Here is a 67,061-nt window from a genome sequence, read left to right on the forward strand (position 1 = left end):
TTTCTAACGTGCGAACAATTTCTATTTTTTCTTCTTTTTTTTCATTTTATGTGGTGGTATATGACTACATAAATGCGACTTGGACGAAAAATTAAAAAAAAAATGGTTTAAAGCGACTTTGGTTATGTTTAGTAACAACGCTATAACTCAATTGGCGCATAATAGGCAAGTTTGCGTATGATACGCAAATTGATGATTTTCCCCTACCTGATAATGACAAAATGTTTAAATATAGTCGTGGCTTTAATTTGTCATCATCGTGAAATAATGGCATACTGTTGTTGAACAGCTCAAGATTTGGAACAAATGTGTAAGCGAATTGGCCAGAAAAAGTTCACTAAGGATCATTCCTGTAAGTCTATTGTGTTTAGCGATGCTAATCATACAGGATATAGATGGTATGCAATGGATAACCCGATGGGCACATCTAATGGTACTGGATGTGGTCCGAAGGGGAGGCCGGTAGGAGATCTACATCACAAGAACTGTCAACTGTGGACAGGGTGATGACGTCAATAGTACACGTCTTCCAGGGTAGACGGACCAGGTGGTACACGGACAATCAGAATGTTGTATATATCGTAAACACGTGTAGCATGAAGGCCGACCTACAGAAGATTACGTTATCTATAAATATATATATGAAACTTGTTGTAGCAATTGTAAATCGATTGATATCGAGTAGTTTCCGAGCAACGAGAATGATAAAACAGACCTCATAAGTATTTTCAGCTGGGATCAGCGGATCGGGAATTCGAATAGCGAATCCGCTACTGTTACACAACACCCACGACAATCAACACATTAATATATGTTTTTCCACAGTCGTCTTTACTAGCGTTTAGTACAAGGTGTTTAACCGAGCCACCCCTCGTCTATGACTGCCCAAAACTGAGCTCTACCGTTTGTTTTTACTGTTCCTATCAGATTGATTAATATTGTTGTCCTGGGAAGGTCAGCCCTGAGGTACACTGCTCCGTAGCACACGCCGCATCAATTTTATTAGGCCACTTACTTCTCCAGCATACACTAACTAGATGTCAACAGACCCCACCGGTTATCTATTGATATATGGAGACTGTCTCCGCATCACTTCTACACACATAGTTAATCTGCTGGCTATACTGTTACATTAAGATTAAATTTCTGTGTTTAAATGTCTAACCTTTAACAGCTGCAAGCAGTGGATTGGGGATTCAGTTCCTTATGTTTAATAACATTGCTACATGAATTGCTATACAATTAATTGAAACTTGACAATGGTGAGGTTACAGATACTATCACACTGAAGGCCTAAACGTATAGTGGATAATGCATTGTAACAAAGCGAGACGTTGAGACACATAATTACGCGTAGTTTTTGGGTGAACACCTGAGTGTTCACCCCTTTAGTTATCCGCGAGAAATGACTTCCTGTTAAAAGACTACAGGGCGCCGCCATATTTTTATTAATTCGATAACCTCTGGAGTAGTCATTACAACAGAGTGATAAGCCAAGAGGAGTTCCAAATAGAAATTGGGGCTCTGTTAGGGGAATTAAACACAATTCCTAAATACCAAGGCGGTACCTGTTATCTGCAGCTGGCTGGACATCTGACGCCTGCAGCAACGTGGGATTTAAATGGACCAATTATACATTTAATGTAAAGCACTGTCAACTTAGTTTATATTGCAGAACTGTGTTATCTGAAGTTGGTCGGACATTTCACGCCTGCAGCAACGTGGGATTTAAAGGACCAATCATACATATACTGTAAAGCACTGTCAGCTTAGTTTATATTGAAGGACAGTTGGTGTTGTATAATTAATTAACTAATTCATTACGGTTAACTGATTTATTTAATTAATCATATTTTAATTACTGATCTAATCAAAATTTATCAGCCAAATAAATAATCAAACAATATTTGAACGAAAATGATCGTGATTGTAAGTAAACCATTTTCTTGATTGACAAATTTATAATTTTAAAAAAGTGTATTGCCCTTTAGGCCATGACTAACAATGCAGACGAAGATGGTGCCATTGAGTTTGACAGAGAAAAAATGTTTGCAAGGGTCATGGAAGTTGTTCCCATTGAGATAAAGTGTGTTTTGAGGGGGACCACTCTAGTGGAATTGGTGTGCAAGAGAAATGTGGATTAGAATAAGTACAAATATTGAGTGCAACATCCCCACTTCCGCAGTTGATTAGCAAATATTGTGTATTTTTTGTATTTTTTCAAATAAAAGTATGTTGGATTTAGTCATCTTTTCATATATACAATTAATAAAATAACATAACGGTTGTTTGGAAAGCTGAAATGCTTCACAACAAATGTCAGATGTCAAAATAAGGCATTGTGGAGAATAAACAAAGAGAAAAACACTATAACACAAAATGACATTAATTTCTTTCATTACACAGCTGTTGTCTTTCTTGGGAGTAGGTAGTGATTGTTTGGGACGTCATTTATTTGCTTTAGAGAGTAACATCAGTAATTTTTGAGAAAACTATGTAATTTTACAACACAATGATATAACAGTTAGTAACTGCTCCCAAGGTAGATAACTAACGAATATCTGTCATCAATACCAGGTAGTATAGTCATATACACACATTTCAGTGTTCACCTATTGCTTTCTTTTTTTAAGAAAGCAACTTGTTTTTATATTCGAAGCGTATCTTTCATATAGAAGCCGCCATTTTTTAAAATCGTTTGGGGTTGAATTGAAATAAAGAGTTTCGCTTTTCAGAATCATTGACATTTTCAAGCATTGCATCTACACTGCACTTTAATGTATTTGCCATTTTCACCATCAGAAATTAACATTAACATTATTTGAAATATCTTCAGCCGATGATAGATGTGTTTTCAGTATTTAGATTCCAAGACCCCGTCGGGGTCTCCATTAGATAGACTGGTTTGCCAGCGATATCAATTACAAATTCAGTGTATTAGAATGTAGTGTCGTCCGGTATGGACGCGTTTACAGTCGTTTGGCAAGGTGTCAACGGGTGTTATGTTCCACCAGTATGCATAATGCATCGTGTCCTTAGTTATATGCAGCAGTGCTGCGCATATGAGACCTTTTTGAGGTCAGCCAGATTTTGGCAATTTCTGTTCAAGTGGTGGTAGCTTTATACCAGTGGCTTACTATAAAAAAAAATCCTACTGTATGGGAATAAGACTTTGTTCAGAAGGATATATATTCATTAATGCTTCTTATTGTTTAAACCTATACTGATCTATTATGGACGTATTTTGTGCGTGAAATCGAGGAGACGGTTTTATTGAGTTGTGTATTTACGTTTAACATGTGTTACTGTATATAATGAAGCAATTTATTTATTTATCTATTTTCGTATTTATTTCATTTTCAAAGTTTAGTATAATAAACATAAATGACAAATAAATATCTTTAACACACTCACACATTCTCAATTAACATTTAATTATTAATTGACATTTTCACCCTCAAAGTCTTTCATTAACTTATCATGATTTTCAATGCAGGAAAGAGATTAAAAAAATAAGAATAAGCATGAATAAAGAATGAAGTGTAGTAAGGGACGATAACTCGTTATCGTTCCTTACGGAACGTAATGATAGTATGAGCTAATTCGCGATTTTTGCCGGCTATTGTAGCGATTTGGGGGTGGAAAAAATGACACATACAATTTTGATAGGGTTTTGAACCATTGTAAAACTCGGCTCGATCTAGGTCTGGATGTATCTGGTATCCCTGTGGAAATTCGTATTTATGAGATATTTTGGGTCAAACATGCCAAAATCGTCACTTTGACCGGTAGCTTCTGTTTAACCGGTCCTTAAAAATCAGCATTTCTATCCAAAAATTTGAAACTCCAAACATAACAAGAAGAGATAGCTCTGAAGAAAAGCGTATCTTTAGATTTTTTATATCTTTCATAGAACGGCCACAATAGGGTTTTGAAAAAGGGTCGTATTTTATCGAGAGGTGGCGGATGTTACGTCACCAGTCACCTAAATATCCAATCAGTAGGCCCGGATGCATTCACCTTCCTATTAAATCTTCTGCCCAAACGGGAAAAACCCACAATCTATTTTTGATTTGGTTCTGTGGTCCCTGGAAGCCCTGATTTTGACATCATAATGATATGCATGACATTTGTTTTTATCTTTGATCGTATATGTAATTATTTATCGATTAGAATACCGCGAGTACATATGTTACTAAGATGAACTTAGGGTTGATTGTTTGGTTGTTTTATCACCACGTGTATATATTGCAATCAGGATCGTTTTGAGGCTGGGTCTCCTTATAGTAGTGGGTGACTACCTCACTGAACAACAACACACGAGAGACCATAACGTATGCTTGCATAGATGCCAATTGATGTCTCTTAATCAATTAATGTGTCATATTCCAGAAAACTGAAGAATTATGAAAATTATTACAGTGGTAACCCCCAAACCTTCAATTTCCTCTCGGCAGTATTAATATTTAAACGTATTTGAGAGTTTTAAATGTCGCGCGAATAAATTAAGTGCAGGTGAGAACATTAAGTGAAAGTGAGGAAATTAAGAGCAAGTGAAGGTATTTATGCTAAAGGAAAGGAAATAAAGGTTTTGGGGGTTACCAGTGTTATAAGATAACCAATAATCTATTTAGTGTCCCACTTAAAAAATATTGACACAAATGTTCTTAAAGGTCATGGGGTTTGCAACTGATCTTTTATTTTCCGATCGGTCAGCCAAGATGGCCGCCGCAGACTTATTTGCCTCTGCCTGGTGAAAATTTAGATATTGTTTGATTTCGATTACCATTGGTATATGGTATATATTGGTATTAGGGGACTGCAAATTCCATTGCATGGGTATCATTGCCAAGGCTTCCGATTGGTCGAAGTTTAGACAATGGATTTGGATGCAAAATGGTACATTTTTGTAAATAGGGGAATTCGAATTCAACCACATGGGATTCATTGCCATATAACCACGCTGATGCTTCTTATTGGTCGAAATATTGACATTGAACGATTTTGATGTAAACCAGGACTCGTGCATGGAACCTCTGAACTCAAGACGGACATTTCTGTATCACCCTCAGATTTTTTTCTGTCTTTCGTGCTCATCCAGAGTTATCTTCCCTAACTACACTTCATTCTTTCTGTGACACTCCTTTAGGTGTCACCCCACTAGTAAGTAAAATACGTAAATACGTAAGTAAGTAAGTAACTAAGTAAGTAAGTAAGTAAGTAAATGAATAAGTAAGTAAATAAATATATAAATAAATAAAATTAGAAGAAAACAAATGAGAGATGCGGATTCCTCTGATTCCCCATAAATCAAAACTCTATTTGATAAGAATCGGGATGCAACAATTTTTAATTTGCCGCCACAAGTTGAAAATGTGCTAGTTTTAGAACAACTGTCAAATTCCATTCTCTCACACTGCCGTAGAAGTCGATTTTAAGAATTATGGGTAATATTCCCCACAAACCTAAGAAATGTGATAAATATTCCCCACAAGACGACTTTGTAAAGGGATAATTACGAATTCCCCACAAACCTAAGAATAGTGATAATTATTCCCAATAAATAGGCATATTAAGAGAGAAACCCACGTTTACATCCCCATTCAAAGAAGAATGAACATATTTTATGTGTTTATGAACCTTTGAAATTGTCTTAAATGTACAGTATGCTTGAGAAGTATATGTACAGTATATATACTGTCTACTGATAGTCAGTGAGACATTGTTTTGATTTCATGGCAATATACTTGATTTAGGGGTATTTTAATGGCGATACTATTATTTGTTTATGTTTTTTGTGTACATCATTAGTGAAAAGAAATTACATTATGAAATTAATGTATTTAAATGATCTGTCGAAAAACTCAGTACGCGGGTCGGTCGCCCGGCTGCAATTTATTCAAGTGTTTGTGTGATTTCTTGCAGTAGGCATAAACGGAGATTATAGGAGAACCTTCTTACACCTAGCACAGAGATATGACCTCCTTCTACAACTTACCTTCTGATCGCACTGATTGGAAAAAGAACATCAATAAACAAACTCCCCGAAGAAGTGCAATCTCGTTGGAAGTCATGTTTGTTTGAAATCCAGGTATGACATCATCACAAACATTGTAACCAGGAACAACGTGTAAACAGAAAGTTATATCTAATAATTGTTTGTAAAAGTTATGTCCTCCGTTAAAAAACAAAACATATATGTAAATTACGGAATGAAGTATGAAATTCCAGTTGCGACGTTTAATTATCCCCATCCACAAAATAGAGGATCATGTGACTTATGTACTCGTCGCGAGAAGTTAATTAAAGCAAAATACAACACGAGTTAAATGGCTTTATGTATACGTCGACTCGTGAATAGATTATTTGAACTTTTAATGCATATTGTATTCGCGTATATACAGGTATATTTACAGGAATTTATACATTGTTTACTTGGTTATCTCTCTCCGTTCCGTAACTCGAGTTCGGGTTCCGTGCCGGATGTCGGTACTAGGTTCACCCCGACCTCACACCCCACACATTGTTGATTATTTGAATGGTTTTCAGGCGACTTGTAAAATCTGAAGAAATAATGCAGGCAGCCATAGACCAATGGTTTTATTATTTACATCAGTGTAAGACGACATATATTTTCGCCTCATTGTGACTGGCTGACAGCTGATTATGATCGTCAATTTTCGCCGAAACAAATGATGCGGAACATCGTCTTATTAACACAGGTATAGTGCAGGGCACGACTCAGGGTTATTGTGGTTTTTAATAGTGATTTATATTTCATAGAATACACACTTAGTTTAGGATTAGAAAGCGCATTTCTAATGATGCTACTGATTCTGTGGTGTTTTACTATATTTCCTATGATTAGAAGGTAACAACAATTAAAAACTTCAGAGAATAAGATTTTATGGCTGATAATGTGTATACATGTCAACTTCTAAAACCTCCAATGAAAGAGATATCTCATTCCACTTACAAAAAATAGTGAGAAAGTGAGTGAAACTATTTGAAACGTTTTTTGACGCATTTTTGGTTATTTCAACAATGCAAACTTAAACCAATCATGTATCGTACGTTTCATAATTTGGAAATTGGCAAACCATGTAACCATGGGAAGTACTTTAACTCAGACAATTTTGCAAGTAACAGGAGAGGGAAAAAAACAACGACCAAACGTTGACTGCAACCCCAGACCTTCAGACTTCAGACGGGCGCTCTATAACTGTTCGAGCTACATACGTACCTAGCCACCGGCGTTGAGCATACATGTAGTTCCGCTACAAACCTAAGGTTCCCATAAATAGCAGAGTAATTGAAATAAATTCGACATAATAAACTTGAAAACAGTTAAATACACACAGTTGGTTGTACTCTAAAACTGAAATAAAAGAATCGAAAGTGTCTACATCGTTCATGTGGAAATGTGGAAATGCAGTGAGTGTCAACACCGAGACCCTGAATACAAGGTCAAATCTACAGTAAGTATTATTTTTTCAACGAATAAAACTATTGACAAAAACAGTTCAATAGCTCAGTTTAACACTGTATGGCCATCATTGTTGGCAGCTATATGGAGCATACTGTCAGACAACCAATATAGCTTAGCTCTTGGTTGGCTCTGCGAAGACAAAATGATCACCTGTCCCAGGCTAATTATATGAAAGTCTTTCTCAAAGCGCATAGTGCTGCCACGAGTGATTCTCTTGGCGTGAATGCTGAAGTAAATGATGATATCTATTCTGCCACCAGATGTCGTACGACCCCCAGAGAGATCAGAAGAAAGAAAGTATTCTCTCCGTATACAGTGATGTATTACAACCAACTAGGAGGGCCGATTGATATGTTGTGAGCCTCATATTGAAGGATTTGTATTTTGCCAGACTAACTGTATTATATTTCAACATATTCCCCTTCAGTATCTATAAACTTTTGCTAGCGGTGTTTAAGGGCCTCAATACCGTTTGTAACGAACTTCTTCTCTTGGCTGTTCAGAGTCATCCACTGCATGTATGACGTTATCATCGGACTGAAAGTGGGTGCCTGAAATAGATGTTTTCAGTTTTGGAAATAGATGGAAGTCTGACGGAACGAGATCAGATGAATAAGGCGGATGCTCAATCAGTTTAAAGCCACAATCGTGAATGGCAGTCATTGCAATGACAGACTTGTGAACAGGAGCATAGTCCTGATAGAATAACACACCTTTAGTGAGCTTTCTGGGGCGCTTAATTTTAATATTTTCCCGTAACTGCCTTAGAAGTGAAGGGTAATAAATTCGTATGTGTCATTGACTGTTTGTCCCTGCTAATCTATTAGCATAATACCATCTGCATCCCAGTAAACTGAAGCATAACCTTCCCAACTGATTGAATAGTCTTTGCCATCTTTAGCAAGGGAGAGCCAGGGAACTTCCATTGTTTCGATTGTTTGTCCTTTGGGGTAAAATGATGGACGCATGTTTCATCCATAGTGACAAATCTCTAAAGAAAATTGGCAGGATCTTCCTCAAAAAAGTAAAGATTACACATGATAATGTGCGCATGGTGTGCTTCTGATCAACTGTCAAAATTCTTGGTACCCGTCGGGCGGAAAGCTTTCTCATAGCAAGATTCTCGGTCAGAATGGAATGTACTCTTTTCTGTGAAATGCCAACTCTACTAGCTATGTTTCATTTTGTGACTCGTCTGTCAGTCATAATAATATCATGAACTTTATTGCCCATTTCTGGGGTTGCAACGTTGACTGACTTTCCAGGGCGGGATCATCTCAAGGCTCTGTCGGTCGCCACCAACATTTTCGTTGAAGCATATGAAGGGGCATCTTTTCCTAGTGTTGTTACCATATCATTATGGATATACATAGGTGTTAAACCTTTTTTATGCAAAGAGTGCATCACTGCACTTCCATCGATTTTGCCCATTTTGCAAAAGCAGCTTGTCTTGTTTAGTTTAGAGTGCTACCTCGTCGATAGTAACTTACCAAGTGAGACCAGTCCTTTGGTGCATGGCCCTATAAAGTCAGAGAATAGTAGGACTTAAAAAGAACATTCTTGAGAACCTCCTTCAATACGAGGCTCACAACATATCAATCATACCTAGCACTTTGACATTGATTGGACGAGTACATAATATGTAAATGTGCCGACAAAGATACGGTGCAATACACATGTGAGTGTCCTGAGGTTGTCGCACGCCCCGCAATTTATTAAATGATTGTTTTTCCTTTTCTTTCAGTGACATGCTGATGAACATCCAACCTACTAACATGCAAAATTTGACTTTGGAAGAGTGCATATATTTGGTTTGGTCTGGTTTGGTTTGGTTTGGTTTGTCGTCCTATTAACAGCCAGTGTCATTTAAGGACGTGCCAGGTTTTGGAGGTGGAGGAAAGCCGGAGTACCCGGAGAAAACCACCGGCCTACGGTCAGTACTGGCAACTGCCCAACGTAGGTTTCGAACGCGCAACCCAGAGGTGGAGGGCAAGTGATAAAGTGTCGGGACACCTTAACCCCTCGGCCACCCCGGCATATAATGCATAAGTACCGGCGAAGACAAACTTACGGTGCATTACACATACGAGTGTTCTGCGAGGAATGTGTCCTGTAAGGAATGAGTGTTCTCTGAGGTTTCTTAAACGCCCCGCTATTCGTAAATTATTATTTTCAATATGTTTTCTGTTATATACCAAATTTTCTTGAAGCGCTTTGAAAAAGAAGACCTAGTTTTCGATCAATATTTTTTATTTATTTATTTATTTATTTATTTATTTTACACATGGTTGTATTTTAGTAACAGAAACATTACCTTGATATTAGAAACTTTTAAAACACCTTTTGCTTATTCTCATATTATTGTGTAACAACGTATCATTTTTTTGGATAATCTCCGTAAACGAAAGTGTCATATTTTTACAGTATATTCCTTGTTCTACTTTTAGTAAGAGTGACGTTGTCAAGTTTGACCTTGTTGATTCTGAGATAATCATCGGAAACAAAAGTGCTGACAGACAGACAGACAGACGGAAAGACAGATATACGGATGGACGTTCATTCATCATTATTTAGTTCATTGATTTAATTTCTTTAAAGATTTATAATTGTTATTAAATAGCATATACCAAGGGATAATTCCTAAACCTAATAGTTGCCCAAGCACCGAAGACAAACATCGGTCATAACTGAACTGGATTATCTGATATAAATTTATATGTAGACTAAATGTTTGAATAGCGCCTGACTGAAAAATGCCACCATTTCTGAGCACACAGAGCAAAACAAACTCCTTGCCTGTTACCAATCAAGGTCTTGCATCACAAACAAACCAGGTATGGTTTATGTGAGTCTTGTCATTGGAGATCCTACATGATCTAATCATTTATACATTGATGACATGGACTTACAGCACATAGTATGTAACGGGCTAAGTAAAATGTCTACAATGTCTAAATGATGTTCAATTGTTCATTGGTAAACCGAGACGCTTTAATCTCTATATGCTTTAAATATATAAGCCATGATATTATATATTATTATATTATATTGTATTGTACTGTGTTATATTATATATACCTTATATTCAAATAAATATACGGTATGTATGATAGAATATAAGTATAATATAGTAATTTATACATTCATTTTTTGTTAAAATGTATAAGTATACATGTCCTGAAAGATATCTCCATCTTCATTGGTCACATGTGTCATCAGCTGAGTATGCTAAGTCTTGTATATATGTAAAGTATAGTGTCTGCTAAACATTTTGATTGATAATAATTTTTCTGACAACTTATAATATAATATCTTACATTTATATTATTTTCGCTTAATTATTGACAGGCACGACTTGTGCATACATGCACATGGACTTTTGGTCAATGCCTGTCAATGAATTATTCTTATTGATAAAGTTCATATTAAATATTGTATTATCAAATATTATGTATACATGTATATATAAGCAAAATGTATGAATGATGTGTGAATGTTTATGTTTGAGTTATCTCCCTACAATGTTAGTTATACATGTATTTTTTTCATTTCATAGTAAATTTATATATTAATTTTATATTTATACGATCCAATTGTCACCATAGGAGAAAATGTATATAGGCTTGGCCTGTTATTTAATCCTTTTGACTAATACCAGCAAATGTCAATAAAATTTGTTGAAATGAAAAAAAATGTCTACAAGGTTTTATATTATGTTTCAGATTTGATAGGGGACGTACAGCATATAGTATGTAACGGGTTAGGTGAAATGTCTACAAGGTTTTATAATATGTTTCAGATTTGATAGGGGACGTTAGATCAGGAAACATTTGACTTTACCAACTAATTAGTCATAACTTTATTCTTTAACAACATCAGGTTAACATTATATATCAAAGTAGAATAATACAAAACAAGGTAATGTATGCACTCGTCCACTTTAAGCAATAAAAAGTTGAACATATTTAATTTTAATGAAGGTTACACTTTCATACATATATATATATATTCACAATTACAGGAATACAAAGCAAACTATTCACCTCCATTATACAAAAAATAATCATAAAAAGTAAATTCATTTTCTTTATAATTCCTAAAATTTGTACTATGATTAATTACCTTGTGAAACACACTTTCTGTTTTCTGTTTACATGAGAAGATATATACTTTTGAATCATGTTAAATGGGTTTTTTTGTTTTTTGGGGGGGGAGGGGGGGGGGGGGGGTCCAATTCTCACAGCAGGGAAAACTGAACATTGCTGTCAATGTATTTTGATAATGTTAAATACACATTTTTTCGACCAAATCTCAGTTACTAACGCTCATTGAACTGAACTTCACACAAGATACACGATGTTATATAGTGTTTTATAGGAAAAGTCGATCAAACAAATACACATTCATTGGCGGAATGTTGTTTTTGATCTTACGAAGTCCCTATGTATTAGTTCAGTCATCCCGACGGCAGTCTTTTTATTCCGAGATATATTAAATTACCTTTATATGTTTATTCTAGGGAAAATGTCAGGATAAAGCAAGTAATGGCTGTAATCTTTCAGTTATAGTCGATATAATAAATATGAAACGTGAAAACATTATCAACAAAATCTTACGTAAGAATACAATAATGCTGGTTTATATATATAATTATCTTTCAGTGTTGAATACGTGCCTACGTGAAGCCAGAATGACTTGCGATGATACAAGACACTTAATATTGATATGCATGTGGTTAGTTTTCAAAGTATCCGCTTATTATCTCAGTAATAAGAAGTATAATATGACTATTTGCTACTTAGGAATCTCCAGCACTATTTATAATGTATTGAGTATTGTTTAATGTCCTATATAAGCTTATGCCATTTTAGGGCGGCCTCTCCCCTGTGTGCGAGATACATTGCAGATGCGTGTGGCGAGTGTCTGCGTGTTTTGGGAGTTTTCGAAAACCCCGATAGAAGTATGTACATTTACAAACCGGTGCATGCATACGAAGGCGACGATGGCTGCCACCAGCCAAATGGAATGTCATTTATTATGACAAAAAGCAATATATCTTGGCCCATATTTAGAAAGGAGATTTCTATCAATACAAGAATTCAAATTAATTTGCTATGTTCCTGATAGTGTTAATAATCCCATAATCCAATGAGTCTATACATATTTTATGTTGGTTATTTTGTATTCTCCTTCAGAGTGATTTGCACGGATTATATCTCTTTTTATTTTGTTGCTCATATTGTTCCAGAGGTTGCTTCTGATTTCAGTGTTTAATTTCCTTTACTTTCTTCTTTTGTTGAAGAGTTAAGGATAAGAAAGAAAAATGTTATGAGAATGAGAAACCAATAAACATTTTGATACATTTGTTCAATACCAGAAATATTTATATTCCATATTTTTATTATATCTTTAAGCAGTTCTTAAAGTATTTGTAAATATGTTAGAAATAGGAAGACTTTTTAAATGCAAAAAAATGGAATGCCGTTCATAGGTTAGTTAGCGATCACACACATCAGGATTTTTCAGAATTTAGTTTATGTAAAGGAACAAAACCCCTATAAACTATAAAAAAAACTATAGCAATATACTAAACGAATGAAGAATTGCAATAAACTATAGCAATAGACTATAGCAATAAACTTACAAAATAAACTAAAAGCAATGAACTGTAACAACCGACTATATCAATAAACTAAAAAATAGAATCTAGTCATAAAATATAAAAAAATAAACTATCACAGTAAACTATAGCAATAAACTACACAAATAAACTATCACAGTAAACTATAGCAATAATCTACACAAATAAAGTATAGCAATAAAGTATAGCAATAAACTATAGCAATAAACTATCAAAATAAACTATAGCAATGACCTGTAACAACTAACTTTATCAATAAACTAAATCAATCAACTAAAGCAATGAATAAACTATAACAATAAACTGTAACAATAAACTATAACAATAAACTACAACAATAAACTGTAACAATAAACTATAACAATAAACTGTAACAATCAACTGTAACAATAACTATAACAATAAACTGTAACAATAAACTGTAACAATAAACTATAACGATAAACTATAATAATAAACTGTAACAATAAACTATAATAATAAACTATAACAATCAACTGTAACAATAAACTATAACAATAAACTATAACAATAAACTATAACAATAAACTATAACAATAAACTACAACAATCAACTATAACAATAAACTATAACAATAAACTATAACAATAAACTATAACAATAAACAACAACAATAAACTGTAACAATAAACTGTAACAATAAACTATAACAATAAACTGTAACAAACTATAACAATAAATTATAACAATAAACTGTAACAATAAACTATAACAATCAACTATAATGATAACTGTAACAATAAACAACAACAATAAACTATAACAATAAACTATAACAATAAACAACAACAATAAACTGTAACAATCAACTGTAACAATCAACTGTAACAATAAACTACACCAATCAACTATGACAATAAACTATAACAATAAACAACAACAATAAACTGTAACAATAAACTGTAAGAATAAACTATAACAATCAACTGTAACAATAAACTACAACAATCAATTATAACAATAAACTGTAACAATAAACTGTAACAATAAACTATAACAATAAACTGTAACAATAAACTACAACAATCAACTATAACAATAAACTATAACAATATACAAGAACAATAAACTGTAACAATAAACTATAACAATCAACTACAACAATAAACTATAATAAGAAACTGTAACAATAAACTATAACAATAAACTGTAACAATAAACTATAACAATAAACTACAACAATACACTGTAACAATAACTATAACAATAAACTGTAACAATAAACTATAACAATAAACTATAACAATAAACTGTAACAATAAACTATAACAATAAACTACAACAATAAACTGTAACAATAAACTATAACAATAAACTGTAACAATCAACTGTAACAATAACTATAACAATAAACTGTAACAATAAACTGTAACAATAAACTATAACGATAAACTATAATAATAAACTGTAACAATAAACTATAATAATAAACTATAACAATCAACTGTAACAATAAACTATAACAATAAACTATAACAATCAACTATAGCAATAAACTATAACAATAAACTATAACAATAAACTACAACAATCAACTATAACAATAAACTATAACAATAAACTATAACAATAAACAACAACAATAAACTGTAACAATAAACTGTAACAATAAACAATAACAATAAACTGTAACAATAAACTATAACAATAAACTATAATAATAAACTGTAACAATAAACAACAACAGTAAACTATAACAATAAACTATAACACTAAACTATAACAATAAACAACAACAATAAACTGTAACAATCAACTGTAACAATCAACTGTAACAATAAACTACAACAATCAACTATGACAATAAACTATAACAATAAACAACAACAATAAACTGTAACAATAAACTGTAACAATAAACTATAACAATCAACTGTAACAATAAACCCTACAACAATCAATTAAACAATAAACGGTAACAAAACTAAACAATAAACTATAACAATAAACTGTAACAATAAACCGTAACAATAACTGTAAAAATAAACTACAACAATAAAACTTAAACAATAAACTATAACAATATACAAAACAAAAAACTTAACAATAAACTATAACAATAACTACAACAATAAATATAATAAAACTGTAACAATAAACTAAAACAATAAACTGTAACAATAAACTATAAACAATAAACTACAACAAACCTGTAACAAAACTAAAACAATAAACTGAACAATAAACTATAACAATAACTTAACAATAAACTATAAAAATAAACTGTAACAATAACTATAACAAATAAAATACAACAATAAACTGTAACAATAAACTTAACAATAACTGTAACCATCAAACTGAAACAATAATTTAAAAACCCAAAAAACTAACAAAAAACCCGTAACAATAAACTAAACGATAAACATAATAATAAACTGTAACAATAAACATAAAATAAACTATAACAACCCAACTGTAACAATAAACTAAACAATAAACATAACAAAAACTATAACAATAAACTAAAACAATCAAACTATAACAATAAACTATAACAATAAACTATAACAAAACAACAAAAAAAAACTGTAACAATAAATGTAACAATAAAATATAACAATAAACTGTAACAAACATAACAATAAATTAAAACAATAAACTGTAACAAAAACTATAACAATAAACTATAACAATAAACTAAAATTTGATACTGTAACAAAAACAACAACAATAAACTATAACAAAAACTATAAAAATAAACAACAACAATAAACTGTAACAATCAACTGTAACAATCAACTGTAACAATAACTACACCAATAAACCCTATAACAATTAAACTATAACAATAAAAAAACAACAAATAAACGGTAAAAACAATTAAACTGTTAAAAAAACATAAACAACAACGTAACAATAAACACACAACAATCAATTATAACAATAAACTGTAACAATAAACTGTAACATAAACTATAACAATAAACTGTAACAATAAACTATAACAATAAACCTACAACACTCAACTATAACAATAAACATTGTAACAATAAACTTATAACAATAAACATGTTAACAATAAACGACTAAAAATAAACTACAACAATCAACTGTAACAATAAACTACAACATTCAAACCTTATAACAATAAACCTATAACATATAAACTACAACAATCAACTCAGTAACAAATAAACTATAACAATAAACAACAACAACAATAAACTATAACAATAAACAACAACAATAAACTGTAACAATAAACTATAACAATAAACTATAACAATAAACTATAACAATAAACTGTAACAATAAACTGTAACAACAAACTATAACAATAAACTGTAACAATAAACTATAACAATAAACTGTTGCAATAAACTATAACAATAAACTGTAACAATAAACTATAACAATAAACTATAATAATAAACTGTAGCAATAAACAACAGTAAACTATAACAATAAACTATAACAATAAACTGTAACAATAAACTGTAACAATAAACTGTAACAATAAACAACAACAGTAAACTATAACAATAAACAACAACAGTAAACTATAACAATGAACAACAACAGTAAACTATAACAATAAACACAACAGTAAACTATAACAATGAACAACAGCAGTAAACTATAACAATAAACAACAACAGTAAACTATAACAATAAACAACAACAGTAAACTATAACAATGAACAACAACAGTAAACTATAACAATAAACAACAACAGTAAACTATAACAATGAACAACAACAGTAAACTATAACAATAAACAACAGCAGTAAACTATAACAATAAACAACAGCAGTAAACTATAACAATAAACAACAACAGTAAACTATAACAATAAACAACAACAGTAAACTATAACAATAAACAACAACAGTAAACTATAACAATAAACAACAACAGTAAACTATAACAATAAACAACAACAGTAAACTATAACAATAAACAACAACAGTAAACTATAACAATGAACTATAGAAATAAACTAAAACAGTTTCAGACTATGCGACGGATGCCTACTAAAGTATCATTTGTTGGGTTGTGACTGCAAAGAATGAAACAGGCGCATGTTTATACAGGCTTATATAAGTTTATCAAGTTTAAAAGTATCACATATTCTGTCGGGCGTTTTATTGCCCTTGGTATAGAAGGTATCACAGGTGTGTACCTCGCACGTTCAGTTTCGCTATCTACACCTGTAGGATATGCTAGGAAAAACTCAAAGGCCCAGCTATTTGATTGGTGTCAGGACAAAATATCTAACCTGTTCCTTGAAAACATATATGGGACGGGGGAAGGCACTTTAATAAATTACATATGGCGGGATGGGTTCAAATTAAAATCACATCTATGGGTGGGTGGGTTTGAACTAAATTAATTATGGTGTTTTGTGTATGTGATGCGTTTGAACCATTTTTATATTAAAATTGCTCTACGTGGGTACCATTCACAAAAAAAACTAATTCTACCAGAAATGATATATGGAGAATTTTAAATTGTTTTCAAACTATGATTAGGCTAATCACATTTTGAACAACGGACCCTGGTCTTAATGTCAATGTCCTTTTTCAGGGGTATTTTTTTCTTCGTAATTTCCCCTTGTTTGTCAATTCGGAGTTAAAATCACGGATTCGTTATTGTCAGTGTTTTTTTTTTTTTTTTTTTTGTCATTGCATATTCTTTAGGGACGGAGAGAGGCAAAGAAGATGTTGAATGCATAGAAAAAAAGGAAACGTTTTTACTTTTTATATGAACTTCCCAGGTTAATATTTTATTTTGATTTGACATGTAATGTATTATAATAAGTACATAATAGACTATGGTAATGTATAACATGTTTTGATTAATAAGCCACTACATAGTTAAGATATGCCAGACACCTGCGTCACACCAAATGATATAATGATAAAACAATACCCCAACACTCTATCCTTTAATAGATGCCATTGTTTTCAGTTAACAAAGCACACTAAATCGTTCAGCCGTAAATAGACGAACATTTCTATACCCAATATAGTGTTTGTCGAGCGCAATGTTCGGATTTTAACGCTTTGTTAGCTTGACGAACCTAAAATTAGAAATGATAATTTTTCTTATTCAAAATTTGATATAATTTTATCTTTTGCTCATTGCATGAAATTATCTTTTAAAAATCCAGAAAGCTGCAATTCTATATTCATCATCATATATTATGATACATGATTAAAGGTAAAAGCAGAAATTCAAAATCAACAGGAAAAAGGGACAGTTATTTTACGAAGAATTTACGAACACTTTCAAATCATGTGTACATATAACAGGATCATTTGACGAAGAGAAGATACTGGTATTTTGGTTTCTGGACGTTATGAAAGCGCCATATGTTCTTCTTGCTGAAGGAAATATTTGCACCAATATACCTAAATAAAAAATAAAAAGATATGATGAAAACCTAAGTTTTTTCCTTAAAACCATATTGATAAACATTCGGCTGAACAATTTTGAAATATGACTAAAATTTAGTCAAAGTTGTAAATATGATAACATTTGAGACTGACAAACCTGTTAGATTTAGAAATACAGATCCGGCATACACTGGCCGATGTCAATGAACCGTGACTTGTATACGTCTGTAATGGATATCGCCTTTGTTTGCTGTACAGACTGTTAAAACCTAAGTACGTGTATAAGATATATGATATATATCATCGTTTATAAATATATCATGTTATTGATACAATATCATTTTTGGATTAACACAGGCGAGAAGCCTAACAGACAGAATGGTAAGTGTAAGTAAGAAATGTATACGTCTGAATGTCCGTAAGAAAAAATAAGCATATACTTAAGACATAACTATTGTAAATTAATCATCGTAAATAATCATTATTTATTTTACAACAATTGCGTAACAATTCATATTAAATGATACTAATCACTTTTGTCGGTCTGGATGGAAGCGGGCGAGGGACCTTACTATGGAAGAAACCGGAGTACCCGGGGAAACACACCCACGACAGGTTACCCCATACCCGTTTCACGTCCGATCGAGGAATCGAACACCGGCCGCCTAGGTGCAATTGTATTATCACTGTGCCATTCAAACTGATATGTATATCGTTGTTATATATATATATCTAATTCTTCTCAGGCTGGACTGAATGAATAATAAAATATTAATAACAATGTCAATTAATTCGACCAGATTTAATTTTTTAGTGTAGAAAACTTGTTGTTACTGTAATTATAATCGAGCATAGAAATCGGAACCCCAAGGAATTTAATGTTTTCTGTCGAAGTTATCTCGATCGTGAAAGACGAATTGACTTGTCTCAGAAAATGAACATGAACATGAATGAACATGAATGGGTATACAAAATGTAGAGTTGTTGTTGTTGTTGTTGTTGTTGTTGTTGTTGTTGTTGTTGTTGTTGTTGTTGTTGTTGTTGATGATGATGTTATTGTTGTTGTTGTTGTTTGTATCGGATTCCTTTACTTAGTTAGAACTTTTATAAACTATGTTTTATTGATTCCTCGAACTAAGACTTTAACCAAATGTCTTGCTTTGCGAGATAATGGCGATGTGCTGTCTTTAAATTACTAAAACTATATTGAACATGTCGATTTGATTTACCATGTAGAATTTGGTATCAAGAACACTACACACTCTTCAACATTAGTCGCTTACATCGATCTTTACTAACAACGTAACAAGCAGTGACAGTTTACAACAAAGCTGTACGGATAAGCTTAATGATTTCAAGTTCCCGTTTTGTAATTTTTCATTTCTAGATGGTAACATACCTGCTTGAGAGATGAAGGTCAATGAATACCATACGAAATGTGTATGGTCGACCTCATGATGGAATTGTATTTTTCGAGGGGGAATGGCATATAAAAGCATTTCAATCCAATTGTTCAGCTTTAATTAAAACAACGTTTAAAATTCATCAAGCCACAATATAAGTATGTGAACTGCAGAATAATTATGGGTGAAGTCTAAATATATTTTGTTGATACATATTCAACATGTCTGAAATAAAATATTGTAAAAAATATTATGTCGCTATTAACATTGAATAACAAATAATATAACTTGTTTTGTATAATTGATGCAAAGTAATGTATTGTTAATCGACAGGGAAAAAACGACGAATGCCGAGGAAATGGTGCAAAGTCATGCGATACCGATACAACAACGACTGCAGAGGTCACTACTACAACAACAACTGAACCAGTAACAACAACTACAACTATACCGGAAACCACTACTACAACAACTCAACCGGAAACAACTACAACAACTCAACCGGAAACCACTACTACAACTCAACCGGAAACCACTACTACAACAACTCAACCGGAAACAACTACAACAACTCAACCGGAAACCACTACTACAACTCAACCGGAAACCACTACTACAACTCAACCGGAAACCACTACTACAACAACTCAACCGGAAACAACTACAACAACTCAACCGGAAACCACTACTACAACAACTCAACCGGAAACCACTACAACAACTGAACCGGAAACAACTACAACAACTCAACCGGAAACAACTACAACAACTCAACCGGAAACAACTACAACAACCCAACCGGAAACAACTACAACAACTCAACCGGAAACAACTACAACAACTCAACCGGAAACAACTACAACAACAACCGTTGCTGTAACTACTGGTTCAGGATCAGGAAGTATATACGCGCAAGGATGCCACGATCCCCCCTCACTAGCCTCGGGAGGTGGAAGGCTTATTAATTCCACGGCATTTAGATACTGGTGTTTCAGTGCATATTCAATGCAGGGATTTAATTACATATATTGTATTAACAATAGATGGGTCGGGCCAATACCCCAATGTGTACCTAAATATGCCCATCCAGATGTGGACACCATTATCAAAGTGAACAGAGAAATCAAACAGGGAGAACCATGTAAGTTTATCATTTTTTACTTATGAGATATTATCTGTGTGTGCAATCAACTACGCGTAACCTTCTAATTTTTGTAAATGCCCTTGCATAATCATGTTTATAAATTTAAACAGATGTTGGCCTTAACACGCTTTGGGTTCGACAAATGTATCCATAGTCAGGAAAAAACATATTCTGTGCGGAATAGAAATTGTATGACTGAATGTTAATGGCATTTTTTTTATCTATCATAATACGTGTTGATCACAATTAGAATTTGAAAGTAACGAATTTAATGATTTCGTAACTCACACGATGGAAAGTGATATGCCTGGTATGAGATATATCCTGAAATTTGATCTTGAATCCAAAATGATTGATACTACTCGCCAGGATTTTTTTTATCCCAACAGAATTCGCTTAATATGGTTATACAGAAATGTCTTCTTCATTTCATGTACCTTTTGTTTTGTTTTGTTTTTTGTTGGTTGGTTTTTTTTGGGGGGGGGGGGGGGGGGGGGGGGGTTTTGTTTTGTTGTTGTTGTTTTTTTTCTTCTTTTTTTGTAATTTTAGCGTCTCATTTCATTACAGTACCAGATTGGTTTCTGTTGGCGATGCTAGGGTTTTTTGGAGTGGTTGCCCTTTCCTGTCTCATTGCTGTCCTAATGTGCTGTCTGCACCTCACTGGGTAATGTGTCTGCTTTTTTAATACAAAACAAACATTATTTCAGTAATGAAACTAAGTACAAAGGAAGACCATTATTAAATAACCATTCCTACATACATTTTTATCCTGCAACTAAAAATGTGTCGGTTACACCGACCGCATATATTGTTGTTATATTCGGTATTGACGAAATCAGCTATATTTTTTTTAATCTTAGCACGTGCGTAAATTCGACCGACCTACATCCAAATCAAAAATTAACGTTTAAAAGACGAACGTTTTTGGAAATTTGTTGATACCGTTCAATAAATGTATCATAGAATCTTAAAAAGAGCAGAAAAAATAACAGAAAAAGAAAATATATATATATATAGAGAGAGAGAGAGAGAGAGAGAGAGAGAGAGAGAGAGAGAGAGAGAGAGAGAGAGAGAGAGAGAGAGAGAGAGAGAGAGAGAGAGGTACTTGTAGAAAATGAGAATATATTGTAAAAGACAACGGGCAGGCAGATGACATTATGAATATTAACTATGTATATTGAATTGTATACCAACTTATATTAAGCTTTCACTATCAACAGTAATGTTTTGAACGTGTTTACGAATAATGTTGTATGGTTTTATATCTAAAGACTAGCTTTGAGCGATATTCCGAGTTATCGAAGTATGCATTCAACAATAAACAATTTCAAATTCAACATTTAACAAATCTACTTCCCACTACCGTTGGAGAAAACAGACGCGGTCTTAGAAATAGTGAAAATTATATAATTCCCTTCTTCAAATTATCTCTTACAAAGCAATCTTGTCTACCTTCATCTTTGATGATTTGGAATGCTCTTGGCAATGATATTTGATATATGCCCTTCTCTTCTTTCAAGTCCGCTTTAACTTCAAAAGTACATTATTCAGTCCACCTTACTATCTAAGTGGTGAACGAAAACTTAATATTATCCATACTAAATTGAGACACAATTTCAGTGTTCTCAAATATGATCTTTACTATGCAAACCTGGTTCAGGACTCAAATTGCATTAATTGTGGTTACCTTTGTGAGAATGCCTATCACTTCTTTGAATGCCAGACTTGCTCAAATGCCCGTGCTGTCCTTTTTAATCATTTACGTAGTTTGAATATGAATGTATCTCTAAGATTGCTACTGTTTGGTGATGAAAATATGTCTTTGGATTTAAATTGTGACGTTTTTAATAAAGTGCACCTTTTTATTAGATCCAGCGGAAGATTTTGACATGTTTAATTATGATATTGACTTAATACAAATTAGTATCTTATTGATGTCATTAACAGTCTATGTTGCCATCTGTTTGTATAATTGTTGTAAGGAGATAGCTTCATAAGTTGCTATAACTTGCGTCTGATCCTTTTCACCGATTTTGGTTAATAAAATATGTTTAAAGTCAGCAACGTGCGAAATCAATGTGAGTACAGGAAGGTACATCACAAGGAAGATAGTGTATAGTAAAAAGTAACAATTCATTGTATAAAAAAGTATGACAAATATAGCCTAACAATGAAAACCGTTGCAAACAACAAAGTTATTCTTTTACAATTAATGAAAGGAGAAAAACTGAACTACTCGCCCAATCAAGTTTGTTGGAAGTGTTCCTCCACACATGATTATATTGTCCGTGACGTAGTCATCATAATATCACTATTATTTGGATATTATTGACTACCTGTGATTCTCTATTATTGTTGACAGGTCAATTGATGTTTTTGATTACCTGTGATTCTCTATTATTGTTGACAGGTCAATTGATGTTTTTGATTACCAGTGATTCTCTATTATCGTTGACAGGTCAATTGATGTTTTTGATTACCAGTGATTCTCTATTATTGTTGACAGGTGTTATTCCGGTCCTGTGTTTTCGTTTGGGGCCAGACACGTGTATCCTAAGAAACAGCTCTGTACCTGTCAGGATTATTGCTGCTGCTGCTGCAGATGTTGTAAATTCTGTAAAATGTGTTGTGTTGGAGATGAGGTAAGTTGGAATATACAGCATGCACAACACATATGTCTTAGCATACAGGCAATAATTATGTACATTAATTACTGTTAAGCGTGTCCTTTTCCTCAGGGGATCCAATATTTTTAGCAGTATATAAGATTGAATCAAAGACTTATTTCATTTATTTTCAAAATTTTTCTTCCGCAGTTTTATTCGAACCAGAATCTTTTGAAACCACGTGTTGCTCGGTTTTCCAAGTTTTGCGTATGTATCCAAAATATGTCACGAAAATCGTGATTATAGGAACTCGCCATTGAATATTGAAGCGACTAGGAGAGTCACGCACGTAGATATGGAAGCATGGATGTAACTATCTAGAAATAGGAACTTAACATTTGAGAAATTGTAATATTTGCACTTACCATACAGCTTAGTGGTAAACTATACCTAATGGCTACGTTGTTTGTAAAGATCAATGTAAGAGGCTGACGTTGAAAAGTCTGTAGCGTCCTTGATTTCAATACAGCTTTAATTCTTAATAAGATAATAGACCGTCAATATATCTAAAGTGAAAATTGAAGAATGTTCAAACGTCACTTTTTCCTGATCTGATAATTTGTCCAATTATTTCATCCTCCTCGGTCGGTCAAGAGAGGGCACTGCAATGTTTGGAATGGGTAACAGTAGTGTTAGAAATATGAAAACATAAAAATACTAAGAATAGAACTAAGAAGAAAATAACATCCATTAGAATATGTATAAAATGTTATATAACGCTAAAGAGATCTGGTAACGAAAGTAAGCATTTTTATCTAGACTTTCGGCAGTGTGTTATATTTTGATATTTGCTTTTGCGTATAAAAACGTGTAGGCAATATCATAATTCTAAGTAAAAATCTATAAATCTAGGGCAAAATTTGAACAAAAATATAGGTTTGAAAGGAAACCCTTGAAAATCTACAGGGAGAATAAGACCAGGGGTTCCGACAAGGTAAGCGTCCTCTGCTTCATCGACGACACCCGCCATATAAATCTAGGTCACGGCGACACCCGCCATACAAATCTGGGTCACGGCGACACCCGCCATACAAATCTTGGTCACGGCGACACCCGCCATACAAATCTGGGTCACGGCGACACCCGCCATACAAATCTGGGTCACGGCGACACCCGCCATACAAATCTGGGTCACGGCGACCACCGCCATACAAATCTGGGTCAAATGTGGGTTTAATCACATTCTAAAAATCGAATAGGGTTGTGATAAAAGCACACTACAGGCATATCAGCAAGCAGAACACGTCTGACGTCAAGTCGCACAAGGAAATAAAATAGAAATATAATATTTCCAAATAATATCATGATGTCGACCATTAATGTTCAAATGAGTGAACAAATCATCATATCAGTAGTTATTCATAGCATTTTTCTTCTGTTCTCCATTTGCTATCGTCTTTGTTAAACTTAATCACATACAATTATGTTTCAATCACGTAGAAAAGGGAGATCATTCTACAATTTTAAGAAAGCAATATCGGCAAAAAATATCATTTGTTATAATACCGATTTTATGATTCAAAATATCTTCTATGGCGATTAGACAGAAACAGGCGGGAATAAAGAAAGTTTAGCTCAAGATGTGAACAGAATGTACGACATGTTATCAAAGTTGCAATTAGTGCATTGATTCATGATACAATATTAAAACGGTCCCAAAAAGACAGCGAAAATTCTTCATGCTGACATCAATTTTTCAATAACGGTTTAAAGGATTTGGCTACTGTATGCCGAGGAAGGCTTTCAAAGAAACTTATGAAGTAACAATGGGGACATTTCACTGAAAGTGTACAGGTACTATTGTTTATATATGTGTTTATATATATTAAAGAGGCACAATATATCGCGAGGCTACAGTATATAAATGGGCAGCAATGTATTACCGAATGGTAGTATAGCAAGTCTATGAGGTGTTTATATATGTACGGGGGCGTTAATGTTTGACCTTAGTTGACGGTATATCTTGAATGTTCTCCTACAGAAACTTTTGTAAATGTTCGTACAGGGTGACGAAGAAGAGGATGACGAACAAAATATCGCCATGCTGAAAAATGAAGAAGATAACCAGTATCCTAGACCTAACACCATAATCGAGGTGAAAGAAGTCAAAGAGGTTCCGAATGACAAAGTCGAAAATAAGCAATTATCATCGACAGGAAAAGTTAAAAAGAAAACAAAAACAAATACGCGGGTTCACCAGACAGTAAATTAAGGATAACATACAGATTCTGAAGAGCCATCCACGTGCTGAAGAGTTAAACAGCGAATGTGTATATGTATATATATATGTATATATTTACATTGTATTGCTTTTTTATATCAGTTTTCGAAATAGATGTGGTATTTGACAGATGGAAAATGCAAAATGTCAAGTAAAATATAATGACGTCATATGTTTACCCTATGGGTCGACGGGAATACATAAGTTACATGTTTTCCATCTACTCTCTCAAATCAAAATGTCAGCTCCATCTACACACATGGATTTGATTACACTTTTGGTAATGAAGAGCTTGGATATTTGATAAAGTTAGAAAATTACACAGATCAGATTAGGAAAGGTAAATATCAATACTTAACTTCAGTGTTTCGGCATTTGTACTCTTTATAAATAGCAGCTTATCAGGCAAGCAATATTCCTAGTGTATTGGACAATGACAAGGGGAGGTAACTGGTATGTGTTTGTAGCCATACAGCTCGATCGCCATACAGCAATTGCAGATGTCGTATTCATCATATTGTTGAAATACATGTAATGGTATTAATATTTTAAAATAATAATTTAACATTTAAAAATGTTCTTTGATCTTTTTGTAACCTTATTTTATTAACAAGAAAATCACGTGGAATGTTTACATGTATTTCACCATCATTTAATCAGTTTTGTGGTGTTATTTTAACTTAAATTTACTTATCGTGATATTAGAAATAAATTAATGGGCATGTAATCGATTTTGAGTGTCCCGAATACTGCTACCAAGTACTGTAATATTAAATACAGCACGTATTTAAGGTTACGTTTGTTTTTGTTTTTGTTATCCAATACTTAGTTATCATTATTATAAAACTTAATGATTAATATTTTAAATAAAGTTTTTATTATAACTTTACCGTTGTTTTATATACATATTTCTTTTTATATTTTTATTGTAACATTGATACATAATGTCGATACTATCCGAGATGTACTCTGGTGAAATAGCAAATATGTCCACTTTTATCTCAATTCTAACACAAAATAAGACATGGCAAAATCAAATACATACAAAACAGAAACCATATTCGTGTCGTGAAACTAGCATCAGTATACATTGTACTAATAACAAATGTGTCAATATAGCTCTCGATTTAGAGATAATAACACTTGATGATATTTTTAATACAAATAAGAAAACCCGTTTCCGTGGTATGAAGCAAGCTTTATCTACATATAAGAAACCAATTATAATGTATAATATTTTCTTATCAATTTATATAAAACACAACGTTGATAAAAACACTGTATATAATAACAATAAAATGCAAATATTAACATCATAGGACAATGGAAATATATATGTTTGTATTAAAACAATGTCAAAATATGTATGATATCAGATTGAAAGACAATGCTTTTACATTGACGCCATATTACCACGAGACATTCTGTGTGATACGACACGTTTCAAAAATGTCACTTAAAATTCGATGCAGTATGAAAGTTTGTAATGTGGTTAATTAAATAAAGAAGAGATATTACATCCACAGTTATGCTTTTAAAATATCATAGTAATTTTTTTTAAAAAAACAACAACATGTTTTGTATTAAACATACCAACAAAACAAGATCACAGTCCCTGTCATATACATTTATGGTCACTGTCAATTCCTTAATATACCAGATTATCGGAATGTATTTGTGTAAAAACGACTAATGTATTTCCTTTCATCTATGTTCTTGCGAATGCAGAGTATTGTCTCGTGATTGCAAAACCATTTAGGTGTGTTTTACTGTAGTAAAAGCCGTTATAACGTTGAGATTCTTACCATAAATTCTACAACAAAAAATGTTTCGAAACCGGTATCGATACATCGTTGATAGCAATTTGATAGCCCGAATGTTGTTCAGTAGAACAGATCGGTGCATACTTAAGTTCCATGTGCGTTTCACTTATACAGCGGCGTGAGAGCGTTGAATATTATCTTGCACATCGCTTGAAGGTCATGCTCATGGTTCCAACCCCAATCCGTTCGTGCATTTTGGTCGTCAAACACCTCAGGCCACGAGTCGGCTGTGGAACAATTGTTATTTATTTGAAAATATAGAGAGTAATAATTCTATCATTAAATGGTTAATAATCATAACGACTAACCAGTTTGAATATTCTCAATTTATATTCTAACTTTGCAATGCAAATATGATTTAAATTTTTTTGTGTCACTTTTTGATCAAGTGAATTTGATTGTGACGTAACCGATTTCATTGTGACAAGACTTTCTCGAGTGCTTTTTAGGAATTCTCAAACTGATTTTAGCACGTGGAATAGGACATTGAGAGAGATGGAGCGAAATATGAATGATTAAAAAGAATTAGTGTAATAAGTAGGTTGAGAAAAGTCATCAATGACAACAATTACGGTGTATATATCATTAGCTGATATATGTCCTGTAACTATATACGTAGATTTCATTCAAATGATCTGGAATATAGTAATCTGTGGCACCTCTTTCATCTCCGGTTTTGTTCAAGTATATTCTTGTTTATATTTTACTATTTGTGCCAAACGAAATCGTTAATCGCTAGTGTTTACCTAACAATTAGTAAAATTGCTCCAAAGTTAACAGAATAAAGATTACTGCAATAATGAATAAAAAAATAACATTTAATAACGATATGTGTCCGATTATAAGAGGAAATATTATTATTTAAAAAAAACGCAATAAGAGACTGGTGTAAAAACTATTTCAATATATTTTTACAATGTCTGTTAAAATAAAACGGGCATAAAGACTTTTCTGTTAAAACTACTGCATATACTTGTTTGTTTACATAAACAGGTAATCATATATACTTGATAGAAATATAACGTTTTACACAGGAAATGCTCTTGTTTTAAATTATTAAGAATTCTCGACTTAATATATCTAAATAATATAATGCGTACTGATATACATATTTATATAGATATACTTTCTTCTAAACTCACCGATTTGCTGCCTTCCATCGGGGTTGTAAGTTATCGTAAAGTTTGGGACATATTTCTTGACCTCTTCGGCTAGCTCCTCTGGTGTGAAGCTCATAGCTGTCACGTTATAAGTCCGTAGTTTCATTTTCGAGTCCGGAATCTCCATAAACTGTGCTACAGATTTTAGACAATCGGTAATATACATCATTGGCATCCTCGTGTCTGGTCTTAGATAACAATTAAACGTGCCCTTCTTCAGTGCCTCGTGGAATATAGCCACAGCATAATCTAGAAAAGAAGATTTTACATTTTTTTTTTACTAATATAGACCCTATTGAAAATATTTTAATTGGAAGTGAAAAATCAAGTGACAATATAAAAATCGGGAAACATCGTTAACCTACCAGTATTTCAACACTCTTGTGATACAATGTATATGTAAGTTATCGGTAAAACATTAGTATTTTTGCTCACTTTACCAAATTGTAGCAACAAAACATTTAAATTGAATAGTCATTTTAGAATCCTTCTTTTTTCCATTGACGTTTATATCTATTTTTGTTTTACACAGATATAATTGTGTTTTATAGAGCACAAAGCTCGATATACAGAGCCTTAACAACAGTTATGGCAGTCAGATTTTGTGAGTGTATCAAAAATGGTTCAAATAAAGGAAATGATTTCTGGTTAAAACAAGCAGCACATTTGAGTCATTAGGATTGTATTAATTGTATTAATGACAAACAATGCCTTTTTATAACAATACAGATACCGAAAAGGAATAATGTATATAAAACAGTATCATACAGTCGTTTTATCATTCTAGACTCATCAGTCAGTTCTACTCGAGACCAAACATGAGGGCTAAGTAAATGTAAAATCATAGAAGAGTTTTTTTTTAATTAAGATATTGAATAATTCTAGTACAAACACCAAAAACGTTTGTACATTCTACCATTATTCATACAAGATTAACATAATATACAGGTCACGGTCACCTTGCAATCTTAAAGGATTGCACAAAAGGCACACGCCATGCGTACCACCTTTACCTGCACGTTTGCCAGACAAGGTAAACGCCTGTGCTTTTATTCACTGGTAGAAAGTGGTTATGCAATGTTGTCTTACCTGTAACGTTACTAAATATAGAAATCGGATGCACCGTGTGTTTGTGTATGACTGCGTAACATATAGGTAACCGGTTTGGTAACCGAATGTAGGTATGGAGTGTTTAATGTGTCACTATAGGGGACACACCAATGCTAATGTTATACACAGTACGTTTATAAATCTAAATATATAATTCTCTCTGAATACATGTATACATAATGCCTTAACATAATTTGAGTTGTTTGCATACAAATCAATAGTCGAATCAATACTACAGAAATAAATTTAAACTTTTTTTTTCATTTTATATGCACATCATGTATTCCTACCTTTATGGGAGATTTGATACACACTTAAAACTTTGTGATGTTATGCCATTTATTTTCAAATATTTGGTGAGATAACTTTCAAACTTTCTATAAGGAAATCACAGTGTGTTCCATTTCCAAACAATTATTATGTCTACCAAATCCAAGTCTATTTAAAAATTGCGTTATGTGTCTTTTCGTGTGTTATCAGATACTATTATGATAGTTTTTATTTTAGAAAACTCTTTATGGTGTATAAATATTAAGTCATACTGGTTTGTCTGTCTGCTTGTTTGTTTATTTGTTTGTAAATAATCGGATGATGTATATAGGCTAACAACATACTGCAAAAGACCATGTCTGGATTTCATCAACATGTCCAGACCTAAAGACATTTCTTAACGTAATCGTTATAGAATCTAAAGAAAAACTCATTAACTAAAATTGTTTTCCTTAACATTAATAATGATTCCTTATGGTTCTATGTTAATACTGATTTAAAGACTTTCCTATTGTTAAGGAATAATGATAAAACTGGGTTAAGATATTTATAAAAGATCGTACAGCTATTCTTAGACTTACGCACCAGTAGTACCTCCACCTGCGTGTGTATCGGCGGAGATCACACCTGGGAATCTCAGACTTCGAAAGTCAAGTCCATATTTGTGGTAATAATACTGAAAAGGAAAATCAAAACCATAAACATAGAATAAGCCAATAATGCGTCTTGTTTGATTGCATCAGATGCTTTTTTAAATACTTGTATCTAAACATCAGTCGCTTGACACCTCAAGCCATACAAGAAGTGATCATGTCATCGCACCGCATATCCATATTTATATTTAAGCGGTAAAATAGTGAAAATATATAATGTGATTCGAAACATGTTGTTACTATGTATCAAGTGTCGTGGTTTTCCAAACAATATTTCATGATTTGATAGCTCAGAGAAATGCATTAAATTGATTCAGAGATAGAAAATTAAAAATGTCATATTAAGCTTTAACATTTAAGTAATTTGTGGAAAACTAGCTATTTAACTGTTTACAGAAATGCAGCGAAAAGAACGGATATCAACTGTCCGCTATAGCCCATCACACTAACATTTTGTGCATACGGCAAATATGTTTTGTTCTTAAATGATAATAACTTCCTAGAGGCATGTAGCCACTAATGTCACAATGGCTACACGTCCTTTTCACTCATGTTACATATATACAGTTTTGAATACAGGGAAGTAAATTTGACGCATACAAGGTTTTATTTGAATTATTTGCAGCAGTAATTCTCAAGCTATCTCATCCTACCCTGTATACATATGTTAGCATACCTCCCCCATTAGTTCTGCATGCACCTTGGACACCCCGTAAATAGTTCTTGGTCTCTGTATGCACATATCTGGTGTTGGATTTCTTGGTGAGTCGGGGCCGAATGCACCTAGAATTGTAATAAAAAAAATGATATTTATTTCAAATATTGCAAAGTAGGTCATTTAAAATGAAGTATATTTACAACTTTAATTAGTCATAACTCACAATTGATCAAACAAGGACAAAATACAAACAAAATATTGCTTTGTATGGAGATATTCTAAACCAACAAGTACATTTTTGCGGTTAAAATTTTCGAGATTTTCCCCCTTTCTGTCTGCACAGGATGACCACAAATAATTAAGCATATATATCTGACTGCTATATTGAGCTTTTCAGCCTCTTCAGCTGCCTACATTTACAAGAAAGTTGTTGGTTTTTGAAAAGGGAGTTATAAACTTACCAATTGTGCTCGGAACAAAGAGTTTAAGTCTATATTGTCTTGCTAGCTCTAGAACGTTGTGAAGACCTTCAATGTTTACCCTCATGGCTAAAGGCACATTGTTTTCACCAACAGCACTTAATAAGGCACTGAAGTGGATAATCCAGTCGATGTCATGTGTTACTATCATCTCCTGTAGGGCTTTAAACTCCAGAATATCCGCGAACAGATAGGGACCTAAGCAAAGATAATACATACATTATTAAGGGAGTAAATTGATATACAGTTTAAAAACAAATAGAAAAACTCCCAAAAAAATGTCATTAAGTTTTCTATCATTGTCAGATATATAAATGTATGTTCTATGGGTTTTAAAGCAGAAGACCACTGATTGTAATTATCCTTGTTTACATGCAAGTAAATATTATTGACACTCGAAGAATTTTGGTTACATATTGTCATACATGTAACAAAATTATGTAACCAAAATTCTTCACGTTTCAATAATATTTTGACATATATATACAGCATAGCCAAAAATTATCAAACTGCATCATACAGCGGACACTTCCTTAAATGTATCGTCAGTTACAGTTAAAACATTGGCGACATAGTAAATTCAAAACAGGTCGAATAAAATGCTAAATTCTGAATGGGCAGTTGCAATAAACCTAGTGGATTTCGTAATTTGCAACATTGGAATTCAAAAGAACTTAAAGTACACGTGTGTGATTGTGTTTGTGTGTGTATGTGTTGTTGTTTTTTTGTTTTTGTATTTGTTTTTTTTTATATTTTTTTTTTTTTATTATTATTATTGTTGTTTAATTATCAATTTTTATTTATTATCCACGATTAAGAGAGGAGGTCCTAATGTTATCAACTACGAATGAGCAAGGATACTTACCGCTTTCCTTAACAGCTTGTGATGGTTTGATTATGTCTGACATAATGACATTGTTCCGTCCATACTTTTGTCTGCAAAATAACACATTTCAAAAATATATGCAAAGCTTTACTGTTATCATTCATTCTTGAAGGTGTAAAAAATATATTTATGCGTGGCATACATTGTGCCATCATAGTTCACTAATAAGCGTATATTATAGCTATTCTATTCTATTTACTTAAAAGCATTTTTGCCGTTCAGGAAGCATGGCCGTAATGAAAATGGAGGCAATTGTTTTGACTAATGAAACACGTTGTCACATCTGAGACGTTGTAGATATTTTAATAGAACATCACTATTTTTTTCATGCAAAATAAATCAAATTAAACCTATTTAAAAACAAATTAAGAGTGAGAGGACAGGTATTAAACAAGACGAATTGTGGGCAAATGAATACTGTGTAACAAGAAATGTTTGTGTATATTTTCGTTCGTGGTTTGGATCTCTCAAATAATTTCGTGGGCACAAACTTTCGTGGTTAACCCATGCAACAGTAATTTAACAATAATACAAATAGCAACCATGCAAACAAACAATGTTTATACACGACGAAGATCTCATTTCATACAGTATATACATTATACCCAACATAAATCAGAAGGGTAAATAACGAAGGTTCTATTTACACATAGAAATATATCCGTGATAATGCCGTGTATAAATTCCCATATACTGTAAATCATTATACGTTCGCGTATGCATTATTTCGTTTGAAACTTAACTCTATTGCGAAGAATTTTCAAAATTGATTGTCTACGAAACTGATACTGGCGATAGATTTTCTAATGGGTCTACAAGGGAAGCTAACGCCCAAATGTATTTCTAACTCGAAAATAAGGCCTTGAAAACTCTCAAATAGGATCATTTTGTTTGTCTATAATTTGGCTATATGCTGTATCTTTAAAGACTAATAACATATCATAGGTTCATGTAAAATATGTGTAATACTTATTGTCGCGTATTGAGTGTTATAACTAAGATACAGACAGGATTTCTGACTACAATATGCTAAGTATACCTTGCACTGACGCGCGTTTATTATATACAAATAGACTGTACACATATGTATCTCTTTATGCATTTTAGCGCTATCACATTCTTAGGCTATTCAGGTATTTTACGACACCAGATGGTGATACATGGTGTACGCGGAGAAATAAAAGCCAGCCGTTACATCCATTCATGCCGCTCAACAAATACATGTAAGCCGTATTTGTTTTATTTAAATCTAGGTTCAAGGATGAAATGGTTGCATTGTAAGTCAGATATTACACAATACGATGCATTTCTGCTGACTCAGCTCAGACGAGTAAAATCACCTGTTATTGATATAGAAGACTACGGAGACTCTTAACAGTCATTATAGTATTGTATCATAGCTACGGAGACCCATACCAGTCATACATTTATAGTTATATATCAGAACTACAGAGACCCATGCCAGTTATTTATTTATAGTATTGTATCATAGCTACGGAGACCCATACCAGTCATACATTTATAGTTCTATATCAGAACTACGGAGACCCTTACCAGTCATACATTTATAGTATTGCATCATAACTGAGGAGACCCATACCCATCCTACATGTATTGTTATATATCAGAACTACGGAGACCCTTACCAGTCATACATTTATAATATTGTATCATAGCTACAGAGACCCAAACAAGTTATTCATTTATAGTCATATATCAGCCCTACGGAGACCCATACCAGTCATACATTTATACTAACATATCATAACTACGGAGACCCATACCAGTCATACATTTATAGTATTGTATCATAACTACGGATACCCATACCAGTTATTCATTTATATTTACATCTGTCTCTTCTTCACTGAGTAAACTCTGACTGAAATTAGCGTAAACGCAATAAGAAATAGGTTCAGTGGATTAATAAGCGCGGGAATCGGTAAAATAATCATGACGTCGTCTATTTTTGACATTGCCGGAACGTCAATTAGACGGCGCCATTTTCAAAGGATTGATCACGTAATTTCAGCGTTTTCCCTGTTACCTGGTATGAACGCAATGTGAGAGACATATTCAAAATATAGCGCAACTATGAACGCGCTATATAGAGTATGTATGTATCCCATTGCGTTCATACCACCGTAAACGCAATAAAAACACCGTTCAATCTCTATATAGTATTATCACTTTGGAGACCCTTCCCAGTTATTTCTTTATAATAGTGTATCATAACTAGGGAGACCAATACAAGTCATCTATTTATAATTATGTATCATAACTACGGAGATTCATACCAGTCACCAATTTACTGTAATGTATGGGAACCAATAATAGTCATCAATTTACACAACAATGTATCAAAACTACGCAAAAATGAAAACTTTAGAAAAAACGCTTTCTGGTACCGATTATTAACTACTTTATTTTTTTAAATTATATCTCTCATATATCATACTTTTCCAAGTTATTTACAAAGTTCTTGATTCATTTTGAGATATTTAGCAGAAAAGATACAACGACATTACGCAGGTTCATAATTTTAACAATGAGTGTAAAATTTGAGTCGATCACTTGATGGATAACGCAACTTCATCTTCTTTATTGTAATATTGATTTCAAAAGCATTTTTATGCATCCGTATGACAGCTGATTTTGATATTGATAATGTGTCATGATATAACCACTAAAACCGTTTAAAACGGGATTCGAACCTAAAATTCCACAAGTCTAGGAGAATACGTGCACCCTATAATGTGTTTGGTTAATGGTGATTAACCGAGACCATATCATCCCTTTAATGGTCAAAAACAAAGAGGAAACTAATAATAGTAAAATAGATCATAATTTAAACTCATCGATAAAACGAGGGTGAAACATAAACACATTCATGATAGATTCAATGGTAATCCGAAAGTGGGAGCGTCTTTTGTTTTGTTGACTTCACCCACCATATAAATCTACGCCTAATAAATGGCCGGTCACTTCCTCAAATTAAGAGCTAGGGTATTTATACCCACGAGTAAATACATTAAAATGCTAAACAATCATGAGAGTTAAGCCCGAGACACTCGACCTCTTAAATGTGGAGACTGTACATGTGCTATCTTGGCAATTCTAGCAGTCCAACTCAATAAAGATGAGGTTATTCCGAACTGAAGTTGACACGACAGGAGCTAACGACACGAAAACACCAGAAAATTCAGCATGACCTGCCATTAACAGAAGGCATCAGTCCGACAGGTATTGGCTACAAATTTACCTTAGTTCCCGGGCTAGTCCAGTGCCGAGCTGTCCAAGGCTTCCTAAAATAGACATAGCAATAATCACTTAACACCAAACATAGACAATACAAGTTACATATCTCAATTATAACTTTATTTTTCACATGAGTGATTTCAAAGCTTAACGCTGTTTTCGACAAAATCTGATTTACCTGTCAAAGTAAAATCAGTTGACAATCCTGGTATGCATACATACGTTATCTGAATATGTCTAACGAAAAATGCACACTTGTTTCTTTTCGTCACATGAGGCATTTGCATAAGATATAGATTACACATGGTTTTTTTTTTATTTGCACACAAGAGTTTGATACCGATCTATTCTAAAATGTAGTTCAGTGTGTGTGTGCAATCTAGTGACTCATCATCCATGTCTCGACGACGCCTCTGGCTAGTACAGATTAAGCACTAAAAACGACAGCGATGACTTCAATCGATCATCGTCGGGACAATGTTCAAGCTCATATAAGTAAACAATACAAGGGATTCATATTACTTTGATAATTCTTATTTGTTTTGTAAAATAATACATGTAATAGCATTTAAATTTGTTATTAGAATTAATATTTTTTAATTATATTTTTGTTGATTTATCTGTCTCTTCACAAATATGGTAGAAAATAATTTGTTATTGGAGACAGACAAGACATACATAATTTGGGGACGAACATACAGAAAGTTAAGTATAAACGAAATTCAATTATCTCCTCTGACGTATACAGTGTATATGAACCCGTCAACGGGGAAAACCAGGTATTGCTAAAGGATAAGAAATTATATTCTTAATCGACAACAATCTCCATGTAACTCCAGAAAAATTTAAATAGTGCAATCCTGTCAATATCGATATGAAGAGATATAACATACAAAACAAAAACTGCTTCATTAATTCACAATATAATTAAATAATGTTATTCATAAATTTGATATATAGAAAAAAATTAAATCTTTCAAATAATTTATTCATTAGTAATATAAGAAAATAATGATATATTTCTCAAATCACTTCATTAACTCACACTATAAGAAAGTAATTATATCTTTCAAAGTCGTACAAAATATATATATTACTAAAGTATATAATATTCAAGGTATAAGTACTAGTACCGCTTGTTCTTTTTAATTAACTACTAACGGGGAGAAAACTTCAGGATTGAAGACCTCCTTATAACTTTAGGCACATCTAAGGTATATATATTTTTTTTCTAAATTTCATCAAAAAATCTTAACCTTTGACTTAACATTTAGTTACATACAAAACTATAGAAACAGAAAATGTTTACTGCAAAATAAACGCGATGAAGTGGCCTATTTCTATATGTATCTTATATGATGTCATTAGAGTTCCGCTGCTGCAATGTTAGTCGATATTACCTTAGTAAGAAATACGAATACATGTCTATATAGGGAACGTTTAAAATTTGCTGATTCAAGCATGCGTGTACGTATCAACTTTCCAAAATAGGCCAGTACGCATAATTGGAGGAGCAGGATAGGACATGAATTCTAAACTTTTAAAAAGTTTGACTTGAGTCAAGTGAAGATAGCATGGTATGTTATGAAAAAATTAATGAAATCATTTTGAATGGAAACCAAATTTCTCATATTTAGATAAAGGCTTCAAATAACCTTGATGAGTATATTTGATAATTAAAATTATAAAATAATGGCACTAAGCCATTACTGATGTTAAACTGAAAATATCACAACCAGGAAAAAAGAACGTCTTTGGATTAGCCAAATCTACGTTATTGCTTTATCAATTGTCATCTTTGTATGCATGATGGTAATACATATAATTGATTAAAATCAATCAAGGAGGAAATATCATGGATTTAACACAAGAAAATATTACGTCATTTTTAGATTAGGGTCTCAATAACATATTAAAACTAATCCTAACTGTGATCACAACAATGCTCTTAAAATAACTTATTTATATTTGCTGTAAAAGACAAATAATGAGCAATGTGGTGAAGAAAAGTATAAAAATTACATATGCATTCGTTTGAACAATTAAAAGAGATTTTGCCTATAGACATTTTATTTTCAAATATCAGGAAAACATGATTTTTAAATCAGACATTTTGTTGATTAACTGTAGAACTTTAAGCCTGTGTTTTTTCTTAGGTTTGCAAACCAAGAATAAATCTCCAAGATAACAACGAATAACTACCTGTTATGAGAATTTTGGGGTGTTGCGGATTCACTCCCTCGGCGTCAGCCCCTACGAATGATGAGTTCAGACGGCTATTTACGGACCATAACACCCGACTAGTTTCATTTGCCAATACGAATGCATTTCTAGTCCTTGCAAAATTTGATATCAACGTTGCCATTGTAGAGTGCTGTTTGAAATGTCCTTATGTGTTGAACTGAAAAAGAAAAGAAATTTTGTGAGCAGAATGCAGAAACTGTTATTTCACTTCTTAATATTTCAATGTCCTGAAATGAAATATGTTACAGTATAAAATCAATGATATTTTTTTACAGCAGAGTATAAAGGTATATCGATACCATACCAGATAAAAAAAATGAAATTATTATCACTACATCATATCACGAAATGTTTATTGTTGTTTTGATACGTTGCAGGTAAATATATATATATCTTTGGTGAATTCCTTCTTCAACCTGCGTAATATATCACGGTTTAACACAAGCGAATCGTCAATGTTTCAACCACAAAACGCTGAAAAGTCTGATTAAAACAGAGTCGTTGGTTATATTTGAAATGATTTCTAAATAATTGTAGATGTATAGTTCAGCCGTGGGTGTTTTGATTTCTTCTATAACAGTGTGGTAACTACTGTGTTAATTACAGTGCCAAAATGTAACGAATCAATACACCATGTACCTCTATCAAAGTGAAGGAATAAATGCATTCCTTGCTCACCTTCTTGAAATAAACCTCTTTTCGTAAACGGGAGTCTCCTTTACATACCCACTGTCGAGACATACATGTATTGATAAACACAACTCATTCTTGAATCAATATGAAATCAATAAGAAAAGTGCTTGTTTCGTTTTAGGTAATATCTGCATTACAATCCAGTTATGTATGTATGCATTCTCAAATCTGTACGTTTACAACGTTTGAAGAACTGGACGCAATTGTGATAAGTACTGCTAGGTTTTTTTTACATTTGCAGAGAGTACATGAAGATTTTTTTTTTTTTTTTTTTTTTTTGTATATGAATAATAAGAACAGTATCTTAATAAATCAGAGAAACGGAGCATTTTTACAGTTTTATTAACTACGAAAAATGATTCATATTACCTTATCTCAGAAATCTATATATATACCACAGTCAAGTAGACTTCGCGAATACGTGGAAATATATTTATGTCTTATTTGCAAACTGTTCACTTTAGAACACTGTGTACCCCAGCCAAAATTGATCGGATATGTACATAATAATTATTCAGGACGCATTCATGTGTTCACTGAAACCCATCAGGACCTTTGTAGTGAAAACCAATAATATCCTGGTTTGGTGAAATACTCAACGACAACAAACGGTTAACATGGCGTTATTTGTCTACTCAAGAGTTACTATTATCTCAGTATGATAAGAAACTGACAAGTGAATATTTTTATCTTTTATAATTTTATCATATTTATATTTCCACTCAATTCAGACTCAATGAACCTACCACAGTTAACTCGAGTCATTTTTCAATGAACTATATCAAGTCCGGCGTAGGAATACGTTTGTCGAGCTTGGACTATATTTTTTTAATTCCTTTTCAAAAGTGATCATATTTACATGAAATAAATTCCTTTAAAACTAATATTTGTTTTAATGTGGTATTAAGTTTGTTTACGAAAGAAATCCTAAAAGTATTAACCATATGTAGACGAAGAGTGATGACGTACATTTCGGTAAGTTCTGTGGTAGACTTGCACAAGTCCCTATTTGTCAAAGACAAAATATTGTACAAAATATCAAAAAAATATAAATATAAGGATTGATTAAAGTTATGTTGAGGTGTATGGGGGTATAAACCTCAATAGGTCTTGAGACAAATGTATTATGAACTGCTTCGCAGTTCATAAAATTTGTTTCGCAGTTCATAAAATTTGTCTCGTGACCTATTGAGGTTTATACCCCCATACACCTCAACATAACATTATTCAATCCTTAATTGACGTGCTTGTAATCATCAACCATTGCATATAAATCTAAATGATAAAATCCTAAAAAAAACCTATTATCAGATCCTAACAAAGTCAAATCTTGTTAAACAGTTTAATAATACAACAGAAAATAAAAAATATCTGTATGAAATTACCATTCCAAAAATGTGTGCACGTCATAAGGAGCCAATATGACGTGTATGAATAATTGGAATGAAACGAAATGTAGGACGAATCCCTTTAAATATCATCACCAGAACGAAATGTAAACCGCTTGTAACACCTGTGTATTATTTATCACGCCCATCTGACACAATTATCGATATAATTAAAGTATAAAAGAAACAATTAATATATTGATAGGAATTGCCAGTGATGTTACGAACACCATACAGCTGTTCTATGACTCGGTTGCGATGTTAGGACATCAAACAGCTGTTTTTAGGACTCGTCAGCAGTGTTATCGGCCAAAAGTGCTGAAATCCAGAACGGATGTCAGTAACATAAAAACGGGTCCAAATCAATATTGAAATATATCACAAAAGTGCACTAACTCAAAACTGGGTTTGAATAAATAGATTAAAGAAAATATAATTGGTATCCAATAACACATGCCAAATGCCTTATTTGGGCATAAGGGGTCATGGGATAATACTTCCTTTTGGCTCCGTAGTGTGACATCTTGTTTCCTTAATTTTTCATCCTGAAGCTGATGTGCAAATCAAAACCAAAATCGGAGTTAAGAATTTTGTAAGACATATCCAATATCCCGCCAAAGATAATGCCATGAAGCCAATGCTATTTGGTGAACTGATCACTTTAAAGTTGGTCTTTAGCGACATGATTTCTTGACCTCACTGCAGAGGAAGAATGACATGCGTGACACAACAAATCTAAGTTTGATCTCTTGTCTACATTGGTCTGGAGCTATCATTGTTAGCTTAGCTTTGTGGAATATTTGTATCGTGTATGTCATGTTTTAATCCATTTGAATAGTGATCACAAAGTTCATAAAATACACATGTTCTTGTATCGTTTGCAATCCAGTATGAAAAAATGTATAAAATGTATTGAATCATGGGGCTAATACACAATTTAATTCATTTTGGCTCTGCTTGATCTAACTCCATAGTACAGTTTAAATCATGTTTGGTTCTTTGTAATCTAACTCTCAATTTATTTTTAAATGTGTTGTTATCTTTTCTGTCTTTTGTAAATCCTTTTTTTAAATGTAAAGGTGTGCACATTCTGTGATATCGAGATTATTTTGTCAGTAACATGAACCAGCTGATCACACTCCCCAACAACGATTGTCTATGTGAATACTAGCTAGCCTGTAATTATTATAGAAATCGGATGACAACACGGCTGGTAAATGATTGCATAGAAAACAGCCATTCGTTTATTTTACGAAAATACCCACTACAACAAAGATTTAGATATCATACTACATGCGAAATAGATATGCCTCAAGCTTAGGCGATACCTAATGCATCGACAATAGGCATGACATGCAGGCTATTGTTTTAGATCAATATTACACATGCATCGTACATATGTGCTTGGCATTGTTCTCCACAAGCTCTTGGGGTTTATAACAGGAATTTACCATTCGAAACAAGCATTCCAAAGACTACGTAATAAAAATATGGTGGTACCATCGATTTTCTGTGTCCGAATTAGGAATGTGTATAGACATGGCTACTAAGTATATATAGTGAGAAACTTTTCCAGACGAGAGTAACTGTCTGAGGATATATAAGTATTTTTCTATTCATGTAAGGTATGTTTTCAATGAAATTTAAAAGATTCTTTGATAAAAGCGTTGCGAATACAGAAATAGTGCAAAAACTACAAACCGATGAACGATAGTGCAGGGATTCGTAAATATGTTGTAGCGTTCTACGACATAAAATGAATATCTGGGGCAGTCATCACACTCCAGTGCTTCCCCATAATTACTCGATATGCTGTACACTTCCCCGTAAGGCTTTGCCCCAATGATTTTTTTTTACTTAGGAGCTATTGAACCCAATCGTAGGTAGGCGTGCTAGCGATATGTGCCATACCGTATTACACTGTGGCTCTAGTACACATGCATGGATTTCAATGTGTGTATTGTTGTACTGGCTTTTGTATTTATATAAACCAATAGTGTTAAGTTAATTCAATTTCTACAAGTAGCAGTATGCCAAGATCAAACACTTTAAACATGAAAGGTAGCGGTTGACTTGTTCTTGACTTACCTTAGTTTGCATGTGTGTCCTTGATTCCCGGCCTTCGATTTTTTCTGAAAATTATATGAATATATATCATATAGCAACGTCAGACATTTTGAATTGTTCGACTTACCGTAAATGTTTTGTCAAATCTGTTGTAATAAAATGGAATTCCGTATAACAATGTTAAATACCCACATGTATACACACATGTAATATCGTCCTAGGTGTGGGGGGCTTGTCTCAATAGGCCAATGAAATTCAACGACACAATATGTATTGGCACATATGATTGGTTATTAGAAACAAGCCTGCTTTATCAAGCACGTGGCGAGGCAAAACATCTAGATTTTGTAAAAACTTCTGAAACGTCATTTGAATGACAATTAATGATACTGAGTAATAGGAGGAAAACAATTGTTAAACTCTGCCGAAATGTATACATACATATATATAGATAGATAGGTAGAATGATCATGGGAAATGAAATGCTTGTGAAGTAAAATATAAAACAAGACAAATTTACAAGATGTTTACCGCGAGGCCTCTTTGCCATCAATGGCTTCGTCGGGAGTCCACTTAAAGAAAGCCTTTGGTGGCAGAAAAGCCTCGTGGTAAATGTCTTGTAAATATGTTATATTTAAAATGTATATATTGTACATGTATAGTATATATTAAACATTCATAAAACATATACACTTTTCTACTTACATGACATGTAAACAGATAGATACCAATAACATTAGTTTACACATTTTATTAAATGAGCTTTACAAATTTGCTAATAATTACTTCGAATATGACATATAGTTCCACAGACTTCTCAACGACGTTAGTGTTAATGGATGGCAGCTACGAGGTTAAGAGTCATACGCGTACCGCCAAACCTAAAGTGTAAGGTAATTTCGTTTGCTATTTTGTAGTTTTACTCTTTCCTTCCGCAGCACAAACATGGCATTCTCCAAACTCCGGGGCTATGTTCGCTTTCGCAATATGTACTCCTGAAACATATAATGGCTGAATAAAAACCACACAACTAGCAATTTGATTGGTGGCAGGCAAAACCCTGATCCATCTCTAGGCTCCATGCGTTTACAGAGAGCGACAATCAAGTTGCAGTCAACTTATTTTTGTTTTATCCAAAACAAGTGTCCGAGCCTTCGAGTTTTGCCATGACATATTTCAGGGGTCCAAAGAGCGAAAGGGAACGTAACTCTTGGAGTATCGAGGATGACAAATATGGTACGACGCGCGATATGATCGCTCTTTCGAGAGCGCCTGACAATCAAATAGCTGTCTAAAATGTATCAACCATAAGTTATTTGAAGGCGGCGAGGTTCTGTATTAGAGATATATAGAAGTATGTGTTTTCTTAGTCTGTGCCATCACTTAACTCATTTCGGTAGTGGCACGGTTCAGAATACATGTGCTGGGTGCAGTCTAATTAAAGTTAATTTGTAATGTCCGCTCCTCTTTTATACTGTACGATACAATACATTGTTAAGTAGAGAAGCGGAAATTACAAGTATGATTTTAATAAGATAGGTGCTGGACTATTTTTATTAATATTGAAAATTATCAAATTAATCAATTATTGGAATATTGCACCTCCTTATCCAGATTTTGACATTTCCTTCGATCTATTTTTAGTTTCCTCTATCGTCCTATCACTTTTGGTATCAACACTTTAGTTTCTGGAATCACTGGCGAGTCCGAAAAGGACGAAACAGCTGTGGGATATGTGTAGTTTAATTTATGTATCAGCTTTTAATTTATGTATTACTCTGCTTTATCTAAATCATTAAACTTTTAATTTTTAATTGAAAAGTGTTAATATCTTGTGTATCTTGTACAAACCAATCCCTGACAGTTGCATGCACACCCGCGTAAACAAACCCTTATTCGAATTAAAAAGTAATATTTGAGGAATATTTTGTCGAATTGAACTGAATTAAAAGAGTGTATTAATATTCATTATTTGCAATGGCACTTTAGATAATATCCGAATTCCGAATCAATATATACCGGAATCAGCCGAGGTTAGCCGATTACGCCATGACTGACTATAACGGTCTCCTGTTTCTGTCAATCGCAACATCTCGGGGAAATTTCCGGCAACACTCGGAAATCTCCGAGTGTTGCCGGAAATTTCCCCGAGATGTTGCGATTGCTGTTTCTATAACTTTACGATGGAAAATCACCTAAAAATAGTTTCCGATTCTCCCAAAAGTCGCTTGCTTGGCAAAGGAAATAGACGCTTACGAAAGCTCACAAACACAATTTTCAATCGCCGTTTGTTTTTTTAAGATAGTCATCTTCCGAAATGATATTGATACCGAACTGATGAAACTCATACGGAAAATGAGATTATACAAGCTGTATTATATAATTAAAAGCTAAATCTTATGATCAATACATCTCAACCACATATTGCTGTATAGTCGTGCTATCGTAATTGAATGCAATACACAATTTTATGCAAATGTAATTGCATACATTACTCTTGGATATTTTGATTGATAGATTTACAGAACGTATTTAACCATGCAGTTAAGGAGCTATTCTGTCCATAGCACCATACCCTATTAGTCAGAACACAGAATTTACAAATTGCCGACATGCATACGAAATCATAATTCTAAATCGATAACAGGGTGTACAATAAAAACAAAACACATTAACATTAAGACTCTCGAAAAAGTACAAGGAGATTAAGACCAGGTGTTCCGGAAGTGTGGGAGAATTCTGCTTCTTCGAACCAACATGACATATAAACTGGTTGCCTGCCTTAGTTATCTACTATCCGCAAGGGACTGTGTGCTCTGCTTTGTAGCGCAGGCAAGGAGATGATGGGGGTACCTAGGGGGTCCAGTGTACTCAGTTGGAAAATCACTAGGCCCGATTGGTTTCCGATTCCCAATCTATTGTGAAACGTAACAAGGGAGGTAAATGAAGAGGGTACCAGTCTACTTGTGGCGTACCAAGGGAGGTAACTGAGGAGGGTACCACTCTACTAGATAACGTTCCAAGGGAGGTAACTGACAAGGGTACCTGTCTACTGGATAGCGTACTAAGGGAGGTAACTAAGTTGGGTACCATGCCGTCTATCAGTTCAATTCGGGTATGTCAGGTTCTCAAAATAAGAACTAAGTTGGTGATAACGAAATTACAAGGAATATTAATAACCATCAAATACGGCAAAATTAACATCGTAAGACCGCGTTACCAGACTTTCTTTTTGTTGGAATACAGACCCCAGTGAGGCGCTCGGCAAAATTAAAAGGTCCTACCTGGAATCGAAACCCGTGTTACATGCGAGATCCGCCATATAACCGGTTAGGAAGGAATCACACAATAATCGTCTCTAGTACACATGCTAACCATTCTTCGGGCACACTTTCATCTTTTTATGTTTGCTTTGACAGAAGGAAAAATTAATATATTATGAATTTAATTAATGCATAATGTGCCGCATCGAACTCGGCAAAATGCACAGCCATTTTTAGCGCCAAATGGGAGAAACAACCTGAAATATAATTGGCATTCTGATGTCATCTGGGTATCGATACTTCGTCCATAATCTGATGACGAGTCAACCAATGCTGGAAAAAATTGTATTCAAATCCCAGCATCACGAAATAGATTAAACCACATGATTATGACGTCACAGATATCGTCAGAATTGGCGGCATTTTTAGAAACTGCTGTTGGGGTACGCGTGTTAGAGCCTAGATGCTTGCCACCAAAATTTGTTTTCTGGTATTTTTGTTTGTTTTTTTTTCTTCTTTTATTATTATTATTTGGATATACATTTACATGTAATTTTCTGTTTATTCACTTTTTTTTACGTATACGTGGACATGCAACTAAAGCTTGCAAAGCTCAAAAGTACGACCAAAATTGGATGATAGTTGCACAGTTTTGGATCCTCTTCAAAAAAGTAAAATCTATCAAATAGAGAAAGTCCAGAGAAGATCTTATATGTCTGCAATATATACCACAACGTTAGCTTGGAATCGGGTATGATGGAATCCCTACTGTGACAAATATGGGGCGCCGTTTTACTATTTATTCCCATTTGGTGATATCACCTATTCGAATAGGTGATATCACTTAAGAACTTTTTTAAGTGATATCACCTATTCGAATAGGTGATATCACCTATTCGAATGAGTGATATCACCTATTCGAATAAGTGATATCACCTATTCGTTTCATTAAGTGATATCACTCATTCGAATAGGTGATATCACTTATTGAAACGAATATGTGATATCACCAATTCGAATAGGTGATATCACTCATTCGAATAGGTGATATCACTTAATGAAACGAATAGGTGATATCACTCATTCGAATAGGTGATATCGCTTATAAAATTTCATAAGTGATATCACCTATTCGTATAGGTGATATCACTCATTCGAATAGGTGATATCACTTAAGAATTTTATAAGTGATATCACCTATTCGAATGGGTGATATCACCTATTTGAATAGGTGATATCACTTAAGAATATTTTTAAGTGATATCACCTATTCCAATTGGTGATATCACCTATTCGAATGGGTGATATCATCTATTCGAATAGGTGATATCACTTATTTGAAAAATGAATTGGTGATATCACCTATTCGAATTGGTGATATCACTGATTGAATAGGTGATATCACCTATTCGAATAGGTGATATCACCAAATGGGAATAAATAGTAAAACGGCGCCCCATAGACAAACCCTTCAGGCCCGAAGATCATACTTCAGATTGGTGCTTTTCTACAAACTCATAAATTATTTCGGCTGACTCTGCATGGGGATCACAGGAGCTAGCAACGATGTACATGTATATGGGATAAGAAATAATAAGAAAACATACGTAAGACCATATAACAAATTGATTACTATGTGTTCTTATGTTTTTATATTGTTGGTGTTTTTCCCCTTTCCTATTTCACAAATTAAGGTATATACAATGTATATATATATATATATATATATAGTCTTACGAATAAAGTTTGTCGCGGTGCTAAAGAAGAAGAAAAATTCTTTATTTTCCTCAATTTGAAGATTACATAAAACGAATACACTTAAACGTCTTTATTAGGGGAAAAACGGCATTAATTATCTAGACTTCCGTGGGATATACAATGTAGATATGAACATTTCAATTTATCATTATTTATGTACAAAAGAAGAAAAAAAAGGTAAAAACAACCAATGACTATAGTAATAACTTTTTGTAATGGAGAAATACATGGGCCGCAGTTTCGACTCTCAATTACCAGTTGAATCATGTTTAGATATGTACGTAGCATTTTTCAAAACTGTTCAACGGCATTTTTCAATCAAAAAAATTATTTCAAATTACATGCTAATTGTAAACTTCATCTGTTGACAACAATTATCAAACAAGTAAACTTCTGTAACTTACATTAGCTCGGAAGGAACGGTGCGTTGAGTTGTAGTCAGGAGGGTGTTATCATAATTGGGAAGGAAACCTTAGTACGTAACAGGATGTCTCGTGGTGACGTCATGGCATATACCTTTTCCGATGCAATATTTTTCCCGAACGGATATATGATATCGATGAGCCTAGGAGAAAGAGGAGTGTTTAAAAATCGAATCAAAGATCGATGAAATAAATGCAAATAGTCTGATCAAATTAAAATTTTGAAACTGAAAATATGGCAGGATAAAAAGCAATCCATATTCTGCTTCCGATTGTGAATTGGCGATACAATTGAATTGTGTGTAACATACATGTACATGTACGTACAGAATGCTCTCTACTTTTACAGTAAATTAAGAAATCCCCAGGTCCTTAATTCAATCACAGGGGTATGTCTAGTCTTTTATTAAAAACAGCCAAAAGTACATATATATTGTATATATATATATATATTTTTTAATGTAAGACTAGACATGCGATTGTGACCGTCAATTCCCTATTTTACTCAAGACACGTGTATATTTATAAACATAAACATAGGCTATAACAATGAAGTCATCTCTGTTCAAAGTGAAAAAGAATAATTCCATTTAGAGACATGGAGCATAAATTATTGATAATGTAAAGATCGATGGTTCAAGTATTCGTGAACAACACGCACCATCGCTTATCTAGATCTGCTATCAGTAACCACGGTGTTCCACATCGATAAGGTTCAGGGGAGGTAACTATGTGGAAAAAAAACATGGTGGACTTCGTCCAGATCCTCTTCCTGGTCGTTGCGGTTGCTGAGGCTGGGCGGTCGCGGGGGTCGGACACCTTCTGCTTGAACATCGCTGGGGTGGAATCCTGTCAAAATAGCTCAGATATCCGACTGTCACGGCTTCAAGGCAAACAGGTCAGTCTTATGAGAGACAAGATCGGGGACGTATCTTTAAATATTTTGATACAATTGTATGTACGTCCCTGGTAATGATGGTAATGAATGCAAATATTGTTTTATGTATATAACAGTATGAAATATATTTATAACTGCATCTGTAGCTACTTATTGACAGTTTTATACGCATTATATTAAGTTTAACTTCACCAAGAGCCCCTTCCGATTGCTATTAATGTCACAGGGACCTGGCGAATTGTTGTCAGTTTGTATGTGTTCGGACTAGAAATCTCTCAAATATGTACATTCAAATACATTGTCAATTTATTTAGGTATCTGATTTAGATTTATCCGAAAGTGTACATACCATTCATTAACTTAGACGGTTTAGAGAAATGTATTAAACATTGGGATAGCTAGCAATAGACTGCATGTAGATATATATTTAGATGTCCAGGTCCCTGTGAGTGTGGTTTTTGGTTTTGGTATCTTTTTGTTAATTTTATTGTAAATATTGTTTAACAATAAATTATTTTCATTTTATTATTGAATGATGATCTTGTAATCAAATAAAATTAGATCTATATTATTGATTAGTGTTTACATATTATCAATATATCAATCTGTACATATTTGGTGTATTACTGACTTTGTACATTTACACATACCGGGTAAATGAAATGTACACATGTACTATACACATGTACATTACATATGTACAATACACATGTACATTACACATATACAATTGATGTGTAAATACACATGAACAATACACATATACAATATACACATGTACAATACACATGTAAATTACACATGTACAATTGATGTGTAAATACACATGAACAATACACATGAACAATACACATGTACAATACACATGTATAATATACATTTACAATACACATGTACAATACACATGTATAATACACATGTACAATACACATGTACAATACACATGTAAATACACATGTACAATACACATGTACAATATACATTTACAATACACATGTACAATACACATGTACAATACACATGTATAAAATACATTTACAATACACATGTAAATACACATGTACAATACACATGTACAATACACATGTACAATATACATTTACAATACACATTTACAATACACATGTACAATACACATGTATAAAATACATTTACAATACACATGTAAATACACATGTACAATACACATGTACAATACACATGTACAATACATATGTACAATACACATGTATAATATACATTTACAATACACATGTACAATACACATGTACATATACACTGTAGTACATATGTATTCATTCAACTTTTAACACAAAATCTGATTTTTGTTCAATGTAATTTCAACTGACATTTATATTGCTAAATTATATTTGCTAGACTTGCCAAAAGTTGATATCATTATTATGTTCTTGTGATATTGAATATTGCATGTAAAGATTAACAAGGTTGAAAAAACTTGTAGATCAGTTCCAAAGAAATACCCAGTCGTTTACTCATGATAAAAAAACACATTTTTTTTATATAAAGATTGGTGAGGTTCAAGAAGTTGTAACACAAGAGGGTCATGTGCTGAAGTTGACAACTGTCAGTGAAAAACCACTTATATTAGGTATGTATATCTGTAATGTGACTGATTATCATATAAAATGTCGTACTAACACATGTTATTATATCAGACCTACCATATTCAATCTAATAAGCACACTGTGTGCTTACAGAAACACAAAAGGGTTGCATTTGATAAACTTTGTACAGGAAAAAGTTTTTCAAATAAAATGCGATTGGAAAAAAAAAATCATTTTTATGTTTCATTTTTGAAATTTTACAAATCTTTGTGAAGTGAAATTAATCTAGATTCTATGATCAAAAGACTGAAGATTATGTAAGCAGATCAGTAAGGTAATGATATTTTATGTTCCAATTAATGAAACATGAAAATGATAGGGGTGTACTTGTAGGGACTGGTGCACTTATTAGGTCGAATACGGTATATATTATTTAAGAGGGCTTAATCTATACAAATTTTACCACCTGTATAATATTGCACTCCACACAAGCTGTTTAACCCGCTATGAATAAAATTTAAGCCAAAAAGTGTAAGTATCAAGAAGATAAACATTGAAAAACATATTAATTTTTAGCATCAAAGTAATTAATAGCAGTGCTATAGTCACTTATTTGTCAATTTCCATGAGAAATAAATTGGCTTATTATTTTCTGACAATGTCGTATCCTCTTTATATCACTTTAATAGTGTCCATGTATATAATACAACTACAGCATCAGAGATAAATCTGCATACTTATTTTAAGGTTTGAGTTGTTTTTTTCTGAAGTGATCAGTTGATTGATAATCTTTTTCAGTATTTTAAGCTTTTTAAAAAATTGTATGTGTCCTGCAGAGATACCGGAGTTTTTGTCGGCGGAGGAATGCGATCATTTTATTGAGACAGCTCGACAGGAGGGGCTGAAAGACAGTGTGACCACAGATAGCTCGGGTAACATTAAAGATGGCTTCACACTTATGGACAAGGACAGAGACAGAAAACTCAGTGTGAACGAGGTAATTCTCTTCTATTCTCTTCTGCCAAGTGTGAACGAGATAATTCTCTTCTGCCAAAACTTTGTGTGAATGAGGTAATTCTCCTCTTTAAGAAATCTGTGTGAATGAGGTAAAATTGTAAGTGTCTATGTATGACATATGCATTCTGCCAAATGTACATTATAAATATGTATGAAATCGGTAGCTTTCTCCAACAGCACTGCATCAATATTTTACCTTATGTTTTAAAGCCAGCATAATATAAATTTTCATCTGTCAGAATAATGTGTTAATTAAGTATTAGTTTGGAAAATTATTCTTCTAATATTGTTCTGAAATGTGCTGATTTTCTCTAAACAGGGTATGAAGGGCTCTCCGGGAATGGGGGTGATAACTATAGGATGAGTAGCAAATTACTACCGTTTTTATTATAGACTCTGGTATGTTTTAACAAGGGGGTGAAACCCGGAGCCTTCCTCACAGCTAGGGACAATCTGTTTCGCAAATTTTGGTAATTTCATATGTAATAAATGAAACATGGATACAGTTTTATCCACAAACTATAGGATAGCATCATTCAAGGAACTTTTCTTGAATTCTGTATGTTTTCCAAACATATGTTAACGAATATTGATGAAACCTGTAAGGCCCCTGGTAGGCCCTTGGTACACTTTGTGTATGTACTATGAAGCCCTAAGTATGTATATAGGCCCTTGGTATGTACCAGTAGGCCTCAGGAAATCTATAAGGCTCCTGTAGTATGTAAGTCCCTGGTAGACTCTTGGTATGTAAGCCTAGGCCGCTGTTGTATGTAGGCCCCTGGTAGGCCCTTGGTATGTAGGCCCCTGTGGTATGTAGGCCCTTGGTATGTAAGGCCCCTGTGGTATGTAGGCCCCTGGTAGGCCCTTGGTATGTAAGGCCCCTGTGGTAGGTAGGCCCTTGGTATGTAAGGCCCCTGTGGTATGTAGGCCCCTGGTAGGCCCTTGGTATGTAAGGCCCCTGTTGTATGTAGGTCCCTAGTAGACCCTTGGTATGTAAGGCCCCTGTTGTATGTAGGTCCCTGGTAGGCCCTTGGTATGTAAGGCCCCTGTTGTATGTAGGTCCCTGGTAGGCCCTTGGTATGTAGGCCCCTTTGGTATGTAAGCCCCTGGTAGGCCCTTGGTATGTAAGGCCCCTGTGGTATGTAAGTCCCTGGTAGGCCCTTGGTATGTAGGCCCCTGTGGTATGTAGGCCCTTGGTATGTAAGGCCCCTGTGGTATGTATAGGCCCCTGGTATGTACCGTTAGGCCCCTGGTAATCTATAAGGCCCCTGTGATATGTAGGCCCAGGGTAGTGCCCTGGCCTCGGTAGGCCCTAATTAGTATGTAAGGCCCCTGGTAATCTATAAGGCCCCTGTGATATGTAGGCCCAGGGTAGTGCCCTTGGTAGGCCCTTAGTATGTAAGGCCCCTTGGACTTATTACAGGATAAATGTGATTGAATATTATGTTCTGTTGTAGATGAGGCTAACAGTAGAAAGTGGAATGGACATTTATCCTGATCGAGAGGATATACTTAAAATGTAAGTTAACATAGCTGAACTCCCATATGCAAAATCTTTCGAAAGACACAAAACATTCATTTTATACAGATTTTGAATTTAAATAAAAAAGATAAATTTGTGAGTTCTATCTGTGGGAGATCAGTGTTTATATATATAAATTTCAATTTACTGAAGAATGTTTTTGAAGTCAGAAACTATATTGTTTTATTTTTAGATACATTTTTGTGAATGTGGAACTCTCTAGTGTTCTATCTATAGACATAGGGGAATCCCGATCTTCCATTCTTGTTATGATTATTTACGGTACCTGTGCTTTGCTCCCGTGCCTTGTTACTAAACAATATTTTACAAAGATTTTATATGACTATAATTTATAATTTCATTGTCATTAAAAGATAAAAAAAACATAAATCAATGATACATGTGTATATGCAGCATTTGTTTCAGATATACACATACCCATTGTAGGCTTAAGTGCAATGCACATGCGTTTGACTGTTGTACTCAACCCCGTTATATCGCCACCCCCTTTATACCGCCAAAATCGTCACTGAAAATAAAGGTGATGGTATAACAGGGGAAAACTGTACTATGATTCCACAGATTGTGTCATATAGATCTAGCTCACATCATAAAAACATAAAAACATGAACTTTTTAAAACAAGGTTAACAGTGGGGGGGAAACAGCAAAAACTGTAATTAGATTTGGTTGGTTTCAGGTTTGAAGACACTGGATTGGATAAAGATGGAGATGGTATGTGTAAATGTTTATACAATGGAAGGGTTATATCTCTTCATTCTCATCCCGACGACTTCGATTTAACGAGGTTTAATTGACTGTACTTCAGTTTTGAAACACTTCAGTCTTTTGATAGAAAATCAGGTGTTTCTGTTCTGTTAATCAATTTCTTTACATGACATGTTTTGTTTTATTTTACATAAATAGGAGAAGGGGAGCAGACTTTTTTTACTGACTGCTAATCTTTATAATTGTCCGTATGGCTTTACTTTGAGTCATGTGACCGTCCATATGGCTTTACACTGAGTCATGTGACCGTCCATATGGCTTTACACTGAGTCATGTGACCGTCCATATGGCTTTACACTGAGTCATGTGACCGTCCGTATGGCTTTACTTTGAGTCATGTGACCGTCCATATGGCTTTACACTGAGTCATGTGACCGTCCATATGGCTTTACACTGAGTCATGTGACCGTCCACATGGCTTTACACTGAGTCATGTGACCATCCACATGGTTTTACACTGAGTCATGTGACCGTCCATATGGTTTTACACTGAGTCATGTGACCGTCCATATGGTTTTACACTGAGTCATGTGACCGTCCATATGGTTTTACACTGAGTCATGTGACCGTCCATATGGTTTTACACTGAGTCATGTGACCGTCCATATAGTTACAAGCTGTAAACTATATTCCTTTTACAACAATTTCGAAACAAGTCAACTTGTATAAATCACACTTGTTGGCCCGGATGGAAGCACACAAGGGGTCTTAGTATGGAAGGAAGCTGGAGCACCAGGGGAAAACCCACGTGGTCTGACAGGTGACCCCATACCTTTTCACGTCCAATCAGGGAATCAAAACCCCCAGCCATCTAGGTGAAAGGACTAGTGTGTTACCACTATGCCAATTGACCACCCAGGATGGATGGGTTAATAAAATATATGCTTATTTATAAGCCATCCGTCTTTTATGAAATTTTGTTATGTACAATGGATCATACAGTGTTTAAGAGGATGGGAAGAAATTTAAAAATATCTATCCCATGTATTTTTTTTAATCCATACAGAAAAAATATCCGCAGAAGAGCTAAAAGACTTCAGTCCTGCAGACTTGAAGGGATATTTCTACAAGTTTATACAGGAACAGCCGGAAAAACATTCTCGCTTCAGCAAACAAGTTTGGCTTTTCCCAGACAACTCCAAGGATACATCGTTTGAGCAGGTTCAAGACAGGTGAGCTGTTTTCATTTTAAATCTTTACTGTCTTTCAAAAATGTTAAAGATAATTTCAGATATGTTGTGAACATGCTTAAAAATTTGTTACCTGTTTTGTATATCAATGGACAATTATAAAAAAAAAATTATAAAAAAAATTAACTGATAAGTCAAGGGAAGTAACTCTTACATCAGACTTGTTTTTCCTATGTCTGTGCTTCCACTTGCGGGCATATTATATTTGTGAAATTTAATTATTTAAGTAGACAAAGTTATCAGAGAGTGCTTGTTTTCTAACTAATCGATGTACTGTTAATGTATACCTTCCCTATGAATTTAGGTAAATTCATCTCCATCAAAAAATTCATGTAAAATTAAGTGGTTAGTGCTAAACAAAATTAATACAAACACTGTATGTGATTTCCCATACTCCAACTACGTGTACCTAGCTACAAGCTTAAGCCCTGCCTACATCTTAATCAAAGTTTTCTCTCCCTAACACACATATGACAGACTAGTAATATCATCTACAGAAACACAATCACTTATAGTCGATATCATCAACGGTTCAACGTTTACTCTCACATTGTGTTAATCTAAAGTAATCTAAACATGCATTTTTTTGTGCGCTCAAATTTTAGTGCATATTAATTTGATTTAAATAGATTAACAGGATGATTTGGCACACTAACAGAATTTTTAGCAGAACTTATAGACAGAAACTGCAATTAGCATAATCTTTCAAACATAATTTAGCGGATAGACAGAAACTGCAATTAGCATAATATTACAATCATAATTTAGCGGAATTCTTCCAGAGAGAAAAACCCTAGAATTAGAGTACTGCTTAAGTATTCTGTTTTACAGTATGTTAGCTTATCCTAGAGATACATAGGGCTAAAATGATTCACCGTGGTTTTCAGTGCTCTGTGATTTTTTTGTTAGGAGGAAGTATGTCATATTATTCAATGAGAACAGTACATATTAAAGTACGAAGAAAAATTAGCTAGATTGTTTTAGTTGAGAATTTGATTAAAGATTTGAAACTAAATTCAAACCAGAGTACTCTATTATATACTTTTCTTTTGACTCCCTGATGTTCTTATGCATCATGATACATTATCGTATCGTAAGTCAATATTGTGATATGTATCGTATCATGAGGTAGGTGTGTTGTTTCAGCCCTAATGAGAGAGTAAAATATATACTTTCATGAAATGAAACAATTAAAAAATAGCATGATACACAGTATTTTAATATCTTCTTCTGTTGGTCCAGGGTGTCTAGAACTGTTGATCTCCCTATTGAACTGATCAAGATGAGTGATTTCCAGGTAATTTATTGACTTTTACTTTGATTATCAGAGATTTAGTCAAACCTGTCTATAAAGGACACCAAAGGGACAGATCAAAAGTTTCCTTAATAGACAGGTGTCCTTTATACAGAGGTTAATTATATATAAATTTGAAGGAGTAGGTCTGATGAGTCTGTCCTTTATAGACAGGTGTCCTTTATACAGAGGTTAATTATATAGTAAATTGGAAGGAGTAGGTCTGATGAGTCTGTCCTTTATAGACAAGTGTCCTTTATATAGAGGTGTCCTTTATAACAGGTTAAACTGTACTTTTGTTATGTGTGAGTTAGGCTGTTTGTAAAATACACTTTCATCAGAGGTTTAACAGTATACATACAATTACATTTGATGGATGTAGGAAAAATTGGATCTAATATCTAATTTGAGTAATTTTTCAATTGAAATTTGTATAATTTAATCTCTGGAACCAGAAAACTAAAACTGATATAAGATCAATTCAGGTACTCAGGTTCAGATTCCAAAATGGGAAATAACTTATCATTATTAACGAGAATAGGATCATGTTTTGATTTGCTATGATTGCCAAAATATCCTGGTGAGCGATGCAGGCCCCTGGGCCTTTTCAAGTTTTGTTGTATACATTGAATTATCATTTACATAAAATTCCTCTCATATGATGGTTTAGCTTTCTTCCCATATGTCCTAATCAATTAAAAAAATAATGTTCAAGTAAATAAAATATTCATAGATTGATAACATGGTGTTGCTATTAAGTTTTCTGATACATATTCGGGCCGCGGTGGCCGAGTGGTTAAGGTGTCCCGACACTTCATCACTAGCCCTCCACCACTGGGTTGCGAGTTCGAAACCTACGTTGGGTAGTTGCCAGGTACTGACCGTAGGCCGGTGGTTTTTCTCTGGGTACTCCGGCTTTCCTCCACCTTTAAAACCTGGCACGTCCTTAAATGACCCTGGCTGTAAATAGGACATTAAACAAAAACAAACCAAATGGTACATATTCAAATATTTGATATCCTTATTTCAGTTTGATCTCAATGAATATTATCTATAAAAGTTTTTTTTCCATGTAGATGAAATCATTTAAATCTATTCAACTATCACATGTTTTTTTCATTTACAGGTGGTAAGCTATGGGGTCAAAGGTCACTACAATGCCCATTTTGACTCATCTGTAGTGAATGACAAAATGCCTTGCTGCACGCGTCAAAGAACTCAACATTGTCGAATCTGTAGGTAAGTGTCAAGGTTAAACACATACCCTTCCTGATTATTTCCAATCATAATTTTATTGCTAGCTATTGATAATGATGATTTTCGCTAAAATTAATTTTAAAATCTATTTATGATTATTTAATAAGCTGACTTATCACTCTGGTTCCCCCAATGTATTGCGATGCTGTTCAAATATGTTTCTTCCTCCCACAGGTACATGACAGTGCTGTTCTATTTAAGTGATGTGGAGGGTGGAGGAGAAACGGCTTTCCCCTTGGCTGGTAATGACACCATTGATATGATGGTAAGTGACACCAGAAATGGTGTCAGGGCCAGAGGAAACTCGGGCTAATATGTTATGTGTTGGTACTGCTGAATAAAGCAAATATGTTATCTCAAACTCTTGGGCATAAATATCTTGCTTGATCTAAACTTCAATTTATTTGTATAAAATCAATTCCTGTTTTTAGGTGCTGTGAAACAGCAAACTTTAGCAGTCATCGCAAAATTTCACTGTAACAAATTCATTCGGAACTCTGGGGAAAATCAAAATGTCACTTATTTCAATGGTAAATCCTGATGAGTTCTTGGCCCATTTATTCGTAAGGTAATTAGCTTAATCACTTAATTAGTTAAAATTTCATTTCTCATTTGTTGCAAAACCTGCGAGTATATCATCTTTAAATTATGCCACTTGGAAGTGAATTAAGAATTATAGAGTTTCATAAAGTTTTGTCAAGCTAATTCTACCATAAATTATTATATCAGGATTTGAAAAAAATGTTGTTAAAATATGATTAGCCTAGTCACCTTTTGAACAACTGGGCCCAGGACGGGACCGGAAATAATTTTTCCCAAAAAACACTAACAACACACTAGGCTTGTCTCCTTCCGTGAAGTACTTGTTTATGATTAAGTAATATGATTCACACTTTTATGATTACATTTTTGTATACCTGAAGTCAATGACTGTAATGACCGTGTCATTTTGTGATTTTACCTATAGCGGGTTCAGGAGGAACAGCTGACAAACCTTTACAGGAAGTGTAGCGACTCTAACCTCCATGTGGTCCCAGCCAAGGGCAAGGCCATTATTTGGTATAATCACCAGGTTGACCCAGACACAGGCTGGCTAGGTGATATGGATAAGTATACCTTTCACGGAGGATGTCCCGTAACCATGGGAACCAAGTGGATAGCTAATTTTTGGATCAAGACCACAGACAACAAACTTGAAGATTTAAAAAGGATGGTAAAATTCACAAAATCACACAAAAGTATGAACCAGAAGGACGAACTTTAAATAAAAAGATTTTTATAGTCAAACCTTGTTACCTCAAAGTCATTTTGGTCATGAAAAACCCTACAAGATACCCCAAGTACACGTATACTAGGTCACCAAATATATTTTTATATCATTTTTAATGATGGACTGAACTTTGAAGTTAATTAAGCAGCGTTGTCGAGCTATGACTTTAAGATAACAAAGTTTGACATGTTTAAGAATTTTTTTTAAAAGATTTTCACTTTGTTAAAAAATGATAATGAAAATGATAATTTTCTGTTGTTGTGGGTCCAACAACCCTTTGATAAAAAAAGATAATGAAAAAGATCATTTCCTGTTGTTTTGGGTCCAACAGCCCCTAGGTTTAGTATTTGTTATGTATTTGTATATGTATTTTTTGTTACTAAATTTTTATCAAATTATTTCATAATTTATCAATCTAGTCAATCCTTATGAAACCAGCAACCACCAATCCAATTGCCTTGTATAATTATATATGTGTATCTTTCAATACTTATATCCTATGAAAAATCGAGAGGGCCAACGAATGAAATTTGCTCGTAGTAGTGCTTGATTAGTTGTAGACAATGAATAGCTATTGTTATTATTTTACTGCTGCAATAGACGTGGTCGGGCTTGTTACCAGGCATGTTATCGGATAAATATTATTATTGGTATCAAATAATAACTTAATGTTGCTTGTATCAAGCATTTTCATTGGCTAAATTTTTTTTTATAATTTTTAGGATTAACCTTGTGGTTTAAAATCAGAGTATATACTCTGGTTTTTTTTTTTTTTTTTTATATTTCTTTTAATTTTTTAAACATTTTGCATGATAAACATCAAACAGGTTACATTTCACAAGTACAATTATATAATTACTCGCTCACAAATTTTCTTCATTTTCTCATTTGAACAGTTTAACTGATCACACTAATACTTATGTTAGATCCAACCCACCTTACATTCACACTCGCATACAACATGAAGACATATAGAATCGGACAAAACACAAAGAAACAGCAGAACAAAAACATAACACATATAAAAGAGCTATAGCAAAGAAAGAGACAGAAAAGAGGGGGGGGGGGGGGGGGGGGGGGGGGGGGGTTGATGGTGATGGAAAAGATAGGGAAGAGAGGGGGATATTAGGGTGAGAGGTGGTCAGACTTTCAGTTTATATATAAAGAATATTAAATTTAACGTTTTTGATCAGGCAAGTTCAACAAGTTTTAACCATTTTTTCCATTCATTATTTAAAACATTGAGGCACTGTTCACCTTTTCCCTGAGCAATGTACTTTTGGACTTTGTAATAATCTTTTATCAAATTTACCAATGCCATAACATTTAATGATTTATGAGCGCACCTGGTTTGGTACAGATATTGTTTAAAAATTAAAATAATTTCATTATCAACTTTATTATAAATGCCTATATGTTCAAATAATCCAAAAATCATAGCTTGTTTATTAATTGCAAAAGGAATAGTAATGATCTCTAAAAGTGATTCAAAATTGAACAAAAATTGTAGAACTTCATTACATTCCCTTAAAATATGGGTGATTGTCTCCCTGTCACCATTACAGAATGTACAGTTAGGATTATTTGTTAGGCCAATCTTGTAAATAAAAGCATTAGTGGTTAATATGTGATGATTTATTCTAAACTGTAGCCATTGTAGTTTTGTATTTTTTGTTATTCTAAATATCTTTTTCCATGCATCATTATTAAAATCAAATATATTTCCCCACTTATTATGAGCTAAAACAATGTTTTCTTGTTTTATAAGTAGTTTGTAAAAATCTTGAGACCCCTTTTTCTGTTTAAAAATAATTTCTAAATCTAAAGGGATGATCGGGTATTGTGGGGTTCTATTTAGGATAGGATAGTTTTTAAGGAACTCTTTTATGCTTCTAATTACTCCATGATATTGTAAATAGTTAGCTATGTTCCCATATATATTGCAAAATTCTTCAAATGAAAAGAAAGAACCATCACTTTTATCCTTAATTAGATCATTAATTATTATTATTCCTTTCTTAAACCAGTTTGGAAAAAAGATTACTTTTTTACCCACAATTATATTTTTATTATACGGTGATTTAAGAATAGAATAACCATCTTTCTTATATATTTCTTCTCTTACTCTAAGATTATTCCAGGCTTTAAAAACATCCACCCAAAAAACATTTTTACAACAAGTCAATATTTTGTCAAGATATTTCCTTCCAGAAACAGCCAAAAGGTTAAGGTTTATTCGGGTCTTAAGAATTTCTAACCATTTCCCTTTTGAATTGAAAGTCCTGCTTATCCATCCTATTTTTAAAGACTCAATAAAAGCTATCAAATTAACCATTTTAAGGCCACCATCACTATAATTTTGAATAATTACATCCCTCTTTACTTTATCTGTTTTACTGTTCCATAGAAAATTAAACAGAAGTGAATTCAGTTCTTTTACAAACTTTCCACCTGGATTTGGTAGGGAAATAAACAAATGATTTAACTGTGATATTAATAGTGATTTAATTATTGTGATTCTTCCTAATGGAGTAAGTAACCTTTTACTCCAACTCTTAATTATTGATTTCATCTTAGTAAGTTTTTTGTCAAAATTCATTTTAGGTATTTTATGTAAATCTACATGAAATTCAATCCCAAGAAGGGTAAATCTATCTACTCCCCATTTAAAATTCAACTCTGGTAGAAAAATGTCATTACTGTATTTTTTGCTGCCTATCCAAACACTTTTAGACCTGAAATTTTTGCAAAAAAATCTTAATTCCTCAATTGATTTCTTCATTGATTTCTCGGTTCCATCTAGTATTAGTGAAGTATCATCTGCATATTGAGAGTTTAAAATAGGGCAGTTATTAACATTTATACCATTTATATCTTTGTTATTTCGGATTCGTATTGCCAGAATCTCTACACACATTATAAATAAATATGGGGCGATCTGGTCGCCTTGGCGACAGCCTCGCTTGATATTGAAGAAAGATGACAAATTACCTCCTTGGTTAATGGCAGAATTACTGTTATAATGTAATATTTTAACCCATTTTCTTATATCATTACCAAAACCGAAATATTTCAAAACATTATCAATAAATTTCCAAGACACAGAATCAAAAGTCTTCTCAAAATCTATAAGCAAAAGCATACCAGGTATATTATTTTCTTCTGTATATTGCATGATGTCATAAATAAGTCTAGTATTTTCTCCTAGATAACGACCTGATAGAAAGCCAGTCTGATCCGAGTTAATTAGTTTTATCTAAGACTGATTTAAATCTACTTGTAATTGATCCAAGGCAATTTTATAAACAATATTTAGAAGGGATATCGGTCGCCAGTTTTTTATGAAATGTTTAGATTTATTCTGTTTAGGAATACAAGTAATAATGCCCTGTCGTTGGGTAATGGATAATTGGCCACTTACAAAACCAAAATTTATAGACCGTACAATAAAATTACCTATCTTTTTCCAAAAACATTTAAAAAATTCTGAGGTAAAGCCATCAGACCCAGGACTCTTATTATTTTTCATATTTTTAAGAGTTACAGAAGCTTCTTTTAAAGATATCATACCCTCTAGACCCAAAGCTTCCTCTCTATCTAATTTAGGAACATCAAACTCATCAAGAAATTCATCAATATTTACTTCATTGGTGTTACTATCTATTCCATATAAATTTTCATAAAAAGTTTTTACCTCAGTCAAAACATCTTCCTGTTTTGTTATTATTTCCCCATTATTTTGCTGTAATTTTGGAATTATCTTCGATGTAAAGTTTCTATTTTCTAAATTACAAAAATAATTAGTGGGTTTTTCCCCTTCCTCAATCCATTGAGCCTTAGCTCTCACTATACTGCCCTTAATTCTATGTGACCTTATATCTTCCAATTCTTTTTTTTTTCAGATTTAAAACTTCAATGTCAACATTATTTTGACTTTCTAACAATTGCACTTCATGTAGGAGTTTTTTTTCTCTTAGTCGACTTTGTTTCTTTTTAAAAGATGAGTAGGAAATAGTTTTGCCTCTGATTTCCATTAAAAGAGTTTCTATGAATAGCTGATCATTTATAAAAAATTGCAAACATGAATCAGGGATATCAGTTATCCTTTCAGGATTGTAAACTGGAAGACTATATTGCATTTTAATTTGTTCAATAGTGTCATTTATAATTTCAAGATAGTTTTGATCATGCAACAATGAATTTTTGAATTTCCATAAGCCTTTACCTTTTTTAAATTCATTAAATTCTAAAGTTATTTTTGGGAAGGAATGATCAGATCTATATCCTGGATCTATGGCTGAATCAGAGATACTTGGTAGAAGGTTTACAGATACTAAAAAGAAATCTAATCGTGCTTGTTTTATTGGTCTACTCTTTCTCCATGTGTATCTTGAGGTATTAAGATGTTGCTCTCTATACACATCAACTAAATAAAGATTCTCTATTACTTCTAAAATCTTTTCCCTAGCTTTTGGATTATTTACCCGTTTATAATTTTTATCATAATCTATGTCAGGGTCAATCACTAAGTTAAAATCTCCACAAATTTTACAATTCTGATTATTTAAGTCTGAGATAGTTTCTGAGATCTTATCAAAAAAGGAAGGAGTGTCCAAATTTGGACCATATAGAGTAATTAATGTGGTTTTATTACCTTCAATTTCTTAATCCAATGCTAAAAAATTGCCTGTCAAATCTTTTTTTTTTTTCTTTAAAAATCTTCACATCAAAGTTATTATTTATCAGCACTGCAGTCCCTCTTGCATTAGATTTAAAAGAGCTTAAATAACATTTATACCCCCATTCTGATTGAATTATATTTTCCATTTCATCTGTAAAGTGTGTGTCCTGAAGACAGCAAATATGATAACTTTTGTCCCTTAAGTATGAAAAAACATCCTTCCTTTTTAATTTGTCCCCAAGCCCCTGACAATTTGCTGTTAATATCTTTGCTTTGTTTTTGTGTTATAGCTCTGAAACTTAAATTCCAGTTAATATATAAATAAAAGATACAGGTATTACTGTAAATCATAGTACCATGTGACAAAATTGGTTCATTGTTTACCCAAACTTATAACCATTTAACAGTTAATGCTTCCCAATGATATCTTTCCAGTTCATTTCCATTTGAAAGACTCAACTGGTTATGACAAGATTTAGACTATTATTCAAAGCACAGTTACTTTGTGTAAGTATTTTTAAGGATTTAGTAATGTATATACATGTATGTATATTTTAATTGTTCACTTTATTTTCATTGTAAAGCTGTATGTGGGATTGCTCAGACTCAGACATGTATATACCAGTCAACTATATCTTGGGGGATGTGATCACTCTGTAGAGTATTAGCCTGAATCAACCTAAAGTGAAGATCTCAGACGTGTGGTTCGATATTTCGACGGGTGGTAAATGAATTACCTCATCAATTTTACCTGAATCTGGATAACATGTTATGAGCCTCCCATTTGTTGTTATGTGGGGTAGCCACCAGCTACTACATGGAAACCGATTATCAATATGACTGTACAAAGGGCAATCAATAAAATCAACAGACAATTAAGTCAACTTACCTATTGGTTGTAATTTTAATGATGGAACCACCACTGACGTAATGGTTTTTGTGGATCATTGTTGAAAATAAGCTGTTAATTGTGAATCATAAAAATTTATTATCTATGAATATTTGATTATTTGTAATGATTTTTGTTGTTATGTTTGACAATAAAATATTTTTTTAAATCTGGTTGTGCTGTTAGTGGTATTTGTTAGATTCAAACTATTCCATTTGTATACACCTGTCAACATTGGACTGGAGTGCTATGGTATGGTGTTGTTCATATGTCCAAGGTTTTGTTTGTGCAGGGATATTCTCTCTCAGCATTATTATCATTATCATTATTTTTTTTTTTTTTTTTAAGATGTTCAGCTTTTTATACACCACTCAATTTTGACTATTATCGTATTATACATGTGTCCATCCCAAATAAATTGTCCGGCAATCTTCTCCTATATTTTTCAACCTATCTCTTTCAAACTTGGTATACATTATGGTCATGGTATGAAGTTGTGTCTCCCTGAAAAGAATTCCGATTCGGCTTTCTTAACAAAAGTTATTTCCCTTTGTTTAGTTCGCTGTTCATTTTTTATCTGTTACATTTTCCGAAAGATTTCTTTGAAACTTCGTAGCTTTATGGGAATGCTATGAAGTTGTGTCTCATTGAAAAGAATTCTAATTCAACTGTTTTAATTTGTTTGTTTTTTCTTTGCAAAAGTTATTGCCCTTTGTTTACTTCAGTATTGTTTTTTGTTGTATGGAGATCTCCTACATTTTTAGCTCACCTGGTCTGAAGGACCAAGGTGAGCTTATGCCATACGGTGGCGTCCGTCCGTCAACAATAGACTTATTTGACTTCTTCTTCATAACCGCTGATCGGAATTTCACCAAATTTGGTCAGAAGCATCCCTATGGGTAGGGGACTCAAAATTGTACAAATGATGGGGCTGACCCCTGGACGCCTCTAGGGCGGGGCCAAAAGGGGTCACTTTAGCTATTTTGATATAAACGACTTCTTCTCTGAAACCGAGCAATGGATATCGCTCATATTTGCTTGGTCGCATCACTATGAGGTGGGGATTAAAAATTGTACAAATGATGGGGCTGACCCCCTGGGGGCCTCCGGGGCGGGGCCAAATGAGGTCAATCGGGCTATATTGATATAAACGACTTCTTCTCTGAAACCGAGCATTGGATATTGCTCATATTTTCCTGGTAGCATCACTATGTGGTGGGGATTCAAAATTGTACAAATGATGGGGCTGACCCCCAGGGGCCTGAGGGGCGGGGCCAAATGTGGTCAATTGGGCTCTATTGATATAAACGACTTCTTCTCTGAAACCGAGCAATTGATATCGCTCATATTTGCCTGGTAGCATCACTACTGAGTGGGGACTCAAAATTGTACAAATGGTGGGGCTGACCCCCCGTGGCGCTGAGGGGCGGGGCCAAACAGGGTCAATTTGGCTAAATTGATATAAACAACTTCTCCTCTGAAACTAAGCAATGGATATCTCACGTATTTGCCTTGTAGCACCTACTTGGGGTAGGAATTCAAAATTGTACAAATGGTGGGGCTAACCCCCTGGGTGTCTTAGGGGCGGGGCCAAAAAGGGCCAGTTTGGGTAGATTGATATAAACGACTTCTCCTCTGAAACTAAGCAATGGATATCTCACATATTTGACTGGTAATATCCCCTTGGGGTAGGGATTCAAAATTGTACAAATGATAGGGCTGACCCCCCTGAGGGCTGAGGGGCGGGCTAGAAGGGGTCAATTTGCCTAAATTGATATAAACAACTTCTTCTCTGAAACTAAGCAATGTATATATATATATCGCTCATATTCACTTGGTAACATCCCTTTGGGGTAGGGATTCGAAATTGTACAATTGGTTGGGCTGACCCCCGGGGGGCTGAGGGGTGGGGCCAAAAGGGATCAATTTGGCTAAATTGACATTTTTAGAATTACAATAAAAACAATGTTCATGTAACCATATAAAATGCATATGATATATATTGACATAGCAATACCAGTGGCAAATATACTTAAGCATAGTTCTTGTTTCATATCTCATGAAACCAGGTGAGCGATACAGGCCCTCTGGGCCTCTTGTTCAACCAATTTCTTTGAAACTTGGTAGGCTTTATAATCATTTGTTGGTGTGTCGCCCATAGAATAATTTTGATTCAACAATTATTGCAAAAGTTATTTCCATTGTTTATTTCAGTATTTGATTTTTGTTTGAGATTTCCTCATATACTTTTCCAGGCACAAAATCATATTTAAGTATTTTTCCAAGAGTTACTGTTGTCAATTTCTGATATTGACATCTTGAGTACTTTTTTTCCTCAAACTGTCAAAAAATAAAATATTGACTTTGTCATGAAAAGAAAGATTTATAGCATACCAGAAAGCCACTCTTAATGTAATGCAAGTTTTTTTATTTTGATACAAGATATTATATAACAATATACTGCATGGGCGTGTATTGATTTGGCTTACATGCCGCGGTACTCTTTTAGTTAATGTGTTATGTATAGTCTGTTTTCCTTAGCACCGTTTTGATTCAACATTATAAATTTCATAGATTTAAACTCTTTGTTTTTCTTACAGTATTTAAATCATATCCAGTCTTACCAATT

The 67,061-nt window shown here is 33.4% G+C and overlaps 3 protein-coding genes across 7 annotated transcripts; 2 read left to right on the top strand and 1 right to left on the bottom strand.

Annotated features, from left to right (window-relative positions):
• The first annotated feature begins 19,441 nt into the window (after window positions 1-19,441).
• On the top strand, window positions 19,442-20,838 carry LOC117326544 (integumentary mucin C.1-like). Its single transcript, XM_033883300.1, has 3 exons — window positions 19,442-19,459; window positions 20,232-20,774; window positions 20,815-20,838. The coding sequence occupies exons 1-3, from the start codon at window positions 19,442-19,444 to the stop codon at window positions 20,836-20,838; spliced, it is 585 nt and encodes a 194-aa protein (XP_033739191.1).
• A 6,273-nt stretch (window positions 20,839-27,111) lies between these two features.
• LOC117326106 (L-threonine 3-dehydrogenase, mitochondrial-like) lies at window positions 27,112-48,119 on the bottom strand. Of its 5 annotated transcripts, XM_033882725.1 has the most exons (11): window positions 48,044-48,095; window positions 43,492-43,613; window positions 42,640-42,683; window positions 38,429-38,627; window positions 36,231-36,273; window positions 32,948-33,018; window positions 32,065-32,280; window positions 31,622-31,728; window positions 30,878-30,968; window positions 28,895-29,161; window positions 27,112-27,979 (listed from the first exon to the last, which is right to left on the bottom strand). In XM_033882725.1, the coding sequence occupies exons 4-11, from the start codon at window positions 38,589-38,591 to the stop codon at window positions 27,855-27,857; spliced, it is 1,083 nt and encodes a 360-aa protein (XP_033738616.1). In that variant the 5' UTR covers window positions 38,592-38,627; window positions 42,640-42,683; window positions 43,492-43,613; window positions 48,044-48,095; the 3' UTR covers window positions 27,112-27,854. The 5 variants fall into 5 exon arrangements, with proteins under 5 accessions (XP_033738616.1, XP_033738614.1, XP_033738617.1 ...); XM_033882723.1 differs by lacking the exon at window positions 43,492-43,613 and having other exon boundaries at window positions 48,044-48,119; XM_033882726.1 differs by lacking the exons at window positions 43,492-43,613; window positions 48,044-48,095 and adding an exon at window positions 45,903-45,921.
• A 687-nt stretch (window positions 48,120-48,806) lies between these two features.
• Window positions 48,807-59,627, top strand: LOC117326546 (transmembrane prolyl 4-hydroxylase-like). The gene is made up of 10 exons (XM_033883301.1): window positions 48,807-48,959; window positions 50,487-50,568; window positions 51,361-51,521; window positions 52,999-53,060; window positions 53,763-53,797; window positions 54,858-55,023; window positions 56,284-56,338; window positions 57,462-57,574; window positions 57,767-57,857; window positions 58,560-59,627. The coding sequence occupies exons 1-10, from the start codon at window positions 48,807-48,809 to the stop codon at window positions 58,854-58,856; spliced, it is 1,215 nt and encodes a 404-aa protein (XP_033739192.1). The 3' UTR covers window positions 58,857-59,627.
• Window positions 59,628-67,061: the final 7,434 nt, after the last annotated feature.

This window comes from Pecten maximus, chromosome 4 (assembly GCF_902652985.1).
Source record: "Pecten maximus chromosome 4, xPecMax1.1, whole genome shotgun sequence".
Classification (NCBI taxonomy): domain Eukaryota; kingdom Metazoa; phylum Mollusca; class Bivalvia; order Pectinida; family Pectinidae; genus Pecten; species Pecten maximus.

Excerpts from the sequence above, each read along its gene's own strand:
- LOC117326544 (XM_033883300.1), top strand. Across the intron at positions 20,775-20,814 it reads CTACAACAACAACCGTTGCT|GATGCCACGATCCCCCCTCA; the intron begins GTAACTACTGGT and ends TATACGCGCAAG.
- LOC117326106 (XM_033882723.1), bottom strand. The coding sequence starts at position 38,591 with ATGGCAACGTTGATATCAAATTTTGCAAGGACTAGAAATGCATTCGTA. Across the intron at positions 36,274-38,428 it reads CCCCAAAATTCTCATAACAG|GAAGCCTTGGACAGCTCGGC; the intron begins GTAGTTATTCGT and ends TGTCTATTTTAG. Across the intron at positions 31,729-32,064 it reads CTTTGTTCCGAGCACAATTG|GTGCATTCGGCCCCGACTCA; the intron begins GTAAGTTTATAA and ends TTACAATTCTAG.
- LOC117326546 (XM_033883301.1), top strand. The coding sequence starts at position 48,807 with ATGGTGGACTTCGTCCAGATCCTCTTCCTGGTCGTTGCGGTTGCTGAG. Across the intron at positions 53,798-54,857 it reads ATTGGATAAAGATGGAGATG|AAAAAATATCCGCAGAAGAG; the intron begins GTATGTGTAAAT and ends TAATCCATACAG. Across the intron at positions 55,024-56,283 it reads TTTGAGCAGGTTCAAGACAG|GGTGTCTAGAACTGTTGATC; the intron begins GTGAGCTGTTTT and ends CTGTTGGTCCAG.